Here is a 72,089-nt window from a genome sequence, read left to right on the forward strand (position 1 = left end):
TACTGTAAAATTCACATTCTTCATTCACCCTCTTTCTTCGCATGTTCCAGTCATTTTTTTTTAGTTCATTCGCATTTGAGTTGTTTGTCTCACCAAATACGAAATGAATATTAACCATAATCACCTTCGCATCTTTAACCCCAATCCATACAACCTCATATGCGAAACCCAATTTTGATTTGTATTACCAAATGCGAACATTTTTGGTTTTACACGTGAACTGCATTTGACTCCAATATTGAACAAATCACATTTCACAGTCCTTCTTGACTTCGCATTTTTCTTCACGAATCGTCCCTCAATCAATAACCCAATTAACCCAATTGCGAATTCAAAATCAAAACTTATCTATTTTCATATGCGAACCCAAGTGATTGGCTTTTCAAAATCAAATTCGCAACTCCAAATCGTTCGATTATTCGCCCCAATTCCAAAATCAAATAACAGATCCTTCGTATGATTCATTTAATAACCAAGGCTTCTTTTACTTCAAAATGACCATATTGCCCCTAACTTGATAAGTATTTCATATATCGCAATTAACAATCAAGACAAATCAATCAATCAATCAATTTGTATAATAAAAATGCGAAATTCTTAGCTTTCATCCCCAATTCGCATTCTACTGTAAAATTCACATTCTTCATTCACCCTCTTTCTTCGCATGTTCCAGTCATTTTTTTTTAGTTCATTCGCATTTGAGTTGTTTGTCTCACCAAATACGAAATGAATATTAACCATAATCACCTTCGCATCTTTAACCCCAATCCATACAACCTCATATGCGAAGCCCAATTTTGATTTGTATTACCAAATGCGAACATTTTTGCTTTTACACGTGAACTGCATTTGACTCCAATATTGAACAAATCACATTTCACAGTCGTTCTTGACTTCGCATTTTTCTTCACGAATCGTCCCTCAATCAATAACCCAATTAACCCAATTGCGAATCCAAAATCAAAACTTATCTGTTTTCATATGCGAACCCAACTAATTGGCTTTTCAAAATCAAATTCGCAACTCCAAATCGTTCGATTATTCGCCCCAATTCCAAAATCAAATAACAGATCCTTCGTATGATTCATTTAATAACCAAGGCTTCTTTTACTTCAAAATGACCATATTGCCCCTAATCTGATAAGTATTTCGTATATCGCAATTAACAATTAAGACAAATCAATCAATCAATCAATTTGTATAATAAAAATGCGAAATTCTTAGCTTTCTTCCCCAATTCGCATTCTACTGTAAAATTCACATTCTTCATTCACCCTCTTTCTTCGCATGTTCCAGTCATTTTTTTTTAGTTCATTCGCATTTGAGTTGTTTGTCTCACCAAATACGAAATGAATATTAACCATAATCACCTTCGCATCTTTAACCCCAATCCATACAACCTCATATGCGAAACCCAATTTTGATTTGTATTACCAAATGCGAACATTTTTGGTTTTACACGTGAACTGCATTTGACTCCAATATTGAACAAATCACATTTCACAGTCCTTCTTGACTTCGCATTTTTCTTCACGAATCGTCCCTCAATCAATAACCCAATTAACCCAATTGCGAATCCAAAATCAAAACTTATCTATTTTCATATGCGAACCCAAGTGATTGGCTTTTCAAAATCAAATTCGCAACTCCAAATCGTTCGATTATTCGCCCCAATTCCAAAATCAAATAACAGATCCTTCGTATGATTCATTTAATAACCAAGGCTTCTTTTACTTCAAAATGACCATATTGCCCCTAATCTGATAAGTATTTCGTATATCGCAATTAACAATTAAGACAAATCAATCAATCAATCAATTTGTATAATAAAAATGCGAAATTCTTAGCTTTCTTCCCCAATTCGCATTCTACTGTAAAATTCACATTCTTCATTCACCCTCTTTCTTCGCATGTTCCAGTCATTTTTTTTTAGTTCATTCGCATTTGAGTTGTTTGTCTCACCAAATACGAAATGAATATTAACCATAATCACCTTCGCATCTTTAACCCCAATCCATACAACCTCATATGCGAAACCCAATTTTGATTTGTATTACCAAATGCGAACATTTTTGGTTTTACACGTGAACTGCATTTGACTCCAATATTGAACAAATCACATTTCACAGTCCTTCTTGACTTCGCATTTTTCTTCACGAATCGTCCCTCAATCAATAACCCAATTAACCCAATTGCGAATTCAAAATCAAAACTTATCTATTTTCATATGCGAACCCAAGTGATTGGCTTTTCAAAATCAAATTCGCAACTCCAAATCGTTCGATTATTCGCCCCAATTCCAAAATCAAATAACAGATCCTTCGTATGATTCATTTAATAACCAAGGCTTCTTTTACTTCAAAATGACCATATTGCCCCTAACTTGATAAGTATTTCATATATCGCAATTAACAATCAAGACAAATCAATCAATCAATCAATTTGTATAATAAAAATGCGAAATTCTTAGCTTTCATCCCCAATTCGCATTCTACTGTAAAATTCACATTCTTCATTCACCCTCTTTCTTCGCATGTTCCAGTCATTTTTTTTTAGTTCATTCGCATTTGAGTTGTTTGTCTCACCAAATACGAAATGAATATTAACCATAATCACCTTCGCATCTTTAACCCCAATCCATACAACCTCATATGCGAAGCCCAATTTTGATTTGTATTACCAAATGCGAACATTTTTGCTTTTACACGTGAACTGCATTTGACTCCAATATTGAACAAATCACATTTCACAGTCGTTCTTGACTTCGCATTTTTCTTCACGAATCGTCCCTCAATCAATAACCCAATTAACCCAATTGCGAATTCAAAATCAAAACTTATCTGTTTTCATATGCGAACCCAACTAATTGGCTTTTCAAAATCAAATTCGCAACTCCAAATCGTTCGATTATTCGCCCCAATTCCAAAATCAAATAACAGATCCTTCGTATGATTCATTTAATAACCAAGGCTTCTTTTACTTCAAAATGACCATATTGCCCCTAATCTGATAAGTATTTCGTATATCGCAATTAACAATTAAGACAAATCAATCAATCAATCAATTTGTATAATAAAAATGCGAAATTCTTAGCTTTCTTCCCCAATTCGCATTCTACTGTAAAATTCACATTCTTCATTCACCCTCTTTCTTCGCATGTTCCAGTCATTTTTTTTTTAGTTCATTCGCATTTGAGTTGTTTGTCTCACCAAATACGAAATGAATATTAACCATAATCACCTTCGCATCTTTAACCCCAATCCATACAACCTCATATGCGAAACCCAATTTTGATTTGTATTACCAAATGCGAACATTTTTGGTTTTACACGTGAACTGCATTTGACTCCAATATTGAACAAATCACATTTCACAGTCCTTCTTGACTTCGCATTTTTCTTCACGAATCGTCCCTCAATCAATAACCCAATTAACCCAATTGCGAATCCAAAATCAAAACTTATCTATTTTCATATGCGAACCCAAGTGATTGGCTTTTCAAAATCAAATTCGCAACTCCAAATCGTTCGATTATTCGCCCCAATTCCAAAATCAAATAACAGATCCTTCGTATGATTCATTTAATAACCAAGGCTTCTTTTACTTCAAAATGACCATATTGCCCCTAACTTGATAAGTATTTCATATATCGCAATTAACAATCAAGACAAATCAATCAATCAATCAATTTGTATAATAAAAATGCGAAATTCTTAGCTTTCTTCCCCAATTCGCATTCTACTGTAAAATTCACATTCTTCATTCACCCTCTTTCTTCGCATGTTCCAGTCATTTTTTTTAGTTCATTCGCATTTGAGTTGTTTGTCTCACCAAATACGAAATGAATATTAACCATAATCACCTTCGCATCTTTAACCCCAATCCATACAACCTCATATGCGAAGCCCAATTTTGATTTGTATTACCAAATGCGAACATTTTTGCTTTTACACGTGAACTGCATTTGACTCCAATATTGAACAAATCACATTTCACAGTCGTTCTTGACTTCGCATTTTTCTTCACGAATCGTCCCTCAATCAATAACCCAATTAACCCAATTGCGAATCCAAAATCAAAACTTATCTGTTTTTATATGCGAACCCAACTAATTGGCTTTTCAAAATCAAATTCGCAACTCCAAATCGTTCGATTATTCGCCCCAATTCCAAAATCAAATAACAGATCCTTCGTATGATTCATTTAATAACCAAGGCTTCTTTTACTTCAAAATGACCATATTGCACCTAATCTGATAAGTATTTCGTATATCGCAATTAACAATTAAGACAAATCAATCAATCAATCAATTTGTATAATAAAAATGCGAAATTCTTAGCTTTCTTCCCCAATTCGCATTCTACTGTAAAATTCACATTCTTCATTCACCCTCTTTCTTCGCATGTTCCAGTCATTTTTTTTTAGTTCATTCGCATTTGAGTTGTTTGTCTCACCAAATACGAAATGAATATTAACCATAATCACCTTCGCATCTTTAACCCCAATCCATACAACCTCATATGCGAAACCCAATTTTGATTTGTATTACCAAATGCGAACATTTTTGGTTTTACACGTGAACTGCATTTGACTCCAATATTGAACAAATCACATTTCACAGTCCTTCTTGACTTCGCATTTTTCTTCACGAATCGTCCCTCAATCAATAACCCAATTAACCCAATTGCGAATCCAAAATCAAAACTTATCTGTTTTCATATGCGAACCCAACTGATTGGCTTTTCAAAATCAAATTCGCAACTCCAAATCGTTCGATTATTCGCCCCAATTCCAAAATCAAATAACAGATCCTTCGTATGATTCATTTAATAACCAAGGCTTCTTTTACTTCAAAATGACCATATTGCCCCTAATTTGATAAGTATTTCATATATCGCAATTAACAATTAAGACAAATCAATCAATCAATCAATTTGTATAATAAAAATGCGAAATTCTTAGCTTTCTTCCCCAATTCGCATTCTACTGTAAAATTCACAATCTTCATTCACCCTCTTTCTTCGCATGTTCCAATCATTTTTTTTTAGTTCATTCGCATTTGAGTTGTTTGTCTCACCAAATACGAAATGAATATTAACCATAATCACCTTCGCATCTTTAACCCCAATCCATACAACCTCATATGCGAAACCCAATTTTGATTTGTATTACCACATGCGAACATTTTTGCTTTTACACGTGAACTGCATTTGACTCCAATATTGAACAAATCACATTTCACAGTCCTTCTTGACTTCGCATTTTTCTTCACGAATCGTCCCTCAATCAATAACCCAATTAACCCAATTGCGAATCCAAAATCAAAACTTATCTGTTTTCATATGCGAACCCAACTGATTGGCTTTTCAAAATCAAATTCGCAACTCCAAATCGTTCGATTATTCGCCCTAATTCCAAAATCAAATAACAGATCCTTCGTATGATTCATTTAATAACCAAGGCTTCTTTTACTTCAAAATGACCATATTGCCCCTAACTTGATAAGTATTTCATATATCGCAATTAACAATTAAGACAAATCAATCAATCAATCAATTTGTATAATAAAAATACGAAATTCTTAGCTTTCTTCCCCAATTCGCATTCTACTGTAAAATTCACATTCTTCATTCACCCTCTTTCTTCGCATGTTCCAGTCATTTTTTTTTTAGTTCATTCGCATTTGAGTTGTTTGTCTCACCAAATACGAAATGAATATTAACCATAATCACCTTCGCATCTTTAACCCCAATCCATACAACCTCATATGCGAAACCCAATTTTGATTTGTATTACCAAATGCGAACATTTTTGGTTTTACACGTGAACTGCATTTGACTCCAATATTGAACAAATCACATTTCACAGTCCTTCTTGACTTCGCATTTTTCTTCACGAATCGTCCCTCAATCAATAACCCAATTAACCCAATTGCGAATCCAAAATCAAAACTTATCTGTTTTCATATGCGAACCTAAGTGATTGGCTTTTCAAAATCAAATTCGCAACTCCAAATCGTTCGATTATTCGCCCCAATTCCAAAATCAAATAACAGATCCTTCGTATGATTCATTTAATAACCAAGGCTTCTTTTACTTCAAAATGACCATATTGCCCCTAACTTGATAAGTATTTCATATATCGCAATTAACAATTAAGACAAATCAATCAATCAATCAATTTGTATAATAAAAATGCGAAATTCTTAGCTTTCTTCCCCAATTCGCATTCTACTGTAAAATTCACATTCTTCATTCACCCTCTTTCTTCGCATGTTCCAGTCATTTTTTTTTTAGTTCATTCGCATTTGAGTTGTTTGTCTCACCAAATACGAAATGAATATTAACCATAATCACCTTCGCATCTTTAACCCCAATCCATACAACCTCATATGCGACGCCCAATTTTGATTTGTATTACCAAATGCGAACATTTTTGGTTTTACACGTGAACTGCATTTGACTCCAATATTGAACAAATCACATTTCACAGTCCTTCTTGACTTCGCATTTTTCTTCACGAATCGTCCCTCAATCAATAACCCAATTAACCCAATTGCGAATCCAAAATCAAAACTTATCTGTTTTCATATGCGAACCCAACTGATTGGCTTTTCAAAATCAAATTCGCAACTCCAAATCGTTCGATTATTCGCCCCAATTCCAAAATCAAATAACAGATCCTTCGTATGATTCATTTAATAACCAAGGCTTCTTTTACTTCAAAATGACCATATTGCCCCTAATTTGATAAGTATTTCATATATCGCAATTAACAATTAAGACAAGTCAATCAATCAATCAATTTGTATAATAAAAATGCGAAATTCTTAGCTTTCTTCCCCAATTCGCATTCTACTGTAAAATTCACATTCTTCATTCACCCACTTTCTTCGCATGTTCCAGTCATTTTTTTTTAGTTCATTCGCATTTGAGTTGTTTGTCTCACCAAATACGAAATGAATATTAACCATAATCACCTTCGCATCTTTAACCCCAATCCATACAACCTCATATGCGAAACCCAATTTTGATTTGTATTACCAAATGCGAACATTTTTGGTTTTACACGTGAACTGCATTTGACTCCAATATTGAACAAATCACATTTCACAGTCCTTCTTGACTTCGCATTTTTCTTCACGAATCGTCTCTCAATCAATAACCCAATTAACCCAATTGCGAATCCAAAATCAAAACTTATCTGTTTTCATATGCGAACCCAAGTGATTGGCTTTTCAAAATCAAATTCACAACTCCAAATCGTTCGATTATTCGCCCCAATTCCAAAATCAAATAACAGATCCTTCGTATGATTCATTTAATAACCAAGGCTTCTTTTACTTCAAAATGACCATATTGCCCCTAACTTGATAAGTATTTCGTATATCGCAATTAACAATCAAGACAAATCAATCAATCAATCAATTTGTATAATAAAAATGCGAAATTCTTAGCTTTCTTCCCCAATTCGCATTCTACTGTAAAATTCACAATCTTCATTCACCCTCTTTCTTCGCATGTTCCAATCATTTTTTTTTTAGTTCATTCGCATTTGAGTTGTTTGTCTCACCAAATACGAAATGAATATTAACCATAATCACCTTCGCATCTTTAACCCCAATCCATACAACCTCATATGCGAAACCCAATTTTGATTTGTATTACCAAATGCGAACATTTTTGGTTTTACACGTGAACTGCATTTGACTCCAATATTGAACAAATCACATTTCACAGTCCTTCTTGACTTCGCATTTTTCTTCACGAATCGTCCCTCAATCAATAACCCAATTAACCCAATTGCGAATCCAAAATCAAAACTTATCTGTTTTCATATGCGAACCTAAGTGATTGGCTTTTCAAAATCAAATTCGCAACTCCAAATCGTTCGATTATTCGCCCCAATTCCAAAATCAAATAACAGATCCTTCGTATGATTCATTTAATAACCAAGGCTTCTTTTACTTCAAAATGACCATATTGCCCCTAACTTGATAAGTATTTCATATATCGCAATTAACAATTAAGACAAATCAATCAATCAATCAATTTGTATAATAAAAATGCGAAATTCTTAGCTTTCTTCCCCAATTCGCATTCTACTGTAAAATTCACATTCTTCATTCACCCTCTTTCTTCGCATGTTCCAGTCATTTTTTTTTTAGTTCATTCGCATTTGAGTTGTTTGTCTCACCAAATACGAAATGAATATTAACCATAATCACCTTCGCATCTTTAACCCCAATCCATACAACCTCATATGCGACGCCCAATTTTGATTTGTATTACCAAATGCGAACATTTTTGGTTTTACACGTGAACTGCATTTGACTCCAATATTGAACAAATCACATTTCACAGTCCTTCTTGACTTCGCATTTTTCTTCACGAATCGTCCCTCAATCAATAACCCAATTAACCCAATTGCGAATCCAAAATCAAAACTTATCTGTTTTCATATGCGAACCCAACTGATTGGCTTTTCAAAATCAAATTCGCAACTCCAAATCGTTCGATTATTCGCCCCAATTCCAAAATCAAATAACAGATCCTTCGTATGATTCATTTAATAACCAAGGCTTCTTTTACTTCAAAATGACCATATTGCCCCTAATTTGATAAGTATTTCCTATATCGCAATTAACAATTAAGACAAGTCAATCAATCAATCAATTTGTATAATAAAAATGCGAAATTCTTAGCTTTCTTCCCCAATTCGCATTCTACTGTAAAATTCACATTCTTCATTCACCCACTTTCTTCGCATGTTCCAGTCATTTTTTTTTAGTTCATTCGCATTTGAGTTGTTTGTCTCACCAAATACGAAATGAATATTAACCATAATCACCTTCGCATCTTTAACCCCAATCCATACAACCTCATATGCGAAACCCAATTTTGATTTGTATTACCAAATGCGAACATTTTTGGTTTTACACGTGAACTGCATTTGACTCCAATATTGAACAAATCACATTTCACAGTCCTTCTTGACTTCGCATTTTTCTTCACGAATCGTCTCTCAATCAATAACCCAATTAACCCAATTGCGAATCCAAAATCAAAACTTATCTGTTTTCATATGCGAACCCAAGTGATTGGCTTTTCAAAATCAAATTCACAACTCCAAATCGTTCGATTATTCGCCCCAATTCCAAAATCAAATAACAGATCCTTCGTATGATTCATTTAATAACCAAGGCTTCTTTTACTTCAAAATGACCATATTGCCCCTAACTTCATAAGTATTTCGTATATCGCAATTAACAATCAAGACAAATCAATCAATCAATCAATTTGTATAATAAAAATGCGAAATTCTTAGCTTTCTTCCCCAATTCGCATTCTACTGTAAAATTCACATTCTTCATTCACCCTCTTTCTTCGCATGTTCCAGTCATTTTTTTTTAGTTCATTCGCATTTGAGTTGTTTGTCTCACCAAATACGAAATGAATATTAACCATAATCACCTTCGCATCTTTAACCCCAATCCATACAACCTCATATGCAAAGCCCAATTTTGATTTGTATTACCAAATGCGAACATTTTTGGTTTTACACGTGAACTGCATTTGACTCCAATATTGAACAAATCACATTTCACAGTCGTTCTTGACTTCGCATTTTTCTTCACGAATCGTCCCTCAATCAATAACCCAATTAACCCAATTGCGAATCCAAAATCAAAACTTATCTGTTTTCATATGCGAACCCAACTAATTGGCTTTTCAAAATCAAATTCGCAACTCCAAATCGTTCGATTATTCGCCCCAATTCCAAAATCAAATAACAGATCCTTCGTATGATTCATTTAATAACCAAGGCTTCTTTTACTTCAAAATGACCATATTGCCCCTAATCTGATAAGTATTTCATATATCGCAATTAACAATTAAGACAAATCAATCAATCAATCAATTTGTATAATAAAAATGCGAAATTCTTAGCTTTCTTCCCCAATTCGCATTCTACTGTAAAATTCACATTCTTCATTCACCCTCTTTCTTCGCATGTTCCAGTCATTTTTTTTTAGTTCATTCGCATTTGAGTTGTTTGTCTCACCAAATACGAAATGAATATTAACCATAATCACCTTCGCATCTTTAACCCCAATCCATACAACCTCATATGCGAAACCAAATTTTGATTTGTATTACCAAATGCGAACATTTTTGGTTTTACACGTGAACTGCATTTGACTCCAATATTGAACAAATCACATTTCACAGTCCTTCTTGACTTCGCATTTTTCTTCACGAATCGTCCCTCAATCAATAACCCAATTAACCCAATTGCGAAATTCGTATGATTCATTTAATAACCAAGGCTTCTTTTACTTCAAAATGACCATATTGCCCCTAATTTGATAAGTATTTCATATATCGCAATTAACAATTAAGACAAATCAATCAATCAATCAATTTGTATAATAAAAATGCGAAATTCTTAGCTTTCTTCCCCAATTCGCATTCTACTGTAAAATTCACAATCTTCATTCACCCTCTTTCTTCGCATGTTCCAATCATTTTTTTTTTAGTTCATTCGCATTTGAGTTGTTTGTCTCACCAAATACGAAATGAATATTAACCATAATCACCTTCGCATCTTTAACCCCAATCCATACAACCTCATATGCGAAACCCAATTTTGATTTGTATTACCACATGCGAACATTTTTGCTTTTACACGTGAACTGCATTTGACTCCAATATTGAACAAATCACATTTCACAGTCCTTCTTGACTTCGCATTTTTCTTCACGAATCGTCCCTCAATCAATAACCCAATTAACCCAATTGCGAATCCAAAATCAAAACTTATCTGTTTTCATATGCGAACCCAACTGATTGGCTTTTCAAAATCAAATTCGCAACTCCAAATCGTTCGATTATTCGCCCCAATTCCAAAATCAAATAACAGATCCTTCGTATGATTCATTTAATAACCAAGGCTTCTTTTACTTCAAAATGACCATATTGCCCCTAATTTGATAAGTATTTCATATATCGCAATTAACAATTAAGACAAATCAATCAATCAATCAGTTTGTATAATAAAAATGTGAAATTCTTAGCTTTCTTCCCCAATTCGCATTCTACTGTAAAATTCACAATCTTCATTCACCCTCTTTCTTCGCATGTTCCAATCATTTTTTTTTAGTTCATTCTCATTTGAGTTGTTTGTCTCACCAAATACGAAATGAATATTAACCATAATCACCTTCGCATCTTTAACCCCAATCCATACAACCTCATATGCGAAACCCAATTTTGATTTGTATTACCACATGCGAACATTTTTGCTTTTACACGTGAACTGCATTTGACTCCAATATTGAACAAATCACATTTCACAGTCCTTCTTGACTTCGCATTTTTCTTCACGAATCGTCCCTCAATCAATAACCCAATTAACCCAATTGCGAATCCAAAATCAAAACTTATCTGTTTTCATATGCGAACCCAACTGATTGGCTTTTCAAAATCAAATTCGCAACTCCAAATCGTTCGATTATTCGCCCCAATTCCAAAATCAAATAACAGATCCTTCGTATGATTCATTTAATAACCAAGGCTTCTTTTACTTCAAAATGACCATATTGCCCCTAATTTGATAAGTATTTCATATATCGCAATTAACAATTAAGACAAGTCAATCAATCAATCAATTTGTATAATAAAAATGCGAAATTCTTAGCTTTCTTCCCCAATTCGCATTCTACTGTAAAATTCACATTCTTCATTCACCCACTTTCTTCGCATGTTCCAGTCATTTTTTTTAGTTCATTCGCATTTGAGTTGTTTGTCTCACCAAATACGAAATGAATATTAACCATAATCACCTTCGCATCTTTAACCCCAATCCATACAACCTCATATGCGAAACCCAATTTTGATTTGTATTACCAAATGCGAACATTTTTGGTTTTACACGTGAACTGCATTTGACTCCAATATTGAACAAATCACATTTCACAGTCCTTCTTGACTTCGCATTTTTCTTCACGAATCGTCTCTCAATCAATAACCCAATTAACCCAATTGCGAATCCAAAATCAAAACTTATCTATTTTCATATGCGAACCCAAGTGATTGGCTTTTCAAAATCAAATTCACAACTCCAAATCGTTCGATTATTCGCCCCAATTCCAAAATCAAATAACAGATCCTTCGTATGATTCATTTAATAACCAAGGCTTCTTTTACTTCAAAATGACCATATTGCCCCTAACTTGATAAGTATTTCGTATATCGCAATTAACAATCAAGACAAATCAATCAATCAATCAATTTGTATAATAAAAATGCGAAATTCTTAGCTTTCTTCCCCAATTCGCATTCTACTGTAAAATTCACATTCTTCATTCACCCTCTTTCTTCGCATGTTCCAGTCATTTTTTTTTAGTTCATTCGCATTTGAGTTGTTTGTCTCACCAAATACGAAATGAATATTAACCATAATCACCTTCGCATCTTTAACCCCAATCCATACAACCTCATATGCGAAGCCCAATTTTGATTTGTATTACCAAATGCGAACATTTTTGCTTTTACACGTGAACTGCATTTGACTCCAATATTGAACAAATCACATTTCACAGTCGTTCTTGACTTCGCATTTTTCTTCACGAATCGTCCCTCAATCAATAACCCAATTAACCCAATTGCGAATCCAAAATCAAAACTTATCTGTTTTCATATGCGAACCCAACTAATTGGCTTTTCAAAATCAAATTCGCAACTCCAAATCGTTCGATTATTCGCCCCAATTCCAAAATCAAATAACAGATCCTTCGTATGATTCATTTAATAACCAAGGCTTCTTTTACTTCAAAATGACCATATTGCCCCTAATCTGATAAGTATTTCATATATCGCAATTAACAATTAAGACAAATCAATCAATCAATCAATTTGTATAATAAAAATGCGAAATTCTTAGCTTTCTTCCCCAATTCGCATTCTACTGTAAAATTCACATTCTTCATTCACCCTCTTTCTTCGCATGTTCCAGTCATTTTTTTTTAGTTCATTCGCATTTGAGTTGTTTGTCTCACCAAATACGAAATGAATATTAACCATAATCACCTTCGCATCTTTAACCCCAATCCATACAACCTCATATGCGAAACCCAATTTTGATTTGTATTACCAAATGCGAACATTTTTGGTTTTACACGTGAACTGCATTTGACTCCAATATTGAACAAATCACATTTCACAGTCCTTCTTGACTTCGCATTTTTCTTCACGAATCGTCCCTCAATCAATAACCCAATTAACCCAATTGCGAATCCAAAATCAAAACTTATCTGTTTTCATATGCGAACCCAACTGATTGGCTTTTCAAAATCAAATTCGCAACTCCAAATCGTTCGATTATTCGCCCCAATTCCAAAATCAAATAACAGATCCTTCGTATGATTCATTTAATAACCAAGGCTTCTTTTACTTCAAAATGACCATATTACCCCTAACTTGATAAGTATTTCATATATCGCAATTAACAATTAAGACAAATCAATCAATCAATCAATTTGTATAATAAAAATGCGAAATTCTTAGCTTTCTTCCCCAATTCGCATTCTACTGTAAAATTCACATTCTTCATTCACCCACTTTCTTCGCATGTTCCAGTCATTTTTTTTTAGTTCATTCGCATTTGAGTTGTTTGTCTCACCACATACGAAATGAATATTAACCATAATCACCTTCGCATCTTTAACCCCAATCCATACAACCTCATATGCGAAACCCAATTTTGATTTGTATTACCACATGCGAACATTTTTGCTTTTACACGTGAACTGCATTTGACTCCAATATTGAACAAATCACATTTCACAGTCCTTCTTGACTTCGCATTTTTCTTCACGAATCGTCCCTCAATCAATAACCCAATTAACCCAATTGCGAATCCAAAATCAAAACTTATCTGTTTTCATATGCGAACCCAACTGATTGGCTTTTCAAAATCAAATTCGCAACTCCAAATCGTTCGATTATTCGCCCCAATTCCAAAATCAAATAACAGATCCTTCGTATGATTCATTTAATAACCAAGGCTTCTTTTACTTCAAAATGACCATATTGCCCCTAATTTGATAAGTATTTCATATATCGCAATTAACAATTAAGACAAATCAATCAATCAATCAATTTGTATAATAAAAATGCGAAATTCTTAGCTTTCTTCCCCAATTCGCATTCTACTGTAAAATTCACAATCTTCATTCACCCTCTTTCTTCGCATGTTCCAATCATTTTTTTTTTAGTTCATTCGCATTTGAGTTGTTTGTCTCACCAAATACGAAATGAATATTAACCATAATCACCTTCGCATCTTTAACCCCAATCCATACAACCTCATATGCGAAACCCAATTTTGATTTGTATTACCACATGCGAACATTTTTGCTTTTACACGTGAACTGCATTTGACTCCAATATTGAACAAATCACATTTCACAGTCCTTCTTGACTTCGCATTTTTCTTCACGAATCGTCCCTCAATCAATAACCCAATTAACCCAATTGCGAATCCAAAATCAAAACTTATCTGTTTTCATATGCGAACCCAACTGATTGGCTTTTCAAAATCAAATTCGCAACTCCAAATCGTTCGATTATTCGCCCCAATTCCAAAATCAAATAACAGATCCTTCGTATGATTCATTTAATAACCAAGGCTTCTTTTACTTCAAAATGACCATATTGCCCCTAATTTGATAAGTATTTCATATATCGCAATTAACAATTAAGACAAATCAATCAATCAATCAATTTGTATAATAAAAATGCGAAATTCTTAGCTTTCTTCCCCAATTCGCATTCTACTGTAAAATTCACAATCTTCATTCACCCTCTTTCTTCGCATGTTCCAATCATTTTTTTTTTAGTTCATTCGCATTTGAGTTGTTTGTCTCACCAAATACGAAATGAATATTAACCATAATCACCTTCGCATCTTTAACCCCAATCCATACAACCTCATATGCGAAACCCAATTTTGATTTGTATTACCACATGCGAACATTTTTGCTTTTACACGTGAACTGCATTTGACTCCAATATTGAACAAATCACATTTCATAGTCCTTCTTGACTTCGCATTTTTCTTCACGAATCGTCCCTCAATCAATAACCCAATTAACCCAATTGCGAATCCAAAATCAAAACTTATCTGTTTTCATATGCGAACCCAACTGATTGGCTTTTCAAAATCAAATTCGCAACTCCAAATCGTTCGATTATTCGCCCCAATTCCAAAATCAAATAACAGATCCTTCGTATGATTCATTTAATAACCAATGCTTCTTTTACTTCAAAATGACCATATTGCCCCTAACTTGATAAGTATTTCATATATCGCAATTAACAATTAAGACAAATCAATCAATCAATCAATTTGTATAATAAAAATGCGAAATTCTTAGCTTTCTTCCCCAATTCGCATTCTACTGTAAAATTCACATTCTTCATTCACCCTCTTTCTTCGCATGTTCTAGTCATTTTTTTTTTAGTTCATTCGCATTTGAGTTGTTTGTCTCACCAAATACGAAATGAATATTAACCATAATCACCTTCGCATCTTTAACCCAATCCATACAACCTCATATACGAAACCCAATTTTGATTTGTATTACCAAATGCGAACATTTTTGCTTTTACACGTGAACTGCATTTGACTCCAATAATGAATATTAACCATAATCACCTTCGCATCTTTATGTTGATTATTTTAAACATGGAACATTTATGTCTATTATTTAGAATAACTATTATTTTTGTCACGATAAATATGTTATTTTTAATAAATAATCAATAACCAATTGTTAACAAAATTTATATCTTTGATTCTCTAAAATTAATTCATACATTTTTGTAATGGTTGCAGCATATTTACTTATCTTCTGTAAATAACCTATATTCAACCAACTATTTCCTAATATTCTATACTCCTTTTTTAGATGAAATTTGAATATTAAACTAATTTTTAGTTGTAATCTTTTAAATTCCAAAAAATCAGGAAGAAAATTATATCTAATAAAGATCCAACAACAATAAAATCATATAATCGTAATCTTTTTCCAATATTCAAGCATATAACTTTACCTCAAAACGTGAAATCCAAAATTTTGAAACACCTCATTCGTCTTCTTAATGTTCAATTGTTTCTGCGATTTTTTTTTTCATTAAGCTTACATCAAACTGCTTCATTAAAGTTGTAATCCTCATTCCAGTTCTACCTGCAAGATTTCCATATACATATGTCAGGTTAGTATTATCAGTTTAGATCACTTTGTTTTCTCTATGAATTTATGGTTGAAATTTACAACAATAATCAATATGCTGGAATAGATGTTTTTCTAATTGTAAAAAAATAATCTTGAATAGATACATAAGATCAATAAGCAATTTATAATCATCACGATTATCGTGTATCACACAATTTTACCTTCATTGATTCCATGGAGATCTAGGGTTTTAACCCCTGATATCATCCGAACCCACGATTGGTTGAGATTGAGGAAACAGTAGATTTAAATCGAATAAACCCTAGGTTGGAAATGAGGATGATGAGTCATGATGCTAACATTTTAATAAACAAATTAATAAAGGTAACTTTTTAAATACATTTACTTTATTATCATTATTTATTTAATTCTAACTAACTTCAATTGTATTATATAAACATATTATGTACATAATTTCACATTTCATTTCCTAACCTATGTCTTCTTATGCAGAAAACAACAGTAACATGTACCACATGCAGGCCAAAGAGAAAAGAAGACAAAGAAAAATATATTTGGAAAATAAAAGATCGAAGAAAATAAAAACAATATCAAACGTTCCAAGTATATCATTACAGCATCTCTTCAAAAAAACCATTAACTATAACCATATTAGTATTTTATATTCCATCTTTTACTGTTATATAGTTGAATACATATATTACAAGTTTTATAAGTTATTTCTATTTGCAGATCAATCAACCAACATTGTTCGTCAAACTCAAAATGTCAATTCATTTACAACACCTGCAAAGCATAACACAACCATACAATACTGTCCTTCCTTTACAGATGTTAGAACTCCATTTTCTAACATTACAAATGTTATAAATCCGTTATCTAACATTACGAATGGTAATTATTTTTGGTTTTTAAAATATACTATTATCCATTATGTAAATATTTATTTGTTTAGTTAACTATTTTATTTTTATTTTATTCAGATAACATTGGTTTCGATAAATATATCACTTCCAAGTTAGCAAAGAAAAGACAGTACCATGTACTTTCAAATGATATGACATCAAAAAATGCATCTACAGTAACAACTTCTTCATCATCAATCAAGTTAAATCCAGGATGTCATAAATTAAAAACGAAGACAAGACATTTATCCCCTATCCCATTGATTGATTTGACAGAAGATGTAGAAAATATACATCAAGTGAACAATGAAAATCGTATAGTTGGTATCTCAAATGGTAATGAAAAAATAAAATCCATTTTACATTTCAGATACTATGTTCTATATAATTATAAAATTCATTGATATTTTATTCAACGCTTTTATTTTACAGAATATTTGGATCATGGTGATCAAGATGTTGTATGTCAAACATGTCGTGCAAAGTTATGGAGAAATGAATCCATTAGAGGTAAAGAAAATGGGAACACGGATTATTCATTATGTTGTGGTTACGGCAAAGTTCAACTTCCAGACTTAAAGAATGCACCCCCTACTTATGAAAGAATGTTTCGAAATATGGATTCAAAAAGCAAACACTTCATGAAAAACATTCGACGTTACAATTCAATGTTTTCTTTCACGTCAATGGGTGGTAAAATTGACTCTTCAATCAATAGAGGAAACGCTCCTTACATTTTCAGATTGGGTGGTCAAAATTATCATAGTATTGGAAGTCTTTTGCCAGCAAAAGGATCGGAACCAAAATTCTCTCAGTTATACATTTATGACACTGACAACGAAATTACAAATAGACAAAGATGTTTTCGGTATTTTCTCAAACTTCTTATTCATAATCTATTATTATTATTATTATTATATATATATATATATTATGTATATATTACTAATATTATGTATAAATTTATTTATTTTAGTGGTGAAAAAGATCAATCAACATCAACTGATAGTGATATTGTTAAAGATATTAAGGTGATGTTGGATTCAAATAATGTCTTGGTTAGATCTTATAGAATGGTAAGAGATACTTTTCAAAAAAATCCAGAAGTTGATATGAAATTACGACTTATCGGGAGAAGGGAGCAAGATGGAAGAACATATAACCTACCGACTGCTTCTGAGGTTGCTGCTTTAATAATTGGTGACATTTCGGATTCAATCGAAAAGAGGGATATCGTCGTTCAAACAAAAAATGGTTGTCTACAACGTATCAGTGAATTGCATCCTTCGTACCTTCCTCTCCAATATCCATTGCTATTTCCATATGGGGATGATGGTTATAGTGTTGACATTCTTCATAGAGGTGTGTCATTTACGACCAACAGCAAGCGTGCGAAATGTACAATGAGAGAATATTTCGCTTATATGATTCAAGACAGAGATCATTCGTTCTCTCTCATACTTAATTCAAGAAGGTTGTTTCAACAATTTCTGGTAGATGCCTATACTATGATGGAAACGGAGAGAATGTACTACATACGTAGGCAACAACATGTTCTTAGATGTGATTCTTATGAAAATTTACGTAACCAAAAAGCTCAAGGAACGACTGATATCTCGAATGTCGGCCAACGTGTCATATTACCTTCATCCTTTACCGGAGGTGCACGCTATATGCTGCAAAACTATTTGGATGCCATGTCACTATGTAAATGGTTTGGATATCCTGATTTCTTCATAACCTTTACGTGTAATCCCAAATGGCCTGAGATTAAAAGGTTTCTTAAGGATACTTCACTTCAACCAGAAGACAGACCTGATATACTATGTAGGTTGTTTAAGATCAAGCTTGATGCATTCATTAAAGACTTAAGGGAGAATCAAATTTTCGGCAAAGTTCAAGCATGTAATTAAAACTATATTTTTAATTTTTTTTATAAAACATTGATCTTATTATTATATTTTAAATATGTTTTGATATCTAATCACATTCTCTTTTATTTTTTGTCAAATTCTTTTACAGATGTTTATACCATTGAATTTCAAAAAAGAGGTTTGCCGCATAGTCATATATGTCTATTCATGCATTCTGAAAACAAGCTACCAATTGTTGAACTTATCGATCCAATAATTTCAGCAGAGATACCAGACAGAATTGAAGATCCTGAATTGTATTCACTTGTAAATGAGTTTATGATTCATGGTCCATGTGGAGCTGAAAATATGAATTTTCCATGCATGGTGGATAAAAACTGCTCTAAAAACTTTCCAAAACAATTCATTAATCATTCGTCTGTTGATCAGAATGGTTTTCCGTTATATAGGCGAAGAAACGATGGTCATTTTGTAGAAAAATCAGGTGTAAGGTTGGATAATAGAAATGTTGTTCCATACAACAAATATCTATTGAAAAGATATCAGACACATATTAATATTGAATGGTGCAATCAGGGATCTTCTATAAAGTATTTGTTTAAATACATAAATAAGGGTCCTGATAGAGCTACAGTTGCTGTTGTACCAACCAACAATGAATGTGAAAATAATGATGCGGTCGATGAAATAGCTGAATATTACGATTGTAGATATTTATCAGCATGTGAAGCATCATGGCGAATTTTTAGATATGATGTTCATTGCAGATATCCTTCTGTTGTTAGACTACCTTTTCATCTTCCTAATCAACAACAGATTGTATATGGCGAAGATGATGATATTGATGATGTTCTTGACAAACCTTCTGTTGCCGCTTCAAAGTTCACAACTTGGATGGAGTGTAATGCAATCGACAGTGAAGCACGAAAACTCACATATGTTGAATTCCCTACAAAGTTTGTTTGGATATTAAATGGTCGGTTTTGGAAGCGAAGGAAAGTAGGAAAAGCCATCGGTAGAATTCATTCAGTTTCACCTAAACTAGGTGAAGCATATTTCTTAAGGATTCTTTTAAATAAAGTAAAAGGACCAACATCATTTGATGAAATTCGCACGGTAAATGGAGAAACACATTCTTCTTTTAGAGATGCCTGTTATGCACTCGGGCTATTAGATGATGACAAGGAATACATTGATGCAATTAAAGAAGCAAGTCATTCTGGATCTGGTTTTTATCTACGCTTTTTATTTGCTACATTGTTGATGTGTAATAGTATGTCTAAACCAGAGATCGTTTGGGAAAATACATGGGAATATTTGGCAGATGGAATTCTATATAGCCAACGACGAAGATTTAAGTCAGCAGGTATTACATTTTTCTTATTTTTTAAAATTAATTTATTTTTATTTTTCAACACCCATTAAATAATTAGTAATGAAATTATTAAATATCAACCACGTATTTTATTAATTATTTAATATTTTCGTGTAGAATTGTCTCTCGGAGTAGATGAACTTAAGAACTTAACTTTGTTCGAAATACAACAAATTTTACTTCGAAACAACTCTACTCTCAAAAACTTCAAAAACATGCCATACCCAGATGTTGAATCCGTTTCTTCTTCAAACAATCGACTTATCACCGAGGAACTAGATTACGACATTCCCGTGATAAAGAATGACTATGATCGTATGTTTCTTGCATTAACAAATGAGCAACGGAACATTTTCCTAAACATCAAGAGTGCTATTCAACAAAATAAAGGAGGTGTCTTCTTTGTTTACGGGTATGGTGGAACGGGTAAAACTTTTTTATGGAAAACAATATCTGCAGCAATTAGATCTGAAGGAAATATTGTATTAAATGTTGCTTCAAGTGGTATTGCTTCCTTATTATTGCCCGGTGGTAGAACAACACACTCTCGATTTATAATTCCATTTGAGCTTACAGAGGATTCTTTTTGTAACATAAATCCAGACGGTGAGTTGGCAAGCTTAATAAGGAAAACCTCTTTGATAATTTGGATGAAGCACCTATGGTCCATAAGCATGCATTTGAAGCTTTAGATCGAACTTTGAAGGATTTATTAAGGTGCGTAAATTCAACCATCTCAAATATTCCATTTGGAGGGAAAGTTATTGTCTTTGAAGGAGATTTTAGACAAATTCTACCTGTTGTGCCGGGTGGCAGTAGACAGAACATTGTAAATGCTTCTTTGAGTTCTTCATATTTATGGGAACATTGCAAAGTCCATAGATTATCAAAAAACATGAGGCTAACTGTTGGAAGGGATCAATCAGATATAGGAAAAATAAGAGATTTTGCAAATTGGTTGTTGGATATAGGAGAAGGAAAACTTGGTGGTCCGAACGACGGTGAAACGATTATCGATATTCCGGATGATATTCTCATTAATGATTCACATGATCCTATAGGTTCCTTAATTGAGTTTGTATATCCTTCAATTTTAGAGTACTATAGCGATATAAATTATTTCCAAGAAAGAGCGATACTTGCTCCAAAAAATGAAGTTGTCCAGGAAATAAACGACCGTTTACTTAAGAAGTTTCTAGGAGATCAAGTTGAATATTTAAGTTCAGACTGCATATGTGAATCCGAATTTCTCCATGATCAATTTGATGCAAATCTATACTCTCCTGATGTATTAAATGGACTCAAAGTATCCGGTTTACCAAATCATAAATTAGTTTTAAAAATTGGTGTTCCAGTAATGTTACTGAGAAATATTGATCAGAAAAACGGCTTATGTAATGGCACAAGACTACAGGTGTTATCATTGGGCAAACGTGTTATTGAGGCACGTATAATAACTGGAACTAATATTGAAAATCGGACTTTTATTCCAAGAATGTCTTTAACTCCATCAGAAAAAAGATTCCCTTCAAATTCACAAGAAGACAGTTTCCTTTGGCTGTATGTTTTGCAATGACTATTAACAAAAGTCAAGGACAATCGTTGTCAAAGGTTGGTCTGTTTCTGAAAGATCCAGTTTTTTCACATGGACAATTGTATGTTGCCTTATCTAGAGTTCAGAGTAGAGAGGGATTAAAATTATTAATTTTAGATAAAGATGGCAAACTCACAAATAAAACTTCCAATGTTGTTTATAAGGAAGTTTTTCGAAATTTGTAGCCAACTTTTTTGTAACGTCGTTTTATTCAATTTTAGGAAATCACACTTAATTCATCATATTACTGTATTTTTTTATAATTACGTATTGTTGTATTTTATGTTAATTTCATTACACACATTGGTATTGTATCATCTGCATATGTCCAATTAGAATGATGAATAAAAAAAAATAGTTTTCAAAAATCTTCATTCCTAATTAAATACTTCCCATTTAGTTAGTAATTTAATAATTACCAATAAAAAAAATTATTTAAATATTCAATATTACAATTTATAAGTTATCAGAATTATTGATATAATATTTTATTAAATAATTAATTTTTAAATTCAATTCAAAAACAGCACCCGTGGGTTCCACGGGTTTTAACCTAGTATACTCAATAGAAAATACAATATTTAGATACTCAAGATATCTTGGTTTTTGTAGGCCACGTTTTATGAAGTGGTTATTCCTCAAGTCATGTTTTGGTATAATTATACACCTTCGTATACATTCAAACATTCAAGTTGTGTTGTTACACTTGAATTTTTGGATCTAGTTTCTGCAACAATTACTCTTTTACTTTTAAAATATTAAATGTTTTCAAAATATAAACTAATGAATTTTAATCCATCTAGGGGTATTTTAGTTGTTATCAGAGCCTTTTTTAAATGAACTAAATGCTTTGTTTAGTAATAACCGTTTATCCATGCCAAACAACAAGTGCAAATAATTTCTTTTAGAAATTATTTTCTAGTGACGATTAGTTCTTTTGCACAAATAATTTTCTTTAGTATAGGTATATAATAGGTGTTTTTTTTATTAAAACTTGTTTGATTCCATAACATACCATATTTCAAAATACATGTTTTGGCAACTAATTTTATAATGACACTTCAATTCTTTATGGTGAAAGGTGATATTAATTTGGATGAAATCTTTACAACGATTAATTTTCTTTGGGAACATGTGATATTCCAAATAATACATGCATGAATCCTTATATACCAATTCCCATTTATAAGTACATTGATATTTTGGGTTAAAAATGAAATTAGATGGTATTAGTTAAAAATAAAATTATTTTAAAATGAAATCATAGTTTTCCAACAATTTTGTAACGTTAAAACTAAACCAAAATCCAAAAGTATAACCGGACCTGCCAAACCAATTAAGTGTGGTTCGAATGTTTTTCCATTTAAAATAAATCACACCAACTTGTATCTTTGCATCTCACTCACAATCAACAAATTTATGCAATATGTTTATAATGAGTTAAGTTGATATAATTTATAAATAATAGTATAAATGAAGCCTTGTAAAATAAATGGGGTAATTTAAAAGTCTTATATAAATAAAAGGGACTGTTGTCATTGTCAAATAGGTATAAAATTACTAAAAAAAATATTAAGTTTTTCCTTACTTTTGTCAATTGAAGAAATCATTTTAAACATTATTTGTATAAACTAATTTCTTACAAGAAAATTAACGGCAGGATTATTAGTCGTTGTTTGTTTAATTAATCATCATTTCTATTCTTTAAACTAAAAAAAAAAATTCTTTTTGACATTCAGGGTGGAGCCAAAAAAAATTTAGGATGTTCCTAACACACACACACACACATATATATATATATATATATATATATATATATATATATATATATATATATATATATATATATATATATATATATATATATATATATATAAACTAAAATTGACTGAGTTGTAACATGAGAAAACTTAAAAGTAACTAAATTAAAATGTATGTTGATTTTGATGACACTATGCAAACAATAAAATGGGCCCCCTCTAAATACAACTTAGGAGTGAGTTGTAACATGCTAAAGCCTAAAAAGTAACTAAAATAAAAATAAAATTTTATAAAAATTAAGGGGCAGAATATATAAATCTGTAAAACTGATTTGTTAAAAAAAGTTAGAAGATAGGTTAAATTGTGAAAATTAGAGTATAAGTAAGTGGTTAAAAGTGTAACTTGGAGTTATGATTTAAATGAAGTGGTAAATTAAATGCATCGGATGTTCAAAAAATTGTTATCAAATAAACTCGAACTTAGGTATTTAGGAGTTTGACGATTGTCTCTGCCAGTAAACTAAATAACATTTATGTTAGCAATTGCGCATATTCATATATATTAAGCAGTAAAAAAAAGTGAGGGTGGGCGTGGGGCCACCCTAGCTCTCATGTGGCTCCACCCATGTTGACATTCATAGTTTGACGAAGTTAACTTACAAGAATTTGTATAATTAATTTTGTAATATGGCTTTTTACAGTCAAATTTAGTCTTCTATACCAAGAAATTCATGACAAAAATAAAAGTACAATATGATTGGAACCATAATACCAAGAATTAGCAGGGAAACCACAGCATGAACAATTTGAACTACAAAAATTCTTTTTTACATGTACAATACCAAGACTTTAACTCAAACCTAGGCTTTAGTTGAAATTCCAAATTCCACACAATGAATTATAAAAATAGCAAAAAATAGCAAGATACTTTACGTATTAATATAACCATATAGTTTCACGACATATGTTTAAGGAAAGTCACTATACTCATGACAAGACACAACTAAATAAAGACCTAACTCTCAAAGTAGTGATGTTCCCCATTTCTTCCAATAACAATGATGTAATGAAAAGGAATGAAATTAAGATCCTATAATCCACTATAAATGAAAATATAATGCTATTTCATGCATTTACCATATTAAAATTGTTAATATGTATGTCAAGAATGGATACTTTAAACATATATATGGTATAAAACTTGACCAAATTTCATTTGTTGATCAAGCCATTAACATTATACATCAAGTGATAAAAATCAGTAGGTACAAATTAAGTGAAACCTTTCCTAGAAAATCACAAATACTTGAGAGACCCTTGACATATCCATTTGGAATTACAAGAAAAAATACACTTTTAATATTTTCTACCACTTCAGGAGTTCGAGAACCATGCTTGATGACAACCTTCAGTCTATAGAATCTAATGGTAGCATCCAACTATACCAATGGTTAAAATATGTTAGTGTCACTATTAATTTCCTGATACTATTTCCCGGACATGCATATAGAAAATCTATAAAATAATGAATCGGCCATCACAAGTTAGCATAAAACAATAAAAGTACAATTATACTTTTCGCATTTAATTCTTTTTCAAACTAAACACAATATATAACAATGTACTTCCATTTATCGGTACTCTTGTTGTTTCACAAAATCGAATATATGAGGTGTGAGTGCATCCTTAATAAATGGAGATCGAAAGAGGAGAGAAAGTTACATACTGATCCAACAATGGTTACAAGGTAAATCAAGGCCGCTATTTATTAATTTACTTTGACTACTTATCTTACCTACAAGAGAAACATCATACCTTAGCAAAACAGAATGCTAAAAAGTAAGGGGTATAGCCTAAAGCTCACAGTTCCTAAACATTGTGTTTTGCAGGCTTAGTTTTCTGGGAAAAAACAATCGGATAGCATTATAAAGGGTATTGAATCATGTGAATGATCATAAAGTATAAAATTTTACCATTTCTTCAAACATCAATAGTAAGTCATTCAGAAGTCATTACTTGTTCCCCAACAACACCTGTAACCGGTATACGACTAACATGAATGAAGCAGAAATTATTTGGCCCTAAAGAAAGAACAAAAGCAGGATCAATTATGAAAACTACACATAAACCTTTGATATGTTATAATAGTAAACTTACCAACTGAGAAAAATAATTTCATTAAAGCCTCTATGAAGGGTATATACTCGATAGTAACTGACAATAGCAAAATAAAAGACAAAAATTCATTTGTTCTTATTTTCACACCACACCAACTTTCCATGTCTACCAAAGTGAGAACAATTTCTACAAACCTATCAAAGCTAATGAAATAACAAAAAAAATCCATTACTATTTAGCATTTAAAGGTAATTAAAATGAAAATGTTTTACAAAAATTTAAACGCAACCATGTTAAAGGGAAGATTTATCATAACCAGATACTCAGTCATAGATAAGATAAAGAATTAAAAAAACACTAAAGATACTTGGTGAAAGATAAGCCTTTGTGGGAAAGAAGTATTGATGTATTACCTATTTCAAGTAGGGATGGTAGCAAGGATTGTCGTGGATGGCCAAGTCTGACGGTGATCCAGTAAAAACGTACAAAATCGAAAACTATTAGAATCATAACATCATCTTTCCACAAAATAAAGAAGTGTTAGAATCAGATACGGAGAAGAAAACCACAAACAAAAAATCACTCCTTAAATTACATCAAGAAAGTAAATCTTACCACATATCCTTTAAGATTTTCATGTAGATTCACTCTGCCAACTAAATCATTTATCTTTTTAAAACCAAAAACCCTAAAATCATTTTTCGTGGACACTGCTTCTTCATTAGAAATCATGGGTTGGAAGCATCGAGCAAGGGTGGATAAGATGCGTTGGTGATGATATATATCCAAGATTTGTGAACAGAAACTGTGAGATATAGGCAAATGCCGAGATAAGAAATGTGTCATGTCAAAACAATAACTGATAGACTTTTTTAACTAATAAGATTGATTTTTATGTTATGTATAAACTTGTTGTATATGATGCAAAAGGATTTGTACCTATTAAAATTCAACATTTTAGGATAAATACTTATTAAAGTATGAAGATATAGACTAAAACCTTAGTGTTCATTTGGGATTGGATATTATGCTTCTCGATTTCAAATCCTAGCATTACTTATACATGTAAATTCAAAGTCATCTGAGTTGACAGTTTGTTTGGACGGGAAAATTAGTGAACATCGATAGTGATGTTGACGGGTGCGATGAGGTAGAGTAGGGTACGGTGGTGAAGAGTGGGCCCTTTTTTATTTAATTATAAATTTATTAGTATAATTTTAAACAATATAAAATACTAATTAAAATATTGTGATAGTTATGTCAAAAAAAGCTAGATAAAAATAAAAAGATAAAACCTTGAAGCCGTTAAGAACGTCTCAAAAAAAAATGTAAAAAAATAAATTTGTATAAAAAACTTAAATTTGGGTAGAATTTATAACAAAATTTTAAATTCGGACAAAATTTATAATAATATTGAAAATTTAAGTTAAAAGTTGTGATAACATATGCTCATGCAGGAAACAAAAATAGATTATCTTTTTAAAATATAAATTTAATTAGTTGGCAACTTTAAAAGATTTTAATAATTAAATATTCAACAAAATATATTTAGTATTAACAAAACGGTAATCATATATGTACATAACTCTAAACAGTGCACTACGGCAAGGGTGCTATTGCACAAAGCATGATGTAACTGTTACGCAAACATTCAAAACAAATTTGTTTAAACGTGACGTCTAAATAAATTGTAAAGACGCACCTTAACGTGTTATGACGTGATTGTTTTCAAGGCACTGGCCTTTTTTTTTTTTTTTTTTTTTTTTTTTTTTTTTTTTTTTTTTTAAATTGAGCTTAAAACAATTACATTTTTGTTAACTTTTTCATATTAAATATTAATATAACATATCTAAAATCTTAATGTATTTATATAATTTTATAACTATGTGATTTATCTTTTTCAATGTACATAAAACTATCACAACTTAAAAAACACAATAATTCATCAACACTCCATAACTTAAGTTTTAATTTTATCGTAAAAACCATCCCCCGTCCAATTTAAAACCTTGTATATGTAAGATGGGATGGGAAAATACACTATTTGAGTGCTTACACAATTCATGTGTCCTCAAAGAAGATTGTAATATATCCCCACTCATATCAAACGCGTGGCAAGTGGGTTTTTCGTGATTATCATCAAAGCAAATTCAATTATTTTCTTTAACTTTTATATCAATTTATTTAAAGTAAGCTGGTATTAAAGTTTTGCTTACTGATCTAAAAGGACTAGTTTATTGGAATTAGATAAAAGTTAGTTCATTTTGAAATATAAATGAAATGAAGTGTACAAGACTTATTAAGTTATGATGTTTTTATAAATAATTAATATATTCAAGGCCGGTTCTACCCTTTGCAAAACTAAGTAAGGGTTTAGGGCTCTCAATTCTAAAGAATCCTCAATTTTAAAGCTTATTCTATTATATATATATATGTATATATACATATTTCTTAGGTTACAAAGATAAGTTGAATCATGTTATGGTGGTAAAAGCATTGATTATAAAACTAAAGGTCTCAAGTTTGAAACTGTTTACTTGATGGGTTTCAATTTTTTTGTTTGCTTAAAGCCTCCAAATTTATTGAGCGCCCCTGAATATATTAATTATAATAATAAAAAAACTAAAAAAAAAAAAAAGAGAACTCCTAAAAATTCTGAATAAATATATTGAATAGATTTAAACAGCTTGATATAAATTTGGCGACTCTTATTGTATTCGATATGTGTTTCGCTTTGTGTTAGTTTTTGGATTTCATTTATATTTAAATCAGTATAAACAAAGCATAATTCAAATCAGTTATTGTTAAGTAAAATGGCAAACTGAGTTGATTGCATGTTGACCACAAAAATGTGTAAAAGTCCATTGGGAAAAACATAAATTTCTTTTAACTACTTATAACCAAATAGTTTATAAGCATTTTAGGTGGGGTGTCATTTCCTAATGATCAAGAATCCATTTATGTATTTGGATACATACGTGTTACATTTACGATGTTATTTCAACAACGAAAGTAGTGCTCAGGAAAATGTCTGATATCTAAATCATAAATCGAAAAGGAAAACACTTTTTCCTTGACATTTTTCTAACATTTGTTCCCCTCTTTTCTCATCCATCCCCCACTAGAAAATAACATTAGTATAGAAATATTCATGATTTCATGATCAAATTATAATTTTCTTTTTATATAAACTATTTACACGAATCGAACCCGTCTATCAGGACTCATTAGAATAACGTTTTAAATGATAATGACTTTAATATAGTAACGAATTATGCTCCGTGTACATGTTTGATCACTTTTTTGATACATAATTTACCATGAAAGTGTAATTTGTTGTTTATTAAATATTATTTTGACCGACAATAGTCGGTCTAGCTGAGTAGCTAGTTTCTGACGACTCACGTATCTCCAACGAGTTTCCTGTCATATTCTCCGGCCAATAACAAAAATTTGTCAACATCAATTTTTTGGCGAGTCTTATCATCTTCACTGTGTTTCAAGATCTAAAAAATGATTAAAAAACAAGAAATAGTGAAACTCAATTCCAAAAACCTAAAAATGAATTCAAAAAAAAAAAAAAAATTGAAAACATGTTCTTCACCTCCATGCTTCAAGATTTGAAACTCTGACCAACATCAATTTTTCGGTGTGTCTTTAGTTATCTTTTCCATATTTCCGATCTTAAAAATGTTTACAAAAACTCTTAAATTCATTCCGAAAATCTAGAAATCGATTACAAAAAAAAAAAAATCATAACAAATGTTCTTAAAACTCCACATTTCCAAAGATGAAATTTGATATCAATACACTGTTATTCATTTCCATGTTAAAAAAAAAAGATTTTGATGTTCGACATTATTTATATTCACGGTTTCATAATTTCTTGTAATATAATATTCATCTATACTACTTTCACTAAAACGCAAACTGTTTTCACTTTGATTTTTATAAAGAATACACGGTGAAATTAATCATCTTACGAAATTCATAGATTCTTCATACAACGTCAGATGTTGATGGCTGTTTTCACTTTGCTTTACATTACTTTGGCTAAAAAGTAATGTATTTTTGTTTTGTATTTTATAACAAATATTGAAGTAATGCGTTATAATGCATAACTTTAAAAAATCATAACTTCTTCATATGAGTTATGTTCTCGACATTCTTTATATCCTTAGGTTTGTATTCATGTCTACTACATCTTTTATATAGATTATTACATTCTTTTATAAAAGTTACTCAATTATTATTTATATACAAATAATAGTTATATTAACACAAATTATGTATGAATAATTTTCATTTATTTATTTATAAGAAAAATTACATTATCAACTAACGTAACTTAAGATTCTTCTACGAAATGCTTAAAGAAAAAAAAAAACAGGCATTATATCGATCATATGTGTCTCCCCTATGAGCCATCGAAGTAGACATAATTTGTATTTAGGGAAAAAAAATAAGAACACTTCAAAGATCTCACTCGAACAGGCACCAAAACTTGATGTTAGCAAGAACATCATGAGATTCCAAACTCCTAGATCATTTTCTTGGTATTCGTTCTTTAATAAATTACAATTTTCTATTCTAATAAAATTTCCTAACTAAACAATTTCAATTTAAAAGAAAAATACATATTACAAAGGAAAATAAATTACATGAAGGTCATAAAGACCAAAAGCTCAATCAAACATACAACACATAGGTCAAGTCGAGACACGATGTATCGAATCCATACAATTCAAAACAAGCCATTATTTTGAACTTGGATTGTAACTTTTAGATTAAACTAATAATCATGAAGTTGAAAAAAAGCCAACATACTATTGTTTCCATGATCTCACATATGAGGGCTTATCCAAACACCAGTGTTACAATTTTGTTATTACTTAATAGTTAAAATTAAATAATTAAAACAACAAGCAAGGTGATATCCTACTTTTGTAAAACCATTAGATTTGCATTGGATAGTAAAATCGGAGTCATGTGCTGAAGTTTGACCAAAAAAAACTCGAAACAGAAAATCGAAAAATGGATTTGTGAAAAGTGAACTCGCGTTACGAACCAGATGCTATCGCCTTGATATCCACAAACATAAGATCATCGCAAACCAGAAGGTGTCACTTAGCGATCCACAAATTAGGGTTTGGGGTAATCTATCACCAGCATTCCCCTATCCAAAAGGTGTCGCGCCGCGAAAACATACCAAATCAAATTTTTGAATCCAAAACCCTAATTTAATTTTGAAATTATCAAGACCTTTTAAAACAATTTAAAACTTTTAGAAACTTGGTCTAATCAGTTTATTAACATGAAAATATGGTAACTACGACAAAAGTGGAAATCAAGTGTCATAAACATGAACAAGTGGTCCTGATACTAGTATTGGGTTATGAGGGATGTAAAAGGCCACAAAGGCGCACAACATGAGAAATAAACAAATTAACCTTATAACCCAAAAACAGATCCATGTTCAGCTAAATTAATTGCAACTTATAGGAACATCTGAGGAATAAAGGAACATACCCTTGCAGTCCTTTGCAATCTTCTTGGATCTTGATGGAGAGTGGATTGCTAATAGTCCAACATAGAACTCATCTTTTGTAGTCGCACCCAAGAAGTACATCCAACAATCTTGACGAAAGCGTTTTCAGGATTTTGAGATAGGTTGAGAGGAGAATGAAATTTCTAGGGTTTGAATCATCTAAAATTTCTTAATAGGGATTCTCTCTTTATAGGGGAGGTAAAAACCCTTATGGAACAATTATTCGGTCATTAAATAATTATCCTTAAGTTTGGTAACTACCCTAAAGATTTGGCTTTCAAATCTTTACACTTAAACCCCTAATTCTACAAGTCTCTAATTAATTAATTAAACCCTTAATTATTAGTGTATTAGATGATGCAAAAAGGACAAGAGTTTATGGGAAATGTTTAAATGATTCAAAGAGTAACATCTATTTCTCGGTTAGTAAGAGTTGATTAATTTGGGGGGTTGTTGGCTTTAGCGTCGTGACTTCATAGAAGTCTCCGTACGCCATTTTCACGTCGTACTTTCTAATGAAGTTTGCGACGTGATATGTATGTTGGGTCAAACACTAGAGGCCTTGGTTTTTGGGCTTATTTAATTGCAAGAACCCCATGGTTTCGTCATTCTATCAACCTCCATCTTAGAGAAACCCTTTGATGCAAACCCTAGCATCATCTTGATACGTTATGTAACATCCCATTTTTCAAAACAAATATTCCATTTTTAAATAAGGTAAAATCATTGTTTCCACAAAACTAAAGTCACCAAAATATATGTATCAAACACAATCATCCACAAAATATCAAAGTATAAAAATGTGTTGAATTATAAAGTTGTAGGTGGATATGTACAATAAAGCATCTGGTGCCCTGCGATCCTCTGAAGTACCTGAAACACAATAATCAACAATTGTAAACACTCAGCTTAGTTATTTCCCCCATAATAACACATACGACAAATATAACTACACATAGTTGTAATGGGTTCGTTTCAACCTCAAGTTCATAATGATTCTGAACCCAGATCGGCTCCATGCCTGCCACATACAAACATACCAACAATAGTCATTGAGACACAAGCATCCTACATACACAAATCAGTAGGCCAACATTAGTGCCTTCGAACCACTAGCATAATGAAAAGCGTCGCCTTATAAGTAGCAGCTAAATGACAACAACTCTCACATGAAGGAAACCGGTTCTATGAATACCCATTCAACAATAAGGAAATACCCACTGAATCTACACTCGAAATCCCCCTAATTAACTAAAAGTTAATGGTCAAAGTCAACTTGATAGGTCTCCACATAGCCATCCATATGCCACGTTGTGGGTACTCCAAGACAATTTTGTCAACCGCAAGTCGATCTCCATGTCGTGGCTACTATTGGCCACGCCGTAGAAAACATCCAATGAGATAGTCACGAAAACGCTAATCATCATGTCATGGCAACTGAAAGCCACGTCGTGGGCACTGGGCACCAATAGCTTAATGGATTAAATAGTTATTCGTCAATCCCAGCAGCCTACATGTTCAGATTTGGACCACCTCATGGTCTTAATTTATAAAGTTTCCAACTTTATCCATTAAGACATATTATTAAGACTGATCTGATAAGATCTTGGGTTCTAAGTTCTTAATGACAATACCAAGGCATGAGTTCACTCAATAAGCCATGCAAGCCAACTTTCCAACCAACCCCAAGGTCCAGAGGCTAAAAACTGCACTCAAGGGTTCTGGAGTTCACTCAAACTCCAAGAACAAGAAGATTTGGGAACATAAGTTTATAAAATGACCTAGAACTAGATCAAGAGAAATAATGAGAAAGATAGAGACTTTATACCTATAATGATACAAAAATGGGATGAGGATGATGGATCTTGGCTGGAACCACACTCTCAAGCAACACTAAGAGCTCATTCTTCCTTCAATATTCACAAAAATGAAGTTCAAGCTCTCAAAACACAAATGAAGGCTTTGGTTTGGATGGGGGTTCATTTCCAGAGGGTGGAGGCTGCCAAATGAGGCAACCCTAGGAGTTAATGTCCTTGAAACATCCCAAAAATACAGTCTAGAATTTTCATTTTTAAATCATGAATAAAACATAAATATCATCACTATGATATAAAATCATAAACCATGTATCTCAAAATCTCATAAAATCTGTCAACATATCACAATCTTATATAAAATATCAGAGTAAACTCCCAGGCTAAGAAAACTATGGTGTGTGCCATGCGATCATTCCGAGCTCTTCCCTTTGCTAGCTGAAGTACCTGAAACTGTAAGCATGAAGCTTAGTGAGCTCCCCAAACTACCACATACCATACACATAACATATCACACATAAAACAACTATGGGACACCACCCAGCTACATCAAGACGAACCCATCATCGGCTTACCCGACATCAGACTCCTGTCTGGCATCAATCTTACCCCGACATCTGACTGCATTGGGCTCACCCCAACATTGGACTCCTATCTGGCATCCAACTGCATCGGGCATTGGGCTCACCCCGGCATCGGGCTTACCCCGACACATACACAAAATAACATACATCATAAACACATAACATAATAACATAATATGCATCGGGTTTGCCCTGACATTGGATCGAAGCCCGAAACATATACCATATAACATACAAACTAGCATACATCAGGCTTGCCCCAGAACACATAATACATAGCATATAAACTAACATACATCTGGCTTGCCCCGACGTCAGACCGAAGCCTGGAACACATAACACATAAGATATAACATGCATGAATCACAAAGACATCACATATACATAACTACTTCTTGGGACCGCCCCGACATCAGACTGAAGTCCGGAACACATAAGCTGTATCGGGCTAACCCCGACATCGGACCGGAGTCCAGCATACTGTAGCTACATAAACGGGTCAGCATTGGTGCCTTAGACCCGTTCCTACTGGAGGAAAACTCACCTCTCAAACTGGATGCTGAAAAATCGGGCGAGGGTATCTCTGTCAGCTGCTCCAACAATTCCCCGATTATTATGACCAAAATAAACACTTGGTCAAAAACTGAGAAACCATTTAAGGGTAAAATGACTATTTTACCCCTTTGATCTAAATTGGACCATGACCAAGGCCCAATCCTTTCTAGTCTTTCCAAACTCACTAAGGCCCATTAAAATCCTCCAATGGCCCAATTTTCTAAATTGAGCCTATTTTCTCAAATGGGCTTTCTACCTAAGCCCAAACTAGTTCTTGGCCCTTAACTGTCTCCTGGTGGCCCATCACAGCCCAAAATCTGCTATGCCCAAAGATTGGCCCGAACTGAGGCCCAATAACGTAAAGTCCAACATCTGAGTGTACGCTGAACGTACTCTTCTCTACGTTGCGTGTATAGCTTGCATGGCTTGTACGCTACACGTACTTGTATGTATGCCTAACGTACTCTCCTGTTAAGCCATTTTCTTCAAACCTCTTAACCCTTTAAGACACTACGTCCAAACTACCTATCTGAGTCCAATAACCCTTCTTAATCCATAAAGTTGATCACTTGGTGGCTTGTTTCCCACTAAATGAGATCAAACTTGTAAAAATAGTATCTATCTTCATGGAAATGGCTAGATCTCTTGCTTGGATGCAAATAGGCCTTACAAATTGCAACTTTACTGCTCAAGGGACTCAAATAGCTTCATGGGTGGCAACCCTAAGTCCAAAAACGGATTTGCACCATAAAAATCCATTCTTGAAACCAAAGAGGGACAATATCCATGAGAGCCTAGATCTATGATGTAGAAGCACCAAGATGAGAACTTTATACCTTCAATAGGCTGGAAATGATGTAAAACCTCTAGATCTACAAGCTCTCCTCAATCTCTTGCTTCTTTTCTAAACACCTTCTTCTTCTTCAAAAACACCAAAATACTCCTCTAATGGCCATCCTAGCTCCAAAATCACTCAAATGAGGGCTAAGGGTCGATTTCTAAACTTTAGAGGGTGGAGGCTGAAGATATTAGTGTTAGGTTATGAGATAAGAAGCTTAAATAGGGTCCAAGACCCTAAAATAGATTTCTGATCTGACTTGCATACGTCGAGCGTAATTTTGGTATGCTCAGTGTACTCCTAAGAGCTTTTGTGACCATCCTGGTCAGTACGCCTAGTGTACTGCGTTCTTCACTAGTACGCCCCACGTATTCTTTGTGTACGCCCCTTGTACTCGATTAAGCCTGAAAACCACGAAACTTCTGAAGGCCATAACTTCTTCGTTATAAACTGATTCCAACGATCCTTATATCCACGAAAAGGTGACGAGAAGCCCTACACTTCTATCAACTCATACCTTCCTTAAAATCTTCCGAACAAAAATCCATTTCAACAAAAGCCCAAACTGACACTTTACCAAAACACCCCTAGGCTCCAAAACACGAACCGAACACTCATATTACTTCTAATACATAACTCGCACCTAAATGGGCCTAGACTAGGAGTCAATTCGGAACAGGGCGTTATAACTCTCCCCCACTTAAATTCACATTGGTACTGGTACGTAGCCTCTGGCCATGTAGAGCATGTCTCCGTAAGAGAATGACTTCTATTCTATGGCATTGGCAAATGGTTAGACAGGACTACAAGCCTGAAATCTAACAAGATGTTAATCAGAAATTGCATGTATTCTATGCCATTTGGGCCAAAGTGTTATTGATGTATATTAAGCATTGAAAAGTATATCTTTGAATAAAGTCTTTGATTGATATGAACGCTTATCACATGATCTCACATATGTCTTGTTGTTCCTCTTTGCTTTTGCCACATTGAAGTACATATATGGCATAACGTTATATTGTATCTATTATTGAACTCACTAAGCGTCACCGCTTACCCTATGAATGTTTAACAATTATAGGTGATAAGTAACTAGTATGTTCACATACTGTTGAAAGATTTAGAATAGTTTGTAATAGTACTTTTGTACTTTAGTTTATGTTTATATAAATTACAATATCTTGGGTAGTTATGTAATATATAATACTTTGTAATAGTCGGTTTGTATCCAATAGTTTGTAATCCCTTTATGAATGTAAAATATTGCTTTTATGAATATGCAAGTAGCATGTTTTGGAGTAATGATATTGTGAAGTATGAAAGTTTGGGTCTTTCAAAAATACGAAAGTTGGGGTCTTTCACTTGTCCGTTAGATAAGGGATCATATATTCCTCCATTCAAGATATCATATTGACTGAGACATGGATTATAATCATTCTCTCTGTCCATTTGTTGTTTCCCGATTTCCAATTTATGATGATTGACTAATTGAACAAATCAAATCAAGCCCGACCCAGCCGAGCACTTACATTTGTCATCACCAAATCATCGAGGGGCCCACATATATCGCTTTTATCCTGAAGGTAAAAGGAATGGATAAACTTCGAATCATATGGCTTGTTCTACTACTTGTTGAATCATACACAAAGGCACGTTTTATAACACCGAATTACCGAATGCGTTTTCGTGCAATCAATGTACAACCAACTCATAGTAATAACTCATATCTCTAGGTTTGAAGAATATAAGATGTTATCATCTCATGATCACTCATGATAAAATCCATGAAGTGATTCCAATGAGCACGGGTTGAATCCAATACTCAAAACTTATGAGCACTCATGAGTGTTGTAGCTCTTTGTCCAACATCTTAGACCTCTACAAGCCAACCCATGACAGTCTTGATTCATATCTACTTCCAACATATAACCAACTGTGGATGGTTTTAATAACTTAGTCATTCTGGAAGAATAACCTAGTTTATTCTAGAAGTCAAAACATGCAAAATGAAACTCAATAATAATTGAATCCAATATGGTATCAAAACCTATGAAGATAAATAAAACACCTTTTATTTATCACCATATGATTACACATTATTCATTGTATACTGTTTCAACTATCAACTTTATTATTGAATTTAAAACAATAGTTGTCCCATGCTCCAAGCATGTACACTATGTTTTCTAAACACTTGTCATGCCATACACCAAGTATGCATACTATGACTGTCTATGATATTTACTTTGTGAAATAGATCAATTGTACATAACTCTAATGATCCTCTTTTCATAGTCCCAAATCCTTACTGCAAATGCAAGAATTCCAAATTCATGCCATTTACTGAAATCTGTTAGATTCTAAACTTATATGCATTGATCCTCTTGTAATGATTATGCACAAAGTCAGAAAAGACTTGACAACAACCATTACAGAGCATTCCAAAAGAGATCAGCTCCTTGGAAACATCCTTCTTGCATTAAGTTTCCTAATCTTACACAGATTGAATAATTTCTAACTTTGAAACATTTCCAAATTCCATTTTCACTATCACTTCTGAACAAGAGTTGCCTCATTACAGATTATGTCAATATGGTCCTTCTAGAATTATCACTATACATCCAACTGTCCTTGAGCAACCAATCTTTGGTAAACCTTAGATTGTCCTCGAAAATTGTTTAATCCTCTTAGTCATATCCAATTCTAGACCTTTTCCCTTCTTAATGCCCCAGGCATTTGGAAACTTTTAGAAAGGATAAATATAGCACATGTGATCGATCCTATATCCAAAGCATATGGGACACGATTCATGATGTCTCACATAAAGACTAAATCAGTCTTTTGCTATAACATTTCCATTTGTATTTTCCAAGTTCTCATAATTCAGATTATGAAAAGGGATACCGTAATCATAATCGAATTTTAGAACGCAAATAATGGACCCATATATAGAATTTTCTTATGTTGAGCCATTCCAACATGAAATTCATATATATATATATATATATATATATATATATATATATATATATATATATATATATATATATATATATATATATATATCCTTGACTAAATACGATTAAAACCTCAATCTAAGCTTTTAGATTTGAGATGAAGTATAATTTCCTCTCCCTTAATTATAGCAAAACAACTTTTTCCCAATTGAAAATTTTTGTTTTCTATATTTAACATTGCTAACTTGCAATACTTATCATAATTATCATGCTCCTATTAACATGATGATTATTAGCATAACACTTATGCTCCCACTAGCTTTGACATGTACTCAGAAATCAGTTAGACTTCTAGAAATCAATACTTTATTGACTTTCTTACCAAAGTTCAAATTTTTGATACTAGATTGCTTTGATAAAACTTTATCAATATCATACACCTTATCTTAGATAGCTTATAGGTGTGTCTAAACAATTTTAAGAACTATGAAAAGGGATTCTGTAATCATAGTCTCGATTGTTTAGACCTTTTCCACTTCTCACAAGTCCATGTTAGTGTGCAAGTAAACCACACACGCTCCACTAATGACTTTGAGAATGCAAATATCACAATTGCTATCTAGCTAAAATCTACTTAGTGAAAGTGTTTCCTCACCATCATTTTCATGAATCGGAGAGAAACCTTATGACACTTAGATTTAATGGTGTATGTGTTCTTATCCATGTGAATTGTCAAAATCATAGTCACAAGACAAGGATAATGGCAAATCTAAACTCATATGGACCGAACTTAATCTTAATTTCTTGCCATCTGGTAGCTCAAGGGCCTGCCATTGCTTCCAAGTTGTTGTGCAACCAATTGAGAACTCTAAGAACTCATATGAAAAGCCAACTTTGATTGGAATGGGCACAGAATATGTCAACACGATAGGTTGTGAACCTCAAGTCGTGTGCTAGTGAAGAACTTCAGGTTTTATTCTTGATTAGTTCTTGAGACTTTCATGACCTATAAGACTCCCACTGTCCTCTTGACATATAAGACTTTCTTGTCAGATATTCAAGAGATAGTGTGGATTCTAATCAAGACAAACACTTCACACAATTGTCCTTAGTTGGTCTTTGTTTTATCCAAAACATCACAACTTACCAATTTCAAATGTACAAGAGTAGAAAACTTTTACTCTTACATTTGAAAAGTGTTTTAAACCTTCTTTAAGACATGTCACTCAAGTTACAATCTTGGAGTACGACTCTAAGACTTGTATTGGAACGAAGTATGACTCATCTTCTTGATTTAACCATTCCAACAATTCAAGATTCCTCTTCTTAGTCATAAGAATGAACTAAGATTTCCTTAGAGAACTCATTGTGATATAGTTTCTTAATCATTAAGATGATCACAAAACTGATACTAAAGTACTCTCCCATCTTTCCAGATTTGAGAAACGTTTATCCTTCCGCCTAATTTGATTCTTCTTATTCGCTCTACCATACATTGGATCTTTTCCAATGTTTCAGAATTTATACTTAAGCTTGTAAGTATAACCATATTTACTAAACCTTAGTAAATAATGATGAATAGTCTTATCGATCTTTTGTGGTGGACTTGACCAGTGCACAAGAATGTGTACTCGATCCCTTAGTCCATTACTTGACTCACACATCCATGTGAACAAGTAGTTAGTCTTAATTTTTCCAATGCTTGAAAGTTCTCGTCCATCATGCTTACAACTTGCATGATTCCAAGTCTCTATCCAATTGAAACTTGGGTGATGAGAATCTTTCCTTATTTGGTAAATTTAGACATTACCACAAATGAGAGAATCAAATTCACTTTCCAATATTGCTATCAGTGGAATCTTATAAGCAACAATTTTCCACAAACGTCATCGTAAGGATACATAAAACAAATAAAATCAAAAATTTCCTTTTATTTTAAAACTTTGCGGAAAAACTTATCCTTACAATCCATATGAAAACTTGTTGTTATCTATTCCTAAACAATATCTCATAACTCCTAAGAAGTAGCTGAAGAATTCGATCTTCAAACTATGCGATAGAAATCTATCTACGCGATCAGATGCAACATATTCTTTCTTTAAGTTCCTTCACTTTTCTTTGATTCTTAAAACATCACCATGTGACCCAGTCACATCATGTATCAAGAATCTCATAATAGAAACTTAGCAGAGTTAGATAGTGGACTTTACCTGAAGTAGAGTCAAACTTATTGACTTTAACATCCTTAGGTAAAATTGGCAGCTTCGTAACCAATGCTCCTTCCCTTGGCAATTTAACATATGGACGCTTTGGTAATGGGACTATCATAGACTTAGCCTTTTTCTTTACCATTTGGTCAACCGGGTTGACTATGGCCGATCCCTTTCCATTAGGAAGAGAGAGCTTTACTGGATATCCAATTTCATTATTGTCAATGTCCATAAAGTTTTGGAAGTTGATCTTAGCAAATAGGTAAGATCATTAAGGGTCTTGTCATAGTGTGTTTCATAGCAGTCCCAAAGTAACTCACTATGTGACTTAGAAAGTAGTTGAGCCACCAAATTTCTCAAGACTTTGACACCCAACTCTCCCGGCTTGTCAATATGTGACTTCATCTCCAAGATGTGATCATACCTAGACCTTGCCTTGCCAATAGGGCTTGAGTGACCTTAAACTTATAGGTTAGGGAGAATAATTAGAGGATGTGAAAGAAGTATGATTTCCATGGGACATCATCTTCATTTAGGAAATCTTGTTTCAAGAGATTTGGGAAGATCATAAATGTCTAAACCAGACAACTTTTTGGGAGATATTCAAGATGGTTGATTTACAGTCCTTAATATGATGCCCAATATGAAATATTAAGGCTAGGACCCAACAAACTATTTTATAACTTAGAAGAGGGATTCTGTAATCCAAGCTATAAAATATTTTAAGGTACGGATTGACGATTCACCAATTTCCACCAAGATAAACAAAATGTATATTTTTAGGTTTTAATTGGTTTTTGAAACTCCTAGATCTTTGAGATTCATTGAACTGTTCAATGGCATGTTCAATCTCGAGTGTGCCCTTCAGGTTTTGTGACTGGGATGTCGAGGATCACAAAACAAGGTGTGAAGTAACCATGCAAATATACTGGGTACCCTTAATATTTACCCCTTAATCGATGTGTCAGTTAACCACACACGCGCCACCGATACTATGATAAATATTAAGTTACCCTTTGCCTACCTTGTTAAGTCCAGGTTAGTGTGTCGGTTAACCACACACGCTCTACTAACGACTTAAGCAAAGTGCAAAGTGTAATTTCATGAGTTAGCACCTTATTCACTTTTTCCTAAGTAACTAAGATTGGGTATTTATAAAAGGTTTAGTTACTTAGTATTTATCATTAATACTTTCAATGAAGGGAGAATTATAGTCCTTGTCCTACCCGTTCGGCTAACGACCCTCCACCAGTCAACGAAGCGGTGGGTGAGAGTGGACACCCATTAAACTGCCATTTTATAGGCAATAACCTTATACCCCCTTATAGACAGGCTTTGTGAATGAGGCCTACTAACGGTAAGACTGACTTGCTCTTATACATATATATATATATATATATATATATATATATATATATATATATATATATATATATATATATATTATTAACTTATAATGTTATAAAGTATAAGGGTTGAATTTTAACTTTTAAAATTCTAAGGTCTAACTTGGAATTAAAGTATTCATAAGTGAAACTTTTCGAATTCCAAAACTTGAGGGCAAGTTTTGAAAGTATTCAAAACTAATTAATTCCATAACTTATGTGTTTAAAATAGTTTTAATTAAAAGACACTTCATGTTCCATAACTTGAGGATAAGTTATGGAAGTGACTCTTGAACCACCATAACTTGAGGACAAGACTCTTCATTTTTGTAACCATTGCCAACTTTTATGAGTTTTATGAAACTTAAATGTGACTTTTCATATAATTTGAGGACAAGTTACAAAAACACATTTTAGAATAAACTCTTAGATTAAAATGGATTAAAAACACATAATCAACTAACTTTTCTATTAATCTAAGCAACTCATAAGAACAAAGATAATTCACATCAAACTTTTTCATGTAATTAGCATAACTTTTAAACTAATACAAAACATGAATCTATTGAGAATTATCTATGAAATTGGATTAGCATGAACATTACCACATCAAAAACAAGTTTATAAGTTCAAAAACACCTTAGGGTAATGTTCCTAGTCCAATTCCAGCCAAAACAACAAACAACAAGCTGTCAACACCCAAAACTCGTCGAGTTCCTTGAGAAACTTGTCGAGTTCATGCCCAACATGAAGAACTTGTTGAGTTTTTGGCATAAACTCGTCGAGTTTTATGTTCTTGACAGATTCAACTTTGAAAAAACACATTTGCATCAAGTATAAGAGAAAGCAAGCCTAGGCTCTGATACCACTATTGGGTTTTGAGCATTCTAACAATCCTAAGTGTACATGAAACCATAAATACCTTGGATCTGTGTTTTCTCTATTACACATACAAATATGAACTTTCCAAGGTATTCATCCTAACTAGCATAATAACATTGATTCAAATGAATATATCAAGTTCGAATTATATACCTCTTCGATGTAGAATTTCTTCATGAAGCTTGAGTGCCTAGTGCCCCAAGTGTGAGACATAAAATTGTTCACACAACACCAAATACACTTGGAATAACTTGAGAGAACATACACACTTCATGAAATCGGCTAGCCCTTCATTCTCACACATAGTGGCCGATTTTGTCAACAATAAGATGCTTATATAGTTAGTGACAATTAGGGTAACCCCTAATTGTCATGTATTTCAATTTCCTTGGATCCATGGGTTCAAATACACCATGGAGCATCCATGGAGCATCTTATGGGTTTTAGCCCAACTTGACAATCCATGAAGCATTAGCCCACTATACAAGTATGGATGATTTACACAATCAACCCATATATTAATTAGTCTTCTTTTGATCACTTAATTAATCGTAGATTAATTCTTGATCAATACTAATTAAATAATCTTATTAATATATTAGAACTTATAATATGTTAACAAACCTTAAATGTTATTTCTCTCAGTATAGTCTATCCAAATGCATGATGCCATGCAACCCAAATGGACCATGCCGAGTCGGGTCAAGTCTTACCAATTATAGTTATGGAATTAGACATTAATCCAACATCTTCTTCATGTGCTCATGTCCTACTGACCAAAAGGTCAGGTGTGCTCTGAACCTACTGAGGCTTGGGGCAAAGGACAGGTGGTGGCTGACGATTGGGTCGTATACTGATGATCAGCGGCCTGCTGTTACTTGGGAGCAATTCAGAGATATGTTCTACACCTGCTACATTCCACGCGTTGAGCGGGAGCGGCTTGTGCAAGAGTTTTTGACCTTGAGACAGGATGGGGAGTCTGTGATGGAGATTACCCATATGTTCACGGAGAGGGCTATGTTTTTCCCGGAGTTCGCTTCAGAGCAGTCTTAGATGAATCGATATCTGAGTATGCTCATGACTGATATTCGACAGTTCGTGTCTACACAGCGATGTGATACCCTCCTGGACCTTCAGGAAGCCACGAGGCGGCGTGAGTTGGAGATAGAGCTGCAGCTAAAGGAGCAGCGTCAGGCACCGACACAGTCTCAGCCAGCGCCTAAGCGGTCTAAGACCGCTGATACACGGTCTGGGGGTCAGCAGAGTCGTACTTGTAGAAAGTGTGGCAGGGTTCATTCGGGAGTTTGTAGAGCAGGAGGTGGGTGCCAAAAATGTGGCAAGGAGGGGCACTATGCCAGTGTCTGCCGTCAATTCACCCCTCCCGCAGATATGAGGATTCGTTACCATTGTCATCAGGTTGGTCATGTGAAGACCAACTGTCAGCAGCTCGCCGCCAAGTTGGCGTAGGGTTCCACATCAGCTGCTGCAAGGATTGGAGAAGTGAGGCTAGTTAAGGTGGAGCCTCCGAAGGCTCAAGGTCGTGCCTTCCAGCTCATGGCCGAGGAGGCCAAATCAGCACCAGATGTGGTTGCTGGTACGTTTCTTTTCGCTGTCTCAGTTATTGTATTGTGCTATGCTTATTGATTGTACATGTGATTAGGTACGTTTTTTGTAAATTCTTTGCCCGCTTTGGTATTATTTGACTCGGGGGAGAGTCGGTCGTTTGTATCTTAGTCCTTCTCTAGAGGGTTCAGTATGCCGATAGATGATCTTGAGTATCTGTTGCGAGTTTCAATCGCCAACGAGCATGGGGTTTCTGCTTCTTCGGTCTACTGGGGATGCAAGTTAGAGATTTTTGGGGTGTCCTTCCCGATAGATTTGGTTCCTATCCCCATGGGGGATGTATGCGTGATTATAGGGATGGATTGGCTTAGCCATTTTGGCGCCATGATCGACTGTAAGGGACAGCAGGTGGTGGTTCGAACCCCAAGTGGGGGAGAACTTGTAGTGTATGGTGAGGGCACCGGGATGGGATTAGGGTTTTGTTCAACAGCCAGGGCTCTATAGTATATTTAGCACGGGCGTGCTGGTTATTTGGCGTATGTGGTTGATACGCGGGTTAGAGAGTAGCTCTCAGTTTCTGAGGTCCTGGTGGTGAGGGAATTTGCTGATGTGTTTCCGGAGGAGTTACCCGGAGTGCCTCCGGAGAGGCAGGTTGAGTTCAGGATCGACTTAGTGCCAGGTGTGGCCCCTATTGCCAAGGCTCCATACCGACTGGCGCCGCCTGAGATGCAGGAGCTGTAATCTCAGTTGCAGGAGCTGCTGGGCACGCAGTTTATTCGTCCGAGTAGTTCACCTTGGGGAGCACCGATCCTTTTCGTCAGGAAGAAGGACGGTTCGTACAGGATGTGCATTGACTATTGATGTGTGTGAAACGAACTAGTTTTAATCCTACTAACTTAGACACACACGAAAGGCAGTGTACCTATCGATTAGTAATATAGTTCAAGCAAGTAGGGTATCGAATACAGGGAACAGTAAACAATTAAAATAAATGCTAATATTATTTAAATAAAACAAGTAATAGAAAGGGGGTTTCTCTAGTTTTGCAAAACTAGAAACTTACCAACTAATACTTAGACTACTTAACTAAAACCTAGATAAGCAAAGATTCAACTAAATTCAATAACGAAGGGAACTTCTGTTTAGTTCAACTCAATTGATCCTATGGTTGATATTATGGTAATAGTGCAATGGATTAATTCTTCTATTGGCTACCGATTCAAGTGATTAGATTCACGTTCACTGCATTAATCCTTAGAGAACAAACTAACTTAAATAGTGGCTAGTTGTCTAATTTAATTAAATTCACTAAGTTATTTATTTGGGTTAATTTAGACTTGTAATGGTTAACTAATTTGGTCCTTTAGTTAACCTCTTGTTGATGGTCATCACACAAGCTCACACATGAATTTACCTATTTTTCTTATTAAATCTAGTTTCACATTTGCTAATCCTAGTCATATAATAAATTGTTCACATAAATCATATGAGGTAAACAATTAAGAGATGTTCATGCAGCTTAATTATCTTCCTATTAACAGAAAAATAGTTATCATTCGCACATAAGGTTCTTTAACAGAAAAATAGTTATCATTCACACATAAGGTTGTTTAACAAGCTAAAATCAACAAAATAACCAATATTAAATCAATCATACCATAAAATCAAACCATAATCACAAAATCATTTATCCTAAATAGAAGTTATGAGTTTTTAGCTCATATCTACAACAAATAACAAACTAAAAAGATAATCTAATGATTGAAACATGGTTCATGCAAAAGATTAAGATAAAAGTAGTGTGTTAGTGCCTTTGATCTTCTTCCAAATTGATATCTAAGTTGAAATCTCGAAAACCACAGCTTCTAAGAAGCCTTCTGGCCTCCAAAAATCGTCCTAAATTTCCCCATTTGTTAGGGTTCGAATGAGAAGTGTTTATATATATATATATATATTGAAAATAAGGGCTACTCAGCGAGTCCAGTGACCTACTCGCCAAGTCCATCACTTAAAATCATGTGCACGGCAAGGCAAAGTCAAGAATCGCGAAACTTCTGACCAACTTGTCGAGTTGATGGCCTACTTGTCAAGTTCGTTTGAAATCAACATTTTCTTAAAACATGAAAATCGTCTGAAATTATGTGTTGTTTTTAGAACATTTTGAATCTCATCAATCGGAGTTACGGCTCATGAGATATGCCCAAAACACTGATGAGGGGTCAAGCTATCCAGCAACATTCTTCTTTCTTCAAAATCCAAGATCCAAGCCTCCAATTGCTAGTTCCACTTCCTTTTCCACTCGAGCATGTCATTGTTGCTGAAAAAGGAAATTCTAAACTAATTAATCACCTTTTGTTCATTAAATGAGACAAAAACAACATAAAGTATTAAGATAATGCATGAATTTTATAACTAAATATGCTCATATCAACTATAGGGAGCTGAACAAGTTAACGATGAAGAACCGTTATCCACTCCCGAGGATAGATGATCTTTTTGATCAGTTGTAGGGTGCGTCTTGGTTTTCCAAGATTGATTTGAGATCAGGATATCACCAGGTCAGGGTGAGGGGGCAGGACGTGGAAATGACCGCGTTTTGGACTCGTTATGGTCATTATGAGTTCGTGGTGATGTCATTTGGGCTCACCAACGCGCCAGCAGTGTTCATGGATCTGATGAACCGAGTCTGCAGACCGATGCTCGATCGCTCAGTCATTGTGTTCATAGATGATATCTTGGTGTATTCCAAGACTTGAGAGCAACATGAGGAGCATCTTAGGAGCTGCTAGGGGTTCTGAGGCGAGAATGGTTGTATGCCAAGTTCTCGAAATGCGAGTTTTGGTTATGAGAGGTCCAGTTCCTCAGACATCTCGTTAAACAGGAGGGGATTTTGGTCGATCCCGCTAAGGTAGAGGTGGTAATGTAGTGGGAGACTCCAAAATCTCCCTCAGACATCAAGAGTTTCGTGGGTTTAGCAGGGTATTATTGGAGTTTCATTCGTGATTTCTCCAAGATTGTCGTACCCCTCACTCGTCTAGCAAGGAAGGGGTGGATTTTAGGTGGGGACCTGAGCAGCAAAGGGCGTTTGAGACCCTCCGACAGTGTTTATGCGAGGCGCCGGTGTTGACACTCCCCGAGGGAGTGGATGATTTTTTGGTATTTTGTGATGCATCCATTACAGGCTTGGGGGCAGTTCTCATGCAAAGGGGACGAGTGGTAATCTACGCATCGCGGCAGCTAAAGCCGCATGAGACAAGATACCCTACTCACGATCTTGAGTTGGGAGCGGTGGTTTTCTCTCTCAAGATTTGGAGGCACTATCTGTATGGGGTCCGTTGTACTATATACACAGATCACAAGAGTTTGAGACACATCATGGATCAGCCGAACCTGAACATGAGGCAGCGTAGGTGGCTGGATGTGGTCAAGGACTATGATTGTGAGATCCTTTACCACCCTGGTAAAGCAAATGTGGTTGCGGATGCTCTAAGCTGCAAGTCAGCTGGGTCCTCGACCCCAGCCATTTGTATGAGGATAGCAGTGGATTCCCCACTGGTGGGTTTGATCAGAGATGCCCAGATTGAGGGCATGAGGCCAGAGAACTGGAAGTTGGAGAGGATTAAGGGCGAAAGCGCCCGGTTTGTTCAGGATAGCCGCGGATTGTTGAACCGTGACGGTCAGGTTTACGTTCCGATGTCCGGAGGGGTCCGACAGACAGTGATGGAGGAGGATCATAAGTCTCGTTTTTCGGGAGCCACCAAGATGTACCGTGATTTGAGTTCGAGTTATTAGTGGCCTGGTATGAAGCGGGATATCGCTTGGTTTGTTGAGAGGTGCTTGACCTGTAGGATGGTCAAGGCCGAGCATCAAAGGCCGCATGGTAAGTTACAACCTCTAGAGATTCCCATGTGGAAATGGGAAAGGATCGGAATGTATTTCATCACGAAGTTGCCGAAGACGACAATGGGGTTCGGTGCTATATGGGTCATCGTGGATCAATTGACCAAGAGTGCCCATTTCCTAGCCATACGGGAGAGTTCATCAGTAGAGAAGTTGACCGATCTGTACGTCAAAGAGATTGTATCTCGGCATGGGGTTCTAGTTTCTATCGTCTCCGATCGAGATGTCAGGTTTACTTCCCATTTTTGGCAAAAGTTCCATGAGAAACTGGGTACACGACTGCATTTTAGTACAACGTTCCATCCGCAGACTGATGGGAAAAGTGAGTGGACCATTCAGACCCTCGAGGATATGTTGAGGGTGTGTGTTATTGATTTCGGTGGGAGTTGGGATTCCCACCTACCTCTTGTAGAGTTCGCCTACAACAACAGCTATCATTCCAGTATTGGCGTCCCACCTTTCGAGCTGCTGTATGGGCGGAAGTGTAGGACCCCATTCTGTTGGGGCGAGGTTGGGCACAGAGTGATCGGTCGGACAGAGGTAGTTTTGCAAACTAAAAAAATGATACAACAGATTAGACAGCGACTGCAGACCACTCAGAGCCGGCAGAAAAGTTATGCCGACCGACGCCGATCTGAGCTGGAATTTCATGTGGGTAACATGGTTCTTCTGAAGGTCTCACCCTGGAAGGGTGTGATCCGCTTCAGGAAGAGGGGAAAATTTCGTCCCCGTTACATCGGTTCGTTCAGGATTATCGCCAGGGTTGGCAGGGTGGCTTATAGGTTAGAGCTTCCGGAGGAGCTTAGCTGGATCCACAACACATTTCATGTTTCGCAATTGCGAAAATGCATTATGGACCAGGAGGCAGTGGTATAGTTGGATGATATTCAGGTCGATGAGCACCTGAACTATGTGGAAAGGCCTGTGGAGATTTTGGAAAGGAAGAAGAAAATTCTGTGGAACAAGGAAATACCTTTGGTAAAGGAACAATGGGAACATCGGAAGGGATCCGAGTCGACATGGGGGCCGGAGGCGGAGATGCGCAAGCATTACCCAACATTGTTTATTCCAGCGGACTTCGAGGGCAAAGTCTACTTCAAGTGGGGGAGAGTTGTAACGCACCGATTCTCAGGTATTGTTAATATGTCTACTTGACGAGTTGGTTTACCTACTCATCGAGTAGCAGTGAGAAGGATCGTGGGTTAAGTGACCTACTCGACGAGTCTATAATAGGACTCGGTGAGTGGAAGCTGGTAAGTGAAACCCTAATTCTTGGGGTTGCACCCCTATTTAAAGGGACCTTAGCCTCCCTTGGACCTCCTTACAGTTCCAAAGAACCCTTGAGAGACTTATTCGTGTGTGTGCCTTGTGTGTGTGTTTGAAGCTTGAAAGAGAGTCCTTGGAGGGAGAAGACTTGGAGGAGAAGAAGATTGAAGCAACTAGAGTGTGGGAATCAACACTCATCTCAGATATAAACTTCAAAAGGTACCCAAACCGTTATTCTCCTTATAAATCTCCTTTATTGGGCGAGTTTTAGGGTTTTCATGGAATATCAAGTTAGTATGATGAGCTATGGGCCAGATTTGAAGTTGTAACTTCAGATCTGGACTCTCTTTGGAATCTAGAAGCATAAAGTTGCAGCTTTAGTTGTGATTGAGGTCCCCTTTGTGCATAAAGACCCATCAATAGCTTAGATTTGCCATTTTGAGCCTTTAAAGCCATGCATGCACGTAAAGTTTGCAGCTTTACGTGATAAGCATGCCCTAGAAGCTTGGATATGTGATTTGGAGCCGCTGCATGGCTCAAAATGGATCTGTATGGAAAGAGGACTGAATGGACTCGGTGAGTCGCAGGGTCGAATCAGCGATTCGCATGAAGATGGCCATTGAACTCGACGAGTTAGTTGAACAACTCAGCGAGTCTGATGAATATTGTCACGAGACCCGACGAGTTGAAGAACAACTCGGCAATTCAGATGAGTTTTAACCAATAATATGTTCGCGAGTATATCCGTCGAGTCGCAGGGATGGAACTCGACGGGTGGCCTTATGGTCTGATTCGGATTCGAAGGAACTCGACGAGTCACCTCGATGACTCGGCGAGTTGGATTGTGCTTCAAGGGACTCGGCGAGTAGCAGGTGTACTCGGCAAGTTGAGGTCAACATGGACTGTTGACCTTAATTGAGGACTTTGACCTTGATCAGGGGTTGACTATTGGGTTATGGAGTACCTTATAAGGTTAAAGACTTATGCGTATATTGAACTATGGTTATAGGTGGTGGGGCCTATGTCGAGTGATCTGAGAGTTGGAGTTTACTTTCCGAGTCGAAATTTGTGAGGTGAGTTATCCTCACTATATCGATAGGGTCTACGGCACCAAGGATGGCCCTTTAATTGTTATTGTTATGGTATGTTGCATGTGGTCATGAATTGTTAGTGCGAAATCGAGGTAGACATTATGTTATGCTTTTTATGATCCGTAGGGGTTGGTGTGATAGTGACCTGCTTGGTCGGTACTCTAGTTACAGGAGAATTTTATGATTGTGATCAGTGAAATAGATTTTTTTAATGTTTGAATATGCCAGTATATGATTGCTATGCTCACATGGTTATTTGCTTATTGGTTGGGTTGAGGCGGTCCTGCTTCGTGCTGAAGGCCATCATACCCTATGAGCGGTTCGGGGAGACTGTAGGCCCATGTGGTAGACCAATCATGTCGAAGGCTCAGAATAGATCCAGACAGAATGTAGGCCCGGTAGGGCGGTCCAGTCAGGCCGATGGCCCAGTATGCATGTTGATTGATTGATTGATTATTACTGTTATGGTATTGTCAGTGTGGTGTTGGTATTTTAGGGATAGCTCACTAAGCACTCGGGCTTACAGTTTTCAGTTTACTGTTTCAGGTACTTCAGGAGATCGTGGAAAGGCGAAGGCGTGACCATATCGCTCTTCATCCTTATGTTATGATTTTTAGGACACTCTGATGGAAAATGATTTGAAAACATTTTGTAAACAATGCTATGTGGCTTTTATTTATGATTGAAAAAGTTTAAATTTTGTGTGAATTTTATGGATGTTATACAAAACCTTTATGTGTGGCTTGTATTCCCCCCCCCCCCCCCCCTGAAAAACATGAAGAACTCAGAAAAAGTGTAGGGGTATGAACTCACCGTTTTATGTGGGATTCGAGTGTCAATCAATAGGAGTTGTTGGGTGTCAGACAGTGTCTCGGACAGAAACATATCCTATTAAACATATAAAGGCACATATAGGTATTAGATGAGGACATAACACTATTTGTTATAGAAGGAAACCACCTTAGGGACTATAAAACAGTTGAAACTAAGTGTTAGAATCACCTGTGATTGAGGATAGAGAGTTTGTGGCTGTAATCAGGATTGTACGGTCATGGGTTTGTGGTCCAACAAGGTTTACGGCCCAAGTATTTGCGGTCCATGGGTTTACGGCCCATAGGTTTGTGGCCATAAACACTTCGACAAGAAGTGTGATTTTCGGTGTTTTAGGGTCCTTTCTAGCCTCTTGGAATTATTCTAAGCCTTATGCAAAGCTCAAAGTAGGGTTTAAAGGCTAATATTCGACCTAAAATGGAGTTTACGGCCATTGAAGGGTGTATGGCTGTACACATGGGTTTACGGCCATAAACCCATTTCGAGTTCATGATTTGGGTTGATTTACAGGTGAAAAATCAGTGGTTTCTAGTAAACATTGAGCATAGAGGGTAGTTACTTACTGAAAGAGGCTTGGAATGAGGTTTTTAGCGACCAAACACTAGTGTGTGTTCTTGGCGAGAGAGAATATCTAGCAAAGATGAAGTTATATGGAATGAAACATGGATTCATCACTAGAAAGGGGATTAAAACACAAGAAAGGTGAAGAATCACTTACATTCTTGAGGGTTCTTGATCAAACTCGAAATTATAGAGAGAGAGAGAGTAGAGAGAGAAATCCTCTTAGAGTGTGAAAATGATGAAATGAAGGCTATTCATCCCTTATATAGGGGTGAGTTTATGGCCAGGGTGGGGGTCCATCTGGCAATGACCGCAAACAGAGTTTACAGCCGTACATGAGTTTACGGCCGTAAATTTGCCTTGACCGTAAACTCGTCGTTTTTCGAGGGAATCGTGAGTTTTTCGCGCTATTTTTCATTTTCCGACATGTATGTAATTATGACAATAACCCTAGTTGATTTACTTAACCCAAGAAGTTGAAGGAAAATTTAATAAAAATTAAATTTTTATTAACAGAAGTGGGTTACAATAACGAAATAAATTTCGGGTTGTCACATCGTGCTTACGGTTTCTAGTTTTGGTTTCAGGTAACTCCAATTTTCAAATAAAGGAGCTGGAGACGATCACAGCGCATACACTCGTGTTTTTCTGAAATGTGTGATTTCTGGGAACGAACTCTCATATATGTTTTATTTGAAATGACTTTCAATGTTTGAAAAAAGTTCCAATAGTGTTTTAGTTATATTAAAATTTGAATTTTTACCCTGAAATTTGGGATGTTACATTGCCACGTTGTGGCCATATAGTTGCCACGTGATGGTGATCAATAGACGCCATCGTTTTGCAACATATCTACTCTCTTTCCGCGTGTCTTGGTGACTCAAACTTGTATCACGTCATGGTAAATCTTCTTGCATGACGTGGGAATCAAATTGTCACATGTCGCTTTATTCGGGTAACACGTGTCTTGGTGATTCTCTCATTTTCACGTCGTGGAAAATTACCTCCACGTCATTGGGGTCAAAACGTGATTGTTGACTTTGAATTTCGTTGACTTTATCAAAATAGCAACGTACTTTCATCTCCACTTCAAATGCCCATAATTTTCTTATATGAACTCCATTTTGGAGGATCTTTATATCCACAGAATCCTCTCAACAAGTTCTACAACACTACTCAATTATCTTTTTCTAAATAGCATTTCACAATTTGAAGTAACTCCTCTATTTCTCCTACTCGCCTCATATCATTCTATATCTTCTGAATCGATACGTGTTTACGAAAGACATTTATTATAGTTTGTTACATGAAGGTGTTGTTCTAGTCCTTTCTAGTAGCTAGTAAACTTCTTTTTTCTTGCTTTAGACCTCTGTGAGAATTCAAGTTCATTGCTTTATGATTAGAGCTTGTTAGATCTAGTATTGTGTCTTGGTTTTTGGCCCGTTCATGTTATTTGGGTGGAGTTTGGAAAATTTCAAACCTAAAGGTTGATACTCCTGATCTTGTGGACCTTTTTAGTTTGATTGTATGGTTGATTGTCTTGCATTTGAAGACATGTAAGGTCATGGGCTCATTTGGGTCCTTGTTTACCTATATTATAGATCTAAGCATTTAAGGTACTCAAATGGATACTTTATCCATTAAAACCATCTTTTGATGGGTTCTAGAAGAGTTTATTTTTGTGTCGAATTTTTTATATCAATCAATAAGCCTTAATCGTAATAACAAATTAAAATATTGCTCTCGAATTTTGTATATCAACCAATAAGGTCTAATCGTAATGAAAGTTTTAAATATTGTTTTAGATATTTGATTATAAGTTAAAATACCTAATAGTTTTTATACGAAAGGTTTGCATAGAAATTAATTATTAAAATGGGTATTTTTGGTTTATATAAATAAAAATGATTGCTTACAGATACAAAGAAAAAGTTATATTTGACATTTTTTACTGAAATTGTCGAATGGATAGCATAACTTTATATAAAAATGATTTACTTTACTTATAATCTAAATAAATCGGATATAGCTTAAAAGGTTCTCATAAATTTCCTTAGAAAATAGACATATATAAAAAGTTACACATATTTTGTTGTTAACAAGTTATAGATATATAATTGAAAATTTAGAAAACCAATTTATACTGACTATAATGATCCTATGTGAACACTTTTAACAAAATTAATTTATACTTGTTATAATGGTCATATATAACCAAAAAAAAAGTAACAGTGTGAACAAACTGAAAATTTAATTACACTGATAGTTAATTTCTTTTTTTTTAAATTTATCTTCTAAATTTGATTTGGTATAAAATCTAACCTATATGGTAAATATTTTTAAAACCATACCATTTTAATAAATATCTTTTTAAAATACACTACTTTGTTTATAAATAAATAAATAAATAAATAAAAACTCTAGATTTGACATGGAAAAAAACAAAACGTTGTTTTATAGAATTTTATTATTTAAGATATTAAATATTAAAATTTAAATTTACTAGAGATGAAAAATATCATAAATGAAAATCAATAATATAAAAAACATACAATTTAATGAGTTAAAGTTTATAATGTTAAGAGAGTTTCAGGTTTTATTTGCATTTTAAGTTATGGTTTTCAATTGATTTGGTTCTCTAATTTTTCTTTTAGGTAGCAATTTTTTTTCCTTCAAAGATTGTGATGTATTTGGTTGTGGTGGTGGAAAATTTGATGAAAAAACAGTGAGTTGTGGTGTTGATTCGTCGAAATTGAATGACCGAAAAATGAAGGTATGGTGAAAACGTCGATGTCACTAAAAATGAAAAGTAAATAGAAGTTATGGATAATGAGAGATGTGATAATGACTAGTGGGACTCATATTAAATTTTCTCAAATGTGGATTTAAATTTAGGGTAGGGAGATACATAAATGTGGGTTCTATTAATTTTTTATATATATAAAAAATAAATATATAAATAAGAAAATTAATTAAAAATAAATTAATAATGACATAACAATCTTTTTAGATAAGACATATTGACCAAACGCACACCAAAAATAAACAATAGTGACCATCTGAATTAAAATAATAAATTAAAGACTAAACACACAAATTATCCCAAACAACAAGGACTATTTGTGTAATTTACTCTTATTTTTTGGTTTTGTTCATATTTTGATAACTTTTTTTACATATTTAGGTAATGAACTTGTTGAAAGAGTTAAAATATAATCATTATAACCGAATGTAACCTGCTACAGCCAGTCATAATAATCATACGTGAATGCTTTCATAAAAAGTTTGAAAAAAGAATTATCCAGATATATACAAATTAAAAAATTAATTATCTTAATAAGTTAATTTCCTTGTATATAACAAAAATGGTTATTTTTAACAAATTATATATCAACCCTTGCACGGTATGTCTAGATTACTTGTAACTTTAACCTCAGCTATGTTTTTTTGAAAGGGAATTGCTGTTAGAAAAAAAAACAAATTTATGGAGACTAATAGTGACTGTGTGGTGTACTTTCAAGTACTAGCTTCTCAGATTATGTGGTCAATATTTGTTAGAGAAAAATATGTAAACTTGTTCTGGTTATCAATCAAATTTAAAGATGTGGATCGTAATGGAACTGAAGACAATAATTAGAATAGAAAAGTTGCACCGAAAAGAACGTCAAATTGTAAACAAATGAATGACTATAATCAAATTTCAGTTCGTATTTTGTGTTAAAACTAATACTATTACCACTATTAAAATCGTTCAATCAAACACATTTTACATACAAAACGTAACAATCTAGTCCAAAACAAATTTTCAATATATACAATGTACACTTTTTACTTTTATGTATACTAGCAACACAATTTATTTTATTATTAATAATGGTATGTGAACTGAAGCCTTTCGCTTTATTTGTGTGCCAACTTGACTCATTAGTCAAGCCGTTAAGCCGAGCTTTATAAAGTGGGCCCCACCACCGTGACATCTAGCTGTAAAGAAAAGAGACAGCCGGTTCGGTCCAGTTGGGTTAGCCGAGTTAGTCAGCCGCCTTTAGCCCCACGTAACCTTCCAAGAAACTTTCCCTATCAATATGTACTCAAATACAAAGACATCTCTTTTTCACACATTTTTACTTGTTTTGTCACAAATAAATTATTATTCAAAATAATAATAATAATAATAATAATAATAATAATAATAATTGATTTTTTTGTAGAAGGTAAAAAGGGCACAATTTTTTCGAGACTTGTAAAATATATAAACTTTAATTAATTAATTAATTAATTAATTGTTTCAATGCTCTTTAAATGATCTTAAATTTATTTGATTTATTTGACACGTTTTTTCGGTTAAATTTTTAGTTTCAGCTATTGAGTACGAAATAAAATATAATTTAATTGATTTATATATACATATATGAGCTAGTTTAATTATCCTTAGTGTTAATTTTTTCAAAATCATTTATTTTATAAACTATAATGCTTTTTATATAATAAAAAAATTGAAATATAATTTCAGAAATCTAGTTAGTTCATCTTGCTCCTCTATATATATGCTTTTGCTTCCAAGTCCAAAAACAAAAGTGAGAAGTAAACATACATATCATTGCTTACCAAAAAAAAAACGTGTAACACACACACACACACAACTACCACCATGGTCACCGTTACAATGCAAGAGAAACCCGGTCAACAAACCACACCACCGCCGTCGCATGTAGAGTTGATGATAGATTCAACGGTCATCTCCCACGGCGGCGCCACCCACGATGGCATTTGGATAGTAATCAAAGCGATGGTATTTCCAATCATAGCGAGGTTCCATGCAGGTTACTTTCGTATAAGCCTTTCGCTCTGCTGCCAAACCCTACTCTGGAAAACTCTAGGCGAGCCACCGGAAAACGCCCATGCTTACCGGAGAATGCTGGGAGCAATGCCCTCCGCTGCATTCCTCCTTCTGTGGTTCTTATCGTTGCTCATTCTTGTATCCCTCTCGATCTTATATATTTTACGATGTGCTTTACTATCCGACATGGTTAAAAACGAATACCTAAACCATATCAGTGTGAATTACCTTTTTGCTCCATGGATTTCATGGCTGCTTTTGCTCCAAACGTCGCCATTCTTCGCTCCAAAAACTGTTTATTATCTTTTTCTTTGGTGGGTGTTCGTTCTTCCGATATTCATTCTTGACGTAAAAATATACGGGCAGTGGTTCACGAAAGGGAAGAGGTTTCTGTCAACGGCGGCGAATCCGGCGAGCCAACTTTCGGTGATCGGAAACTTTGTGGGAGCACGAGCAGCAGCGCAGATGGGATGGAGAGAGAGTGCCATAATCATGTTTACGTTGGGAATCATACATTATCTCGTGCTTTTTGTGACACTATATCAAAGATTATCGGGGAATAGCTGCATGCCGGCGATGCTTCGGCCGGTTATGTTCTTGTTCATCGCTGCTCCAAGCATGGCGAGCTTAGCTTGGGACTCCATTTCTGGGAGATTTGATTGTTCTTCAAAAATGCTTTTTTATCTTTCTCTCTTTCTCTTCCTATCTCTGGTAAGTGAAAATATATAATATAATAACATTTATACAAAAAATAATGCAATGTTTAAAAAAAAGTCGATGCTAATTTACTTATTTTCTTTAATTGTTACTTGTTAGCAAATGTTTGGTCTCTTTCGAAAGTTCATCATATAAATTAAAAAAGTATTTTATATACTAATTATAGAGCAAAAGTGTTATCAATAGTATATGCAAATTAACGCATAAGTTATATTTTTTTTCTTGAAATTTAGAATCCTGTTAGGACATATTCCTATAATTTATTCGTACTTAGTACGAACTAAAAGATATTAAATCTGCTTTTTAAGTGATATTACTTTTAGTATGGTTAAATCTTTCATATTTTCAAATATAACGGCACAATATGAAAGGTTGCATAGTGGTTTTCTTTAATGCCTTTTTTTTTTTTTTTTTTTTTTTTAATTTTATAGTAGTCCATTGTCTTAAAAGATCAGCACCTACTTATGGGTACAAGCGATCTATTTTTTAAACCTGATATTAACCAAAGTTGCTTTGATAACTTATTTAAGTTTTAATGTTATATACAATAACATACTTTTTACTTTGGAATACTAAAATTATTGAATCCTGATTTTGGTTTATCAGGTATCAAGACCATCTTTGTTCAAGAAATCAATGAAAAAGTTTAATGTGGTATGGTGGGCGTATTCATACCCATTAACAGTATTGGCATTGGCATCAACTGAGTACGCACAAGAAATGAAGAGTAACCTTGCTCATTTGCTTATGCTTGTTCTCTCAGGACTTTCGGTATCAGTGTCATGTATTCTGATGGTTTATACCGCTCTGAACACTAATATGTTGTTGCCTCGAGATGATGACAATGATGATATGATATCCATGACTCTAAGGCAGACTACTATCAATAGCACGAATTCAATTTGATGATTTTGTGATCAATTGATAATGTTGACCTTTAACTATTCATGAAACATTATCATGCATCCTAAACTTAGAACTTAGAAACATAATTGTAATTTTATGTTATTAAATGGATTCTATATAAATTGTGAGGCAATCCATGTAGGAAAAGGAATATTCCGAAAAGCCAAATTTAAAGAATCATGGATAGACAAAATTGACAAAGTGAGAATTAGAAAGTGATTGTTGTATTTTTTATATTTGTTAGGACCTAAGGCCCAAAACCTTAAACAAGCCCATATAAATCCCTTCTTACAAAATGGAGCATATTTATATCCACCTAGATAACTTACTTTTAAAATTTTGTTCAAAAAACGAAGTTTCATAATATAAAAAAAGAACATATAAGAATAACGGGACTAGCATAATAATCGAAAAAACAAACTCAACCCGGATTTAATTGTATAGTTTATAAACCAAGTTTAAATAATGTTAATAAAAGTCGAATGTTTAAAAAATTACGGAATTAAGGTCCAAAGTACAAAATAATAGTATTGTTGAAAAATGCGGTGACTTAACAATTAATCTCAAAAATATAAGTTCAAAGTGTAACCACAATATACATAAATGTGACCTTCTAAAAGTCCTTGTTTTCCTCTATCAATATTTTTTTCATGAATCATTAATCCGAGCAATGTCAAAATAAAATTGTTAGATTCGGAAGCCTAGTAAGCATATCTGATGTCGACTCTTAAAAAGTTGTAGATGATGATCATCATCCAAACACGAAGTCAAACCTAAAAAACAAGTTTTATAAAATTCGGAAATCCAAGGACTGGATATTCAAAGTCAAAGGGTTCATTAGACACATAATACAAAGTTTAATACTGAAAAGACCCAATAATTCAAAACTATTGGTTATCGAAAGTCCACAAATTATACGAGTTAAATATTTATCAAAATGGAATAATTCAACCAAATCAAGCTTGCAAATGCATGTGTTTCAATTCCCTAATTTCAAGTTTAAAACTCTCAAATGATGGTTAACAAATCAAGCTCATGAATAGTTAGCACATGGCATAACTATCAAACTATTGTACAAAGTAGATACTAGTGATACTATCATACTAGACTATATACATGATAGCTAGTACACACATGCACTTGCAAATATCTCGAACCCGCTATGGGGATCTCTAAACCAACTTTGAATGTACAAATATCTCAAATCCACTATAGGAATATGCCAAGTTCAAATTACGTATCCAGGTTACACAGTCAAAATCTCATCGTAAGTGAATGCACAAATAGGATGCTCTAAACAAATTCTAAAAGAAACATTAGTTTTATAAATGAAACAAATTTTCCAAAATAGATCTCATGAACGCAACGATTATTTATAGGATTCTTATTGCAAATAAGAAGTATAAATATGAAATCATTTTACATTCAAAGCATGGAATTAGATTTAGGGACATACTTATGGTATAACTAACATCAATTCTTCTAAGTGCATCTCATTGATTCAAGAGTTGTATGAACACTTCCTAATCACATATGGTTAATAAATAAACCATTTATCAAGGACTTCTTACATACATCAAGTCCTAATCCTAGTTTATAATTCAAACCATTCATTCCAATCATTGCATCACATTACAAAAGTACTAATGAAGCTATAGGAGTGATACAAGCCAAATTGGGCTTAATCAAAGATCCCTCACAATCTAAAAAGACAGACAACATGTGTGAGATATTCCTTGACATTCAAAAGGTATGTGTGATGAACATGTCATGTTAATTCATTAGTTTTTGCATATTTATGTAATGTACTTTATTGTATTGCTCATAAACCTTCTATAAGCATTCATAATGAATTTAATAGATGAAATAAGTCCTAGTAACTTATTTGACTATTCTACTACATCTTAGTTTATTATTACTTAATCCTTACGTGTATTAATGTTTCAAAGGCTTTAGGTATTGATACATGAAGTGCCCACTTTCTTTGCAATTTCCAATGGGTAATGTCTTTCATGACCCTGGAATATCCTCTTTTCATTGACTTTGATCTTCTTCTACCACATTTTTTTTTGGTGGAACTTCAACATATATCCTTAATATTCAGTAAGTTGTTGGAGCACTCACCAACATTACTTCTGTAAATATCTTCTCTTAGGATTAAGTCATGTAATGCCTTCTAATATGATTATAGTGGTTCTGGATTAACTTGTAACTACTATAATTGCACCGGACCAACTTCTGGGAAAAGTCGATAAAAGAAATAACGTCTAAAGTCCATCTTTGGATCCAATATCAACATATAAAAATCTTGACATTATTATGTAACGAGCCATATTTTCTTTCATCAACGAGGTTAGTTTCCATTACTCAAATAAATATTTTTGTAAATGATTTTAGTTTTATGATATTAAAACGAAATGAATTAATTAAAAATGGTGTTATTTAATATCTTATAGAATTAATCAATAATCAAGAGGAAAATTAAACTGATTTTGTGGAATATATGGAATATAGGGTAAATATTATTTCTTAAAAGGTTTAAATGGAACGGAGGGGTTGAAATGTCAGAAACCTAAAATATTATGTTATCTTGGGTTGGGGTTTAAAGGATACAAGGATGGAAATAGAGGGGCTTAATTACAAAAAAAAAAAAAAAAAAAAAAAAGACGGATTGTAACCTTCCCATGGTTTAGGTTAACAAGATTAATGTTGATTGCGTGTTTCCTTGGCATGTACATACATTAAGATCAGTTAAATTGGTTATTGTTTTTTTTGCTATTGAATCGTGTTTAACCAGACAAGGAAAAAAGAAATTGATCGAGTGGGAGGGGCGGTAGCGTTCGCAAGAGAGAGTGAGACATGAAAGAAGGGTGAGGTCGATGGAATTTGTCTAAGGTTGCATTGAAGCTGTAAATCGACCTTAGTCTTAGTAAGTTATTTATTTATCTCTCCCCATGCAATTCATGCTTCAATTGCTAGTGTTTTGAAAGGAATTATGAAGTTAAATTGCTTCCTATTAGAGTAACTTTCTTCTTTCACTTCAAATATTGAGTCTTCTTGAATGGCTAAATTCTAGCCATATTGGGTGTGTCATAGGCTAGTTATTGCTTTCAAAATTCTCCTAAAAAGGCTCCCTTTTATGTTGGTATTGGTAATTAACAATTAGTTGGAATTATAGAGTCAATTACTCTTCTTTGGTGCTATAATTTTTGTTTCTTTAACCTTCGATTCTTATGGATTTTTTTTGTGGAATTTTTCTGCATAAAATGTTATATTTTGAACAATTCTTAAGGTTCTCAAAACAACCCCTAAGTTTCTTGCAAGTGCATTGTAATGTGGTTGTTATACTAGCAAAAAGATGTCAATATCTATCTTGAAAGACATTGTAATATGGTTGTTTTATGTTACATTTTTCTGGCCTAAAACCATAATCAAAGGGATGAAATAACAACCTCATTGGTCTTATACTTCTTGTTTAAAATATCACCTTAGGGACACCATAACATGTGTCTTAATGTGGAGGTTAATGAGTTCTTGAATGGTGGGCGTAGAATTGTGTGCTGGTGTGTTAATTGCATATAATTTACTTCCATGTCGTGTCATATTTTTTGTCATTCTATAATGTACACAATGCATGTCTTAGTACCTTCATTCAAGACTAATTTTTTTTAGATCAATTTGGCTATAATCTATTGTCTAAAGTCTTGAACCATATGATGAATTAGGTAATGATTAGGATTCCACTCATAACAATTTTTCCCCAGCTTGCAAGGGTTGTAGCAACTAATATGGGTAGAATCAGATAATATATAATATTGACAAAGTTGTAGGAAATCGAGTCTAGTTTCCAAGAATTCTAATATCAATCCATTTGGGGTTTTAGATTTTGTTTTACGCTCAAAATAATGAACATAGGTCGAGCTGGGAAACTTGAAAAAAATATGAAAGTTAACATGTATTAAAGTTATATTATTGAAACTTTGACTCTGTTTGATAATTTCTTGGTTTGTGTTGTTATCAGGTGAGGCCTTTACAACTTCAAGTAAGTTCAAGACTTGGAATAGAAAGAGAGTTTCATCAAGACAAAATGTGAGTTCGTAGTTTTACTTACTAAGATGCATAGTTGAAACATGTGTTTTGTAGATTGTGATTTCGTTCACATATATATATATATATATATATATATATATATATATATATATATATATATATATATATATATATATATATATATATGTATATATAGTTTAATTTTGGATGCCCCATAGTGAACAGTTCTTTGTTGTGATTGGTTGATTTTTTTTTAAATCCTTTGTTGTAACTTTTTACTTTGATAGAGAGCCTCATTGTACATGTGCTGACCTCTGCATATTAACTTATACGTGTTTCTTCTCCACCGCCTACCTGTTTCATGCTCCTAACACGGTGTCCTCTATCGTTTCTATTCCCCAGTAATATTACTCCACCGTATCTTCTCTAAATCGATTCTTGTCCCCTTAAATCGATTCGTCTATTACATTGACTGAACATGTAATTTCAAAATTTCTCTCTTCATTCTGCCTTCTCCCCTCTCCTCCTAACACTGACGACCTTGTTTAATATCTTCATAAAACCTTCGTCTCCACCTCCATTTCTTTCTACCTTCTCTCCATTCAAATCCACCAAAAGGACCGACATTCACCACTACCATATCCACTTAATCGATTAGGGCTGCTTGCATTTCATCGCCACTGTTTTAGAATTTGGAACATCGGTGGATATCGATGAATAACCAAAGAGTAGGGTTGTATTTTTGGTTGAGCAAACATTTAATTGGTGAGGTACGGCTACCGCTTCTCTTTCAATGTGTATATGTCACACTTCTGTCCATCTGCCTTCATTTATTGTTCTGTATTTATGTATGTTTGAATAAATCTTTGGTAATGAGTTGATTATATTTCACAGACTGAATCGCGTTTCACAAATTCGTGAAGCCAGTGATTCTTTGGTATATTGATTTGTAATTCTTATAAGTTATTAAGCTATTATGTTGTCAATTTGTTGTAATTATCAGTTATTAAGCTTTTATGCTATTAGTTTGTTATGATTATAAGCTGTTAAGTTGTTCTGATTGTAATCTACAAAGTGGTTCTGTGTGCAGATATTGAAACCATGTGTTTGATTTTATTTTGCCTTTTGTATTTGAAACTAAAAGTGCTTCATTTTGAGTATTTATTGAATAGTAATGGTGCAAGAATTGGGGAAAATGGGGCTCTTGGTGGTTAACATGGGTGTAAAAATATGAAGAACAAAGGCAAAAGGTAATGATGGAGTCTATTGATACTGTTGATGAAGGGGGTTGGACAGGGTGGTGTGAGGTAAAAGAAAATCAGGAAAATGAAGAAAGTATAGGAGTTGATGATGTGGGAATGGAGGGAGAAGAAGAAGAAGAAGATGATGATGACGATGATGATGATGATGATGATGATGATGATGATGTGGAAGACAAGAGAAAGTTGATATTGAGGCTTTGATGAAGTTGGTTGGTAATAATGGTGAAATTGAAGGAAATGGTGAGGTTAAAGATGTTTCAACTTGGGGTAAATGGTCTGAAGAAGAATTGCCAAGAGATTGTGATCAATGGATACCCATTCGTACAAAGTTTGGTATTTTTTTTTCTTTTTTTAGGCTACTTCACTTTCAATTACAGTTTTCTGCTTTCTTTTTGACCTAATGGATTTAATGAGGACCCAAATTAAGGGTATGTTTCTTTTTTTTTTTTTTTTCTTTTTTCTTTTTCCGATTCATCTATTGGGCTACTTCACTATATGAAGTAAGTGCATTATACACAAAGAGCATTTTTTTCACTGAAAAAAATGTTTGAATTGGAGTAAATAACCATTTTACCCTCCTAACACTTCAACAAACATACATCACCATCTTCATTGTTTTTAACAATTGAACATACACAAAGAGCATATTTTGACTGAGAAAACTGTTTGAATGACCATTTTTCCCTTGTAACATTTCAACAAACATACATCACCATCTTCATCATTTTTAACAATAGAACATACACAAAGAGCATTTTTTGACTGAGAAAAGTGTTTGAATGTGAGTGAATGACCATTTTTCCCTTGTAACATTTCAACAAACATACATCAGCATCTTCATCATTTTAGCAATTGACAAGTAAAAAGAAAAAAACAATTACGTCAAAAAGAAACAATCACTTTCTCTATTAAGTTGTAACTTTTCTTTACAAAATTTCCCTCATTTATTTTCCCACGTATGATGCCATTTTCTAAAATATATTTTTTACAATTGTTTATTCCAGACATCACCTTATGACCTGGTTGCAAGAAGTGTATAGGTTGTACATGTTCATTGTTATTACGAACCAAAACTGGGGGTTCACTGACCTGAAACATATTCTGAATGATAGTTTGTGGGTTCAAAATAAACATAAAAAACAGAAATGTTGTTTAATTAGAAGTTGATGTTAAAAGCAATAATATCGGTTCAAAACCATGACCCAAAACTCTTAATGCTGTCAAATAACTTAAACTTTAAGGTTTTAAAGGCCACGGGGATTGACTGGTATGCAAAGTTTTCGTTGATTCTCTGTTATTTGTATATACACACAGTAAAGGATATATCCCCTGTTTATCTTTTTATTTTTTATTTTTTTTATTTTTTTTTATTTTTATCTTTTTCTATGTTGAAACAAATACAGTAATGTCTTCTGATTGTTCTTCGTGCTTACAGAAGGTTATTTGAAACCTGCTTTTGGTGCGCCACCCGTTCATGGCCTATGATTTCTTGGTGTCTTCCATAAATTTTTTGTGATAGCGGTCAGTTAAGTTGAATTTTATTATCTCATATAAATTTATGTTTTTTTTTATCTCATTTCCTAAACTTCCATGTAACCTACACTTATTTTTTACTCTCATATTATAATCAAATGATGGGTCGCAACAATAATTGAAGTCGTTAATTAGCATCATCTTACATTACTTCGGCAATATGATAGTTTTAGGGCAGACTAAAGATATCGATCTTTGGCTGCTCTATTAGGTCAAAAGACAAGAGACATATAGGTTTTTTTCTTCTCCTCCTTGCACTATAAATTAGGTGACAGTGGATGCTCGCTACTTCTTTACCAGCTTTTTGTATATCATTTTTCATGTTCATTATTTTAAGCCACAATGTCATATGTTTCAGAGTATCATGATTGCCTAAATTAGGGCTTTGATTCTCGTACATTTCGTACATGGTTTTGACAAAGTATGTAACAAGATCAGTTGTTCCATTTGTATTGTATCCAATTTAGATTAACCATCTTCTTCAATGATGTACAACCAATAAGTTACCTTGGAGTATATTTTATAGCATTGTAATTTGCTTTGGTTCAGAAAAAGTGGATTGCCAATCCAACCCCACAACGCGGGGATACTTCACTAGTTAGGATGAATTTTTTTGTGCTTGAATATGATGTGGTATTTGCGCTGCGATTGTATGATTTGATAGTTAGTTTCCATGTTTTATGAATCAATTGTTATATTAATTGTATGATGATGAATTTGATGTATATGGCACTATAACATAACTTTACTTGTGAGTTTGATGCAATTCCATTCTTAGATGTTTTATCGGTGGATATAATGCTTCTTTTTTAATACTCGATTATATATTATGAGTTCCAAGATTTGTATGGTTGGCATTTCGGGGTTATGCGTATAGGATTTGGGTAGTATGATGATCTTTACCTAAAACTTTTTCCAGATCATTTGAAGGTGCCTAATAGGTTGAAAGATGTTGGTTTTAGTTCAAAAATAGTTTCATAAACTAGACAATTATGGAAACAGAAGACTTAAAATGTTGAACATAACATAACATTTTATACCTACCAAGGATCTCCTTGCAAGTTGTAGAAAGATAAAATACCAACCATAGAAAGGATGAAGAAATAACAACCTTTGTAGTTCTTTGGGTCCTCTTGGGAGGCTTGGAAGTTGATGAAGAATGTGGAACCTTTGAGACACTAACAATGACTCAACTTGATGTAGATGCTAGTCCATAAACTCTTAAATCTTAAGCTTAGAAAAAAAATACCCAAGTATATTTTCTAAGAGAGCAAAAACAAGTAACAGGTCTTCAAGAACTTCAATGGATAGAGAATAGATGGAGAGGGAGTTTATGTTCTCGGTTTTTCAAGAAGGAAGTAAGTGCAAAATTGCAAGAGTGAAATCTATATAAAGCATACACTTAATCTAAAGGTCTTTATCCAATAAGCACTTTAGACAAGCTTATCCCATGCATGCACCATGCTTTGACTTCTTTTGATTAAAGTAATAAGAAAACCATGTCTCTCTTTTCCCCGTAGTATGGCCTACCATAAATTGAAAAGAGAAAAGAATAGTTCATATTTTATAAACTCAAAGTTTATAAGATATAAACATTGTCTTTTGCTAAAAGGCAAAAGGATTTCCAAGTCCAAAATGTTGTACATGAATTATTAACTCATACCTTATGAAATAATGTGTTACTTGCTAATGAAAATTAATTGTTTCCTAGAAATAAATAATTCCCAATTTAGTTATAAGAGTTTTATTGAATATTTATTAAAATCAATTTCTAATAAATAATCACTTATATCAAGTCGTTGTTAGTGTGACCCATTAGTATCATATGTTAATTAACAATATCAATTTAATATGACTCTTGAACATACTAGACCTTTCAATCTCCCACTTGTGGAATACTAATATTAAACTGATATAGATAGTGGTGAATGTCTAGCAACATTTCACTGCCCCCAACAACCTACGACTTTGTACCATTCTATCAACGCCCAATTCCTAAAGAGCTCAAAGCTACAATTGGTGTATAAGGTAAGTTTATCAGTTATTCCTTTGCTACATACATCATGTTGAACATGAGATATGGATCGCGGCCAATCTCATTAGTTGTTCAACTTTTGGTAAGGCGCCTTATATGTCTAATTCTCAACACATAGGAGGAACAAACCCTATCTTTACTACATAATCCTCTTGCATAGTTCACACCATACCTGAAAATAGATTTTATAACTGCCCAATTAAGGAACAACATTTTAGCATATCAAAGCATAGTACTCCCTACACTTAAGTCCCACTATGTATCTCAGGTGTTAAGGATATAAAGATAGTACCTTTTAATCAAGTATCACAGATGATAGAGATCCATGAGATGATCTTGATGCAGGTCAGTTCAATACTAGTTCTCTGACAAGTATCTACGAAACTTGGTTACAACCACTTGCCTTCTTTCATCTAGTGAGACTCAACCAATTCAATTCATATTAGTCTTACTTTATAATTTCTCCCACAATTATAATCGACTATGAACTTTTAGAATAATAACATTTTTCATGGATTAAACATTTTAATATAGAACACAAAAAGTATGAATGTGATGACTGTATCCCAATATATTATAACATTATCTAATAGTTATTATAATGTTCCAATATCCAAATACTAAATCCAAATCAGAAACCCATTTCTAGAATAATTAAGTCTTGTAGCTGAAGTGTGACCATTCATACTTAGTTTACAAGAATGACTTTATCAATCGATCTGAGAAAATTTAATTTGAATGAATTTTGCAAATACTATCATTTCCATACTTAACTTTACTCTACGTGTAGTAAAAATCTTGGAGAATATGATTGGTGTTATTTCGTGACATAGAGTCTCTTAGCTTGATTAAGTATACTCTTGAAGTCACAAGATTTCTATGTGATCCTTTAATGGCAGAAATCAACATGGTTTTCTAATGATCCCATTCATCCAATCATATTTGAATTCAAATTCTAAAGTAGTATATTCTTATTGTATAGTATATTGTATCATTGTTTTTTTCTTGGACGTCATTCCAACATAACTTACACTTCATTCCATAATGAAGTCAAAATCCAATTATAATTCATAAGTATTTATATTTGTTTAGAAATTAACATCTTGTGTAGCTCTTTTCATAAAGATCATTTATAAACTGATAGTATCATATACATTCTCTTAGTTCTTCTAAAGTACTCTTAGAATTCTCTCTTAGTCATCTAGTGACTTAACCATGCATTCAATTAGTATCCTATGACATGCTTACAACATGATCAAATACCATGTACCATGCATAATATGGCAGAAATTATGAATTCATTTTCCAAGCAAAAAGAGTATAAATCATTTCATCTAGTTCAAGCTTATGAGTTATGTACTTTTGAGGCTAGCTAAAAATGGTGCCGTATAACAATGCCAAGAGTTATACAAAAGAGTCTTATGTCTTGATCCCTTTCAAGATATTGCCCATATATGTATAACGACATGAAACTTTTAACGTTTATTTTATCTATCCATTATAGATTTTAAATTCCAAAAAGTATCTTCTTTCTCCTAAGTATTTAATTTTAGAAATATTTTCCGAGTCAATGTGAAAACGACCTTGCTTAGCCAGAATGTGATTTCAAATGATTAAGTACGTCCCATTCATACAAGATTAGGAATATCAATATACTCCCACTAGTTCTTAGTAAACATACATGTTCCATTCATTTTGATATAAAAACATACCTTGTAGTTTTACATAAAATGATGATTATAACATTGAGATGTTTGCTTTATATCCATAAGAGGATCTCAAGCTCTACACATTTTGTTAGGATAACATGGATTAAGAAAACCTCCAAGCTAAGCTATATAGATATATTATATTAGATGTCTATTAAGAAAAGCGGTCTTTATTGAAATCGATTTGTTATATCTCATATTAAAAATATGAATTTATAGTAAATAATATACTTGTTGATCTAATTAGAGCTACTTGTTTGAAAGGTTTGATCATAGTCAATGTCATGGATATGAGAAAATATTTTTACTACGAGTCTTGCTTTAAATGTGTATGGTTATCCATGTAATTCATTCTTTGTAGAAGAATCTTTTTCTCCTTCTATCCTTGCTATAGGGATAAAATTTAATCAAGCCCATACTTGATTCTCATACATGGATTACATCACATTTTCATGACTCAAAGTCATTTATCATATTCGAGATCTGACATAGCATCTTTGCATTTGATCGATTTTCCAAAAACCATCAATAAAAGCTCATCAATGAGAGATTCCACATTTCTCAAGTCATAGAAGGTTTTTACCATTAATGCGAACAACTTGTGTTTATGAATAGCTATTATTCAAGTTTAACAATCCTTGTTAAAACTAGTGCCAACTATTAATACATAAGGTTATGCTTCTTGAGTTGCTTCAAGTTCCATGTACCTCCTACCCTCTTTGTTATTAGAAGCTTGCTTTCTACTAACTTAGTTTTCATAAGAGTAGGAGAACCTATTCTTGGTGGGTTCTCATATAGAAATCTAAGCCACATTTAGAGTAATATATACAAGTATGTATTTAGTAGATTTTGGGTTTAGAAGCTTTAGTCTAACATCGACCTCAAATCCACAAAACATTAAGTAAGATGAGGATGGAGCATTTCCATACTAAATCTTATAAAGAGTTTAATCTACTTATGAGTTAGTATTTGTATTCAAGATACAATTAATAGTGATTGAAGTATTATCCCAAAATGATTAAAGGAGTATATTTCTACCGGTTAGAAAGTAAATCATAACAAGTATGATTTAATTCATCCTTTATTATCATTAACGCCTTAGATGGTTCATACAGGTTTGCATCTCAACTGTTGAAACCTTCAACAAAGATTTCACTATTATTCTTTATGATAGTTTCATTTTATTTACTTCTTTTTATAGTTTATTTTAGCATATTTCATTCACATTTTAGTTAATTTCCATGCATATTTTCCTTTTTGTTATTTTATCACCATTTCGGGTACTTTCGAATTTCATGAGCGTAATTGCAGGTTTTACGGAAAGTAGCGGAGCAGGATCTCTAGGAGTCGATTGGACTTGAAGGGCAATGATGATTTCAAGCTTGATGACTATGGAGATGATTCATGGAGCAGGTTTGGCTTGGAAGATTTGAACTTTAAATTACAAGGCGTGGGAGAATTTTCAAGTGTGCGGAGATCGATGATCGGGAGTTTGCTTTGAGTGATATGGAGAGGCAATTTGGGCTCAAATTGATGAAATATTGAAGCAAAATGTGCTAGAAGTTGATTAGACTTGAACTGGGCCAATGGAATAGCTGTGGGGGCCTAAAACTTGAAGCCCAAAACTCCGTCATACTCACGCGGCCTACGTGGATAACTGCAGGGGCAAATTCAGGATTTTGTTGAGAGCTCTATATTGGGAAGGTTGGTGTGCCTCTTTAGCCTAACCTTGAAGATCCGATTTGGAGACATTCTCTCTAGAGTTTTTGAGCATTTTGAAGGCCAATAACCCTCAAGAACTTCATCATTTCACCTCTTGATTCTTGTAAAATGTTTGGTACAATCTTCACTAACTTTGTTTCTTTGAGTTTAACCATGGTTAGTTACACAAAACTTGGTTGACTTTTGTTGAATCCTTTGAACTTTTGTTGAATGTTGAAGAATCCATGAACTTGTGCTTGAATCTTTATGAAAATGTTTGTGTTTTAACATCTTATCACTACTTGTATGTTTATATTCATGAGTTTAAATGTGTTTGTGGTAATTAGTTGGCTAATTTCTTGATTAAGTAAAGGATCTTCAAATTAGCAACCAATAAGTGATTTTTGTGTTAGTTTCACTTCACACAATCATAAAAACATTTTCTCCAACATGGTAATGGAAGCTTATGACTCATCTTGGATTTGGTGACTTTTTGGTTCTTAATGCTAGTTGACTTTCACTAATTACATGCTTAATGGAAATTGTGACTTTGACTAAGGAAATTGTTATGAACTTCTCTAACCATTTTAACAACTAAGCAAAGTCTAGGTAATCTCAAACTTCTTGGATTACTATAGCCAAATTAAGGATTTTAAACAAGTATTGCACCATTGGATCCTAATGATGTGTTCATCAAAAAGTCAAAGTGAGGAAACCTCAAGTCAACCATATTTCCCTTATTGCTTTTACATCAAACTCTTGTTTTTGTTAAATTTTGCATTTAATCCTTATTTTAGTTTTAGTTTATTTCAAGTATTACAAAAAAAACCAAAACCCCTATTTTTATTTTTATTGTTATTTAACAAGTATTTTTACAAAGAGATTTTCATTGAGTAACAAATTGAACCAATCCCCGTGGATTCGACCCCTTTACCACTATACACTATTTTAGTATAAAAGATTTAGGGTTATTAATTTTACCACATAAAGTATAATTAAAACTACTGTAGTTGTTAATAAAGTTGATTTGGTATCTTGTGCTTAATCTTATACATTTATTAGAAAGGAAGTCATACACCAAAGTGTATAGTTCCTTAATTATTTTATCTACACTTTAGTGAAAATATCATTAGGAATCCTTTACATATAAATAAGGTTCACATATGTCAAATAAACTACATTAATTGCCTTCAAATATCCTTTTCTTGAAGTTGGAATATGTGAAGTCATTTATATAATAAAGATAACACTGTCAAAGATGAATTTGATTTAAAACAAGTTGAAGTCAAGAAGTACTTGCATATAGAACTTAATTTTATTTATAAAAATGTTGATGTTTACTTTACAATTCTATTAAGAGATCTAGTCTCATAAACAGAAGTTAATCATTTCAGAATATGAATATGATTGTTATGAAAAACGATTGAGTAAATGATCAAACATTTGAATAAAATAACTAAGACATAA

General features: G+C 33.6%; 2 protein-coding genes across 2 annotated transcripts; both read left to right on the plus strand.

The window, feature by feature from the left end:
• The first annotated feature begins 16,273 nt into the window (after positions 1-16,273).
• LOC145046414 (uncharacterized) lies at positions 16,274-55,509 on the plus strand. Its single transcript, XM_078994704.1, has 10 exons — positions 16,274-16,280; positions 16,994-17,155; positions 17,245-17,502; positions 17,599-18,034; positions 18,143-19,071; positions 19,189-20,406; positions 20,533-21,021; positions 21,072-21,863; positions 54,527-54,645; positions 55,327-55,509. The coding sequence occupies exons 1-10, from the start codon at positions 16,274-16,276 to the stop codon at positions 55,507-55,509; spliced, it is 4,593 nt and encodes a 1,530-aa protein (XP_078850830.1).
• A 948-nt stretch (positions 55,510-56,457) lies between these two features.
• LOC144997194 (S-type anion channel SLAH4-like) lies at positions 56,458-58,600 on the plus strand. Its single transcript, XM_078957047.1, has 2 exons — positions 56,458-57,420; positions 58,033-58,600. Exons 1-2 carry the CDS (start codon positions 56,521-56,523, stop codon positions 58,330-58,332), a joined length of 1,200 nt encoding a protein of 399 aa, XP_078813173.1. The 5' UTR covers positions 56,458-56,520; the 3' UTR covers positions 58,333-58,600.
• The last annotated feature ends 13,489 nt before the right edge of the window (positions 58,601-72,089 follow it).

This window comes from Lactuca saligna, chromosome 5, assembly GCF_052625555.1.
Source record: "Lactuca saligna cultivar CGN05327 chromosome 5, ASM5262555v1, whole genome shotgun sequence".
In the NCBI taxonomy this organism is placed as follows: domain Eukaryota; kingdom Viridiplantae; phylum Streptophyta; class Magnoliopsida; order Asterales; family Asteraceae; genus Lactuca; species Lactuca saligna.

Excerpts from the sequence above, each read along its gene's own strand:
- LOC145046414 (XM_078994704.1), top strand. Across the intron at positions 18,035-18,142 it reads AATAGACAAAGATGTTTTCG|TGGTGAAAAAGATCAATCAA; the intron begins GTATTTTCTCAA and ends TATTTATTTTAG. Across the intron at positions 54,646-55,326 it reads TGAATGACCGAAAAATGAAG|GGAATTGCTGTTAGAAAAAA; the intron begins GTATGGTGAAAA and ends TTTTTTTGAAAG.
- LOC144997194 (XM_078957047.1), top strand. The coding sequence starts at position 56,521 with ATGGTCACCGTTACAATGCAAGAGAAACCCGGTCAACAAACCACACCA. Across the intron at positions 57,421-58,032 it reads TCTTTCTCTTCCTATCTCTG|GTATCAAGACCATCTTTGTT; the intron begins GTAAGTGAAAAT and ends TTGGTTTATCAG.